The following is a 72,089-nucleotide window of genomic DNA, read 5'->3' as shown; positions in this document are numbered from 1 at the left end:
AGAGCTATGCTTCAAGATTCATTTATTAACAAATTCATGAATTCAAAAGCAGTTCTAGAAAACAGAGAAAAGTACTCCTTGACCTCTTGCTATTCACATACATACAATTGCAAACTAGATCAGAAACAATAGCTAAATCAATGCAGGCTATATTGGTGCATCTCCTTCCACATTTTCCAAATGAGATTTCGCACAATCAAAGGTATAAGAACATGTAGGTAAAAGTGTAGCCTCAGGAGATTGTGAGTGTGCATTCTCATTTCATCTTTTTTTTACCTTCACTTTTCCTCCAACTCTCCATATTATTTTGGCATAAGCTCTTTCCCCATTCATCTTGATATTTTCACAGCCTAACCATTATATAACTTACCATGGTCTCTAAGAAACATCCCTTGGCATACCATTTATTATGCTAAGTGGGAGATATTTACACTTATATTAAAACCCACATCCCCTGGGATGGGTCCCAATAGTATCTTAGGGGATTTGATGCAGTTAATAGACTCCAAAGAATTCTTTATTATTACTATTATTGAAATACACTTGACATACAATATTATCTTAGTTTCAGGTATCTTACACTACATAGTGATTTAAAATTTGCAAAATTATGATATAATCACTGCAATAAGTCTAGTAAACATCTGTCCCCATACAAAGTTGCTACAATATTATTGACCACATTCTTTATGTTGTATATTGCATAAGGCTTATTTTATAACAGGGATTTGTACTTAATCCCCTCCACCTGTTTCAACCCTTGCAACATTATCCCCCTCTGGTAACTAATCTAATAGTTTAATCTAAACTAAACTAATACGAATAATTGTTATTTGTATCTATGAGTCTGTTTTCATTTTGCTTGGTTTTGTTTTTAGATTCCACATACAAGTGAGATGATACTGTGTTTATCTTTCTTTATCTGACTTACTTCACTTCATATAACAAACCCTAGATACATCCATTGGAGAAGGCAATGGCACCCCACTCCAGTACTCTTACCTGGAAAATCCCATGGACGGAGGAGCCTGGTGCGCTGCAGTCCATGGGGTCTCAAGAAGTCGGACACAACTAAGCGACTTCACTTTCCCTTTTCACTTTCATGCATTGGAGAAGGAAATGGCGGCCCACTCCAGCGTTCTTGCCTGGAGAATCCCAGGGACGGCGGAGCCTGGTGGGCTGCCGTCTATGGGATCGCACAGAGTTGGACACGACTGACGCGACTTAGCAGCAGCAGCAGCAGATACATCCATGTTGTCACAAATGAAAAGACTCGATTTTTTATGGCTCAGTAGCATTCCATTGTATATGTATACCATATCTTCTTCACCATTCATCTATCCATAGACACTTAGATGGCTTCAAAATGTTGCCTATCATAAATAATGTTGGAATGAAAGTCCAATTCAGTTCAATTCAGTCCCTCAGTTGTGCCCGACTCTTTGCAACCCATGGACTGCAGCACACCAGGCTTTCCTATCCATCACCAATTCCTGGAGATTACTCAAACTCATGTGCGAGTCAGTGATGCCATCCAACCATCTCATCCTCTGTTGTCCCCTTCTCCTCCCATCTTCAGTCTTTCCCAGCATCAGGGTCTTTTCAAATGAGTCAGTTCTTCCCATCAGATGGCCAAAGTATTAGAGTTTCAGCTTCAGCATCAGTCCTTCCAATGAATATTCAGGACTGAGTTCCTTTAGGATGGACTGGTTGGATCTCCTTGCTGTCCTCTCAAGAGTCTTAACCAACACCACAGTTCAAAAGCATCAATTCTTTGGTGCTCAGCTTTCTTTATAGTCCAATTCTCACATTTATACATGACAACTGGAAAGACCATAGCTTTGACTATTCAGATCTTTGTCGGCAACGTCTCTGCTTTTTTAATATGCCATCTAGGTTGGTCATAGCTTTTCTTCCAAAGAGCAAGCATCTTTTAATTTCATGGCTGCAGTCACCATCTACAGTGATTTGGGAGCCCAACAGAAATTGGAAAAAGCCCTGTTTCCATTGTTTCCTCATCTCTTTGCCATGAAGTGATGGGACTGGATGCCATGATCTTAGTTTTCTGAATGTTGAGTTTTAACCCAACTTTTTCACTCTCCTCTTTTACTTTCATCAAGAGGCTCTTTAGTTCTTCTTCACTTTATGTCATAAAGGTGGTGTCATCTGCATATCTGAGATTATTGATATTATTTCTCCCAGCATTTTGATTCCAGCTTATGCTTCATCTGGCGCGACATTTCGCATGATGTACTTTGCCTGTAAGTTAAATAAACAGGGTGACAATATAGAGCCTTGATGTACTCCTTTCCTGATTTTGAACCAGTCTGTTGTTCCATGTTCAGGAATGAAATTTAGAGTGCATATAATATTTGAATTAAGGTTTTTGTTTTCTTCAGGTAAATATTCATAAATGAATTGGTGACTCATATGGCAATTCTATTTTTAATTTTTCAAAAAACCTCCAATGTGTTTTCCATAGTGGCTGCACCAATTTATATTCCCACCAACAGTGTACCAGGGTCCCCTTTTCTCTACATCCTAGTCAACACTTGTTATTTGCTGGGTTTTGATGATAACTATTCTGACAAGTTGTTATGGAAATTTAAAAAATAGTCTTGTTCAGGCTTCAGATTGAGAAAGCAATGGCAACCCACTCCAGTACTCTTGCCTGGAAAATCCCATGGATGGAGGGGCCTGGTGGGCTGCAGTCCATGGGGTCGCTAGGAGTCGGACACGACTGAGCGACTTCACTTTGTTTTTTCACTTTCATGCATTGGAGAAGGAAATGGCAACCCACTCCAGTGTTCTTGCTTAGAGCATCCCAGGGATGGGGGAGCCTGGTAGGCTGCCGTCTGTGGGGTTGCACACAGTCAGACACAACTGAAGTGACTTAGCAGGCTTCAGAGACAAAGCAGAACAGGTCTCTAACCTTGCTTCTAATCTGCCTGGACACTGCCTTGACTGGGAACGACTGTGAGTGGCTGCTTGCTGTGAGTGTAAGACTTGCAGCACCTTAGATAAATTAGGGGAGGAATCTTGAGATTGTTCCCAAGATTCTGAAGGGGGCCTGGCCAACCAAATCCCAGGCTTATCAACATTCCCAGTTTTACTAGACAAAACAAACAGCATTAACATGAAACCAGGCTTACAACCAGTCCATCCTAAAGGAAATCAGTCCTGAATATTCACCAGAAGGAATGATGCTGATGCTGAAGCTGAAACTCCAATACTTTGGCCACCTGATGCGAAGAACTGACTCATTTGAAAAGACCCTGATGCTGGGAAAAATTGAAGACAGGAGGAGAAGGGGACTACAGAGGATGAGCTGATGCACTGCTTGGGACCCTTTCCTAATTGGGACTCCAGATGTGCTGTGACATGGGACTTCCCAGAGCTGATTAAGTCTGGATGTTGGTCAAAACCCAATTTGGTGATGTATCCTCTGTTCTATTTCTCTTTTCTTTTAATGTTAGTATATTGAAAGTAAGCTAGATAATTCTCTAATAAATATTTATACTATTTATTTGCAGATAACTAGTGGCTTATTTTGTTGACAAATCCTTTGAACCTGAGATGAAAGTGAAAACTTTCAGCAAAACACAACTGTGAGGTGATACCTCATTCTGGTTTTGCTTTGCAATTCTATAATAATTAATGATGCTAAGTAATGATAAAAAGAATATTTCTTCTCATGTGCCTGTTGGCCATTTGTATATCTTCTTTAGAAAAATATCTATGAGGTCTTCTACCTATCTTTTAATCCAGTTGTTTATTTTTTATATTAAATTGTATGAGCTGTTTATATAATTTGAATATTAACTCCTTATCAGTCATATAATTTGAAAATATTTTCTCCCATTCTGTAAGTTGTGTTTTTGTTTTGTCAACAGTTTCCCTTGCTGTGCAAAAGCCTTTAAGTTTAATTAGGTCCCATTTGTTTATTTTTGCTTTTGTTTCCTTTGCCTTAGGAGACAGATTCAAAAAAATATTGCTACAATTTATGTCAAAGACTATTTGAGAGTGTTCTTAGGGTGTTTTATGTTGAGTGAAATAAGTCAGAAAAAGACAAATACTGTTGCTATCACATATGTGGAATCTAAAAATTAAAATAACGAATATTTTAAAAAAGAAAGAAACTCACAGATATGGAAAATAAATTAGTATTTATCAGTGGGAAGAGAGAAGGAGATAGACAAGATAAGGGTAGAGGATTAAGAGCTACAAGCTGCTATGGATAAAATAAACAAGCTTTATAAGGACATACTGTACAACAGAAGAAATTCAGCCAATATTTTAAATAACTATAAATGGAGTATAATCTATAAGATTTTTGAATCACTATGTGTACACCTGCAACTAATATCATATTGTAAATCAACTATATTCCAATTTTAAAAAGTTAAGCATAGAATTGGACTTCCCAGGTGGTACGGTGGTAAACAATCCACCTGCCAATGCAGCCGCTGCAGGAGACGCAGGTTGTATCCCTGAGCTGGGAAGATCCCCTGGAGAAGGAAATGGCAACCCACTCCAGTGTTCTTGCCTGGAAAATCCCTTGGACAAAGGAGTCTGAGGGTTACAATGCATGGAGTTGCAGAGTTGGACATGACTTAGCAACTAAATGACAACATAGAATTATCATAAGACCCCAATATTCCACTCCTTGGTATACACTTAAAGAATTTGAAACAGGTATTCAAACAAATCTTATATAAGAATGTATGTAGCAGCACTATTGACAATAGCCAAACTATGAGTGTATAAACAAAATTGGTATATGCATACAATGGAACATTGTTTAGCCATAAAAAGGGAATGAAGTACTGACATACACTGCAACAAGGGTTCAACTTAAAAGTATTACACTTTTAAGCAAAAAAACTAGGTACAAAAGTCTCATATATATGATTCCATTTATATGAAATATGTAGAATTGATTCCTGGAGAAAATTCATAGAGCTAGAAAGCAGATTGGGCTTCCCAGGAGGCTCAATGGTAAAGAACCCATCTGTCAATGCAAGAGACTAGAGAGACACCAGTTTGATCCCTGGGTCAGGAAGATCCCCTCAAGGAGAGCATGGCAACCCCACTCCAGTATCCTTGCCTGGAGATTCCCATGGATGGATGAGCCTGATGGGCTACAGTCCATAGCGTCGCAAAGAGTCAGACATGACTGAAACGACTTAGCACGCACACGTGTGCAGATAACAGATTAGTGGCTTCCACAGTGTGGAGAAAGGGGAGAACATGGAGTGGTTGCTTGATGAGTACCAGGTTTTCTTTTAGAGTGATGAAAATTGTACAAAAACTAGATAGTGATAGTTGCCACTGTGAATGTATTAAGTGCCACTGAATTGCATACTTTAAATGGTTGAAGTGAAGTGAAGTGAAAGTTGTTCAGTCATGTCCCACTTTTTGTGATCCCATGGACTATACAGTCCGTGGAATTCTCCAGGCCAGAATACTGGAGTCGATAGCCTTTCCCTTCTCCTGGGGATCTTCCCAACCCAGGGATCGAACCCAGGGCCTCCCACATTATGGACAGATTCTTTACCAGCTGAGCCACAAGGGAAGCCCAAGAACACTGGACTGAGTAGCCTATCCCTTCTCCAGCGGATCTTCCTGATCCAGGAATTGAACTGGTGTGGTTAAAATGGTCAATTTCTATGTTGTGTGTATTTTACTACAATTTAAAAAAAGAATTTCTGATTATATAGATGCCCAACAGAGTTCAAAAAATTAGTCCCAGCATTTTATGACCTAAAGGAGTACAGGATAAGAAATAAGGGAGGAAAAATGATTAAATATGATGGATCACTAATACTATGTAAAATAGCAAGAATTGACAGTTGACCAAATAACAAGCAGCAAGGTCACTAAGATTTCCCTAGAGCTTCTCTTTAGCTGGAGCAATGACCAAAGGGAATTCCTATTCATTTTAATTCCAGTGCCTCAGACTTTCCGGCATCTAGAGATGACATGGCAAATCCTCCTCAACACACAGGCACGAAAACATTTGTTAACAACTTCTGGGATGTATCAAGGGTCTGACCTAAAAAATGTTAATAACTGAATTTTCAGTTGCTACGTGATCCCCTACGACAGAAGACAGAGTACCTGGTAAGTGCCCCTGATAGATCTGAATAATGCATGCCTAAGATTGGGATTCTGATTCACAGAAATCAAGTTAAGACCTTGAGTATTGGAGTAAGGAATAAAATGGCACATATCAGTGGTCTGGGGAGAGATACCGGGAGGACTAACATGGGAAGAAGTTGGAGAGAAAGTACCTGCTGGACACCTATAATATTGCAGCCTTCCCTATCCCACTCAATATGAGGTAAGTATGACTGTGCTTATTTCTAAATAAAATTAAAACACAGAACATAGTGCAACTTACCTAAGGTCACAAGGCCAGTAAGAACAGACTCAGGACTCTGTTTCACGCCACAAGATGAGTAATATTAAATATTATATGCATTTGCTTCTTTTTCCTACACATACTACCATGATAACGTAGTATGTGAACACAAAACACAAAGTGAAAAAAAAACACAAAAAACACAAAGTGAAAAAAAAAGCTGAGTAGGCAAATAAGACTAGAGCAATGAACTTGAATCCCCTTATACTTAGTGACTCCCTACATACCAAAATGTTAAAAAAAAAAAAAAAAAGAAAGCATACAATATGATTAGCTGTTGATTTTTTTCTCCTGCTTTATATTTCAAAGGGATTAAACTGAATTCAAACTTGATCATTTGGAGACCTGAATTAACGATTTGATGGCATGGCCCAATATGACGCATGAAGTGGAAAGCATAACTACAGCAATAGTAAAAAAATATCTTTGGAACTAAATGAACAGATGTGAGTAAAGAATTTGGCTTTGCCCAGAGAAAGGTCTAGTCTTTGCTCTTGGTTTCCATGAAGTAATCTATGTCATATCTGATAGGAGTGTCTTTATTTAAGGTGAGGGCTGGCCAAACCAGACCTGAGTGTGGGGGTTGACCCTGCCATAAAGACCAACAATATAATAGGATGGGAGATTTGGGTCATGTGGCATCAGTCAATGGGTGTCCAACCATGTGTGCAAAAAATCTATCAAGTATATGTAATGAAACCTCAATATAAAGTCCAAACAAGAGGTCAAGTGAACTTTCCAGGTTGGCACACTGGCTCAATGCACATTGCCACATATCAATGCCAGGAGGGTAGTTCATCCTGACTTTACGTGAAAGGACAATAGATGTTTCATGTTTGGAAACCTCACCCTCTTCCCTAAGCCTTTCTTCCTTTATCTGGTTATAATCTTTCTCTAGAATAAACTCTAACCATGAATATCATAGTTTTCAGTAAATTCTATGAGCCCTTCTAGTAAATTATTGAACCCAAGTATAGTTTGGGGAAACCCATATACTTGAAGTTTGGGCAGAAGGAAGGACTGTCTTAGGAACTGTGCCTTAACTTTGCAGTTTAGCTTTCTCAGATCTGATGTCTCAACATTTCTCTCAACAGTTAATGGAGTTGAGGAGTCTAATCCTTTTCTGAATTGCTCACGTGCAGGTGTTTGTATAAATACATCATTGGTCCACCTGGCCTTTTGCTCTGTTAAGAGAGAAATCATAAAAAAATCCAAGAATCTGAGTGCTCATCTATCCTTCAAGTATCCAAGCAGAGACTATTATTCTAAAATGCCCTAAACCAGTAAGAATCAAGAAAGATTTACCATGATAGTTCTTAAGAAAAATAGCAGAGGATTGTTGCAGGGTGGTTGGGGGGCATGTGGGAGATGTTCTTGAGCAGAAGGGAAAATGTGGGGGAAAAAGCATAATAAAAGCAGAAGTTTCAGAAGAGCTGCTAGTAAAAAAAAAAACAAAAAAAAAACAGTTAATGGAGTCGACAGGTTCTTAAAAATGAACTTCATTCTGAGAGGAAACTTCATGGATTATCATTCCCCTCTTGATGATTTATCTTGAATTCCTACTTGGAGATATCTGAAATTTAGATATCTGGACCCCAAGTATTGTGTGGATCTGCTTCTAGGTTCTCAATTCTGTTCCACTGTCTCTTTTTCTACATTTTTACTTTGCCAGTAACACTGTGATATATCATAGCTTTATGGAAAATTTCAATATCTGATAGTGTAAATATTTCAGATTTATTCTTCTTTGAGATATTTTTGACTGAACCAACTCCTTTTATTCTTCCTTATCTCTTACTTTTCTTTGTACCCTCTTTCACTACCTCTAACGACAAGTTTGCAAATATAGGTCCAGATTAATGTCACAAAACCTACTTCCAAACTAATTTCAAATCTTGATTCTGATGATTATTAGCTCTGTAAGCAATGGTATAAGTTAACCAACTTCTCAAAACCTTTTACTTTCATAAACCAGAGACCAGTAAAACTTGTGCCATAAAGTTGTGGGGAGAACTGAATGAGATAATAAAAGCACATAATATTAAGAATAATGTCTGAAAAATAGTAGGTAACCAATTCAAGATAGATGTTATTATTCTGGTGGTTATTGCTATTATTATCAATTTTATTATTGCTTAATAGTATTTATTTCTTGGAGAAGAGGAGAGTTAGTGCATTTATCTACTCTGAACCCATAAGTTTAAGAGAAAAATGGTGTTAACTTCTATTTGACACTTCAACTCTCATACTTATGGTACAGGTGAGAAGAGTCACTAGGATTATGTATGGAGAACTGGAAAAGAAAAAAATAATAATCAAAGACATTTAGAGAAACTTATTCCTAATACCAATCCTTTGTTTGGGATTTTTTTATTTTTAATCTTTATAGATATCAGTTAACTGTGGACTGTCCAATGGTAATCATCAACAATTTTTAAAAATCATGCCACCTGAAGAAGAATGTCTTCTCCCAATGTCACTGAGTCACATCCTTCTTCGTTCCTATTGCTGGGGATTCCAGGGTTGGAAGTTGCACAGATCTGGCTTGGCTTTCCCTTCTATGTCGTGTATCTGATTGCTCTCATTGGGAATATTATTATTCTGCTTGTCATCTGGACAGATCGTAGCCTTCACCAACCCATGTTCTACTTTCTGGCCATGCTGTCAGTGATTGACCTGAGTCTTTCTACTGCTACCATCCCCAAGACGCTGGGTATCTTCTGGTTCAGCCTTCAGGAGCTGTGCTTTGGGTGCTGTATTGCTCAAGTCTTTTTTATCCACTTTTTTACAGTCATGGAGAGCATTGTACTTCTTGCCATGGGTTTTGATCGCTATGTGGCTATTTGCAATCCCCTCAGGTACAGCATGACCCTCACCAATAGAGTTATTGGTATGATTGGTATGGTGGTAGTTCTAAGAAGTTTATGCATGATTGCCCCCATCATTTTTCTCCTCCTGAGACTGCCTTACTGTGGACACAGAATCATTCCTCATACCTATTGTGAGCACATGGGAGTGGCTCGTCTGGCTTGTGCCAGCATTAGTGCTAATGTCTACTATGGTCTTGGGAATATTTCTATATTGTTTCTGGATGTGCTTCTTATCATTATCTCCTATGCTAGGATATTGAATACTGTCTTTCATCTCCCTTCCCAAGATGCCCGCCTAAAGGCTCTAAATACCTGTAGTTCTCATATCTGTGTTATCTTAGCCTTCTTTGGTCCAGCTCTCTTCTCCTTCCTCACTCATCGTTTTGGCCATAGCATCCCCCAGTATATCCATATCCTTCTGGCTAATCTCTATGTAGTTGTCCCCCCTGCGCTCAACCCAGTCATTTATGGAATCAGGACCAAGAAAATCCAGGAGCGTGTACAAAGTATATTTGTTAAAAAAAAAAGATTGAATTAGAGGTAATTCATTCAGCTTAGAAACGTATAAAGTCTAGGAAGACTGACATTTGTGATTAAATAAAGCAATGTATTTCACCCAAATTAGCTGTGTGTGTGTGTATGTGTGTGTGTGTGTGTGTGTGTGTATATATATATATATATATATATATGCTTGAACTTAGTCACTTAGGCTCTTTAAGACCCCATACACTGCAGCCCACTAGGCTCTTCTATTCATGGGATTTCCCAGGCAAGAATACTGGAGTGAGTTGCCATTTCGTCCTCCAGGGGATCTTTCTGATCCAGGGATTGTACTCTCCTGTGTCTGCTGCACTGCAGGTGGATTCTTAGCCACTGAGTCATCAGGGAAGTCCCTTAAAGTTGTATAAGTACCATATAGATTATATGTAGACATAGAAAAGAAATATTGGTTGTAACTGTTGCAGGCATGTGTGTTTGTGTGTGTCTCAATGTATACTTGCAATGATATTCACTAATGACCCAGGCATAGAATATGCCATGCAAGAGTAAATCTCAAGGAGGAGAGATTTTATTCATTGAAGAAATAGCTTTCTGTTAAAACTGTAAGGTGCTCTAGATCTCTTTCAGATAGTAATAAGATTTCTTTCATAAGGATATTCAATGAGATCACATGACGAGTAGGAAGTAAAATGCAAAGTTTTTATAAACGAGCTGGCGAGCCTTGAGGGAACTCAGGAAGTAAAAGAATACCTGCTGTCTAGCAGATATCAGACTGCAGCCACTCCTCAGAGTGAGCCACGAAGAAATTCTGAATGTGAAAACACAGATTACTGGCCCCAGATGACTAAGGTGCATACCAAAAGAATGATTTCAGTTAGCCTAGACTCTTGCACTTTCCCATACATAGAAAAACAGAAAAGCACTAAATTTCTTAACTTTGGATATCTGTTATTTTTTATTTTTTTAATATTTTTTTAAGATCTCAAATCAGTTGTTGTTTTTTTTTTTTAATTAACAACAATCTTTTGGTGATCAGACTACCTTTGTTTCAAAACTTCTGTATCTCCTGGCCCCCCTCCCCTGCTTGCCTCCTTGGATCAGTTCTATTAGGGTTACTTGAGATACTGCCTACTGGCTTGAAGTCCTAAAAATTCCTGCCAAATAAAACATAACTCTGAACTTTTAAGTTGTGAATATATTCTAAGTCAACAGAACAAATGTATGGATACAAAGGGGGAAGAGGGAGTGGGATAAATTGGGAGACTGGGATTGACATATATGCACTATTGATATTATGCATAAAATAGATAACTAGTGAAATCCTACTGTATAACACAGAGACCTAAATGGACCTGAATGGAAAGGAAATCCATAAAAGGGAATACATATATAAATATGTAGCTGATTCACTTTGCTGTACAGCAGATAGTAACACAACATTGTAAAACAAATATTCTCCCATAATTTTTTTTAATTTTGAAAATAAAGTACTGTCTAAAAGTAAATAGTAAAATTTTTACCAAAGTATAATCAAGCAAATGATAAGAATTAGACTAATTCTTTTGAGCTTGAGTTAAATTTAAGCTTGGAGAATATTCTATTGATACTTAGGTCAGTCATCCTTTAAAAGTTTTATTTTAAATTATCATTCTTTCTTTTCTATTGACATTTTTGTAGTGTTTTCTTCCCTTTCCATGTTCTCAAGTTTCTGATTCTATCAAGTTTTTCATAAGTCTAACCTCCTATAAACACTTTCATTCATGAAATGGTAAATTTAACACTATGTATTTTGTGGTAATGAAACATTCTTCCTTCTTGGAGTTTAAAAATGCTGTGGAATGAATGAAAATCATTATAAGACATATGTTTTAGCAATTGATAAAGCAATTTAGTTAAAAACAGAGATAATAAAAGAATATGTTTCTTCCCAGGTGGCAGAGTGGTAAACAATCCACCTGCCAATGCAGGAGACATGGGTTTGATCCCTGAGTCAGGAAGATCCCCTGGAGAAGGAAATGGCAACCCACTCCAATACTCTTGCCTGGAAAATTCCTTGGACAGAGGAGCTTAGCGAGTTACAGTCCATGGGGTTGCAAAGAGCTGGACATGACTGAGTGACTTAATATAGCAAAATGTTATGAACAACTGAGCCATACTTTGAAAAGATTAAAAAGGTGTGATTAGTAGCCTGAAGTTTATTCATTTAGAAATTGAAGTTTATAAACTGGTGAGTAAAATGATTATGTGGGAGTTTAGAAAATCTTACTTCACATTAGCATTTAGGAAAGATAGGACATAGACAATTAGTGAAGCACAAAGTTGATTTCTGATAATTTTATGACTCAAGGAGAACTGTAATTTGGATAATTATAATGCAAGTAAAGGGAAGATATCAGGTATGAGATACAAGAGAGAGACATGGGGCACAACTTAGCCACACAGTAGCAAGAGAGAGCAGGGTTAATATTTATTTTGTTCATTGGTTTTCAACTAGAAGACTTCAAGTGTTGGAATATATAAGAAGAAAAAAAGAAACTTATTTATGAACTTCAAAAAACAAATAAAGAAATTGGATTGTAAAGGACCTTAAAAATTTTGGAATGTGAAAAAGTAAATATAAGAGGAATATATAAAATGGATGAAGTAGGTATAAACAATGTATTCATGGTTTACAAAAATGTCAATAGAAAAGAAAGAATGATAATTTAAAATGAAACTTTTAAAGGATGACTGACCTAAGTATCAATAGAATGTTCTCCAAGCTCAAATTTAACATTGAAAATTACCACAGCAATCAATTCACCTAATTCTATGACATTCCTATCCTAGTGATTCTTATTAATTTAATATACAAAATCAACATTGAAAAGTATATTATTAATGATTATATTTCAAACTCAGAAGAGTTAATATTGAGGTGACAGTAGAAGAGAACAATAAAAAATAACATGCCCACAGGTTTTCATAATCATACATTAAATTCCAGAATATTGATAAATATTCTTTATGTCTTAAAGTAATGAGGGACAAATACTCACTTAAGTTACACATTTTATGACTGAATTTTTGTCAAAAAATTCTGCCTACATTTCTGTGTCAAGATATACTTTGAGCATAAATACTCATTTCTGCTCTCCTTCAAAAACGTGCTGAAATTAATGATAATCTAGAAATAAAATAAGTATATAGCATTATTGGGAAATAGAATATGTGTCATTAAGCAGAATAACATTTGCTCTGTACAAGTCCCAGAAGGAGAAATAGATCAAACACTTATTTGAATATTTTTTTCTAATCTGAGTAATGAAACATATATCCAGGTCCAGGAACCTTATGGACTATAGTCCACCGACTCCTCTGACCATGAGATGCTCCAGACAGTAATACTGGAGTGGGTTGCCATGCCTTCCACTAGGGTATCTTCCCAACCCAGGGATAAAAGCCATGTCTCCTGCTTCTCCTGCATTGCAGGCAGATTCTTTACCTACTGAGCCACCTGGGAAGCCCCCAGGAAGCATAGAGAATTCCGGATAAGATAAGCCTAAAGAGATTCACACCAAGACACAATTACAATTAAACTGTCAAAAGTTAAAGATAAAGAAAATTTTAGAAGCAAGAGAAAAACAACTTGTTAACACCCAAGGGAAACCCAATAAAGCTTTCAGCAGATTTTTCAGCAGAAAGGTTGCAGATCAGAAGTGGCAGGACATATTCAAAACGCTAGAAAGAAAAAAAAAAACTTTTAACCAAGAATACTCCAACTTATGTCCACCCAGAGAACCAAATATTTGGCAGCCATCCATGAAGAAAAATAATGTCTTTGAGGGAGCTTGGAATCCAGGTAGAGCTTATGATTAAGGAGGACTGTTATGGGAATGCAAACCAGCACACCAGTGTCAGGCCTGATGTCGTGGTTCCGACTGCATACTGGAAACACCCCTGTCCCCTTTGAGTTCAACTCCAGTCCCACTTGTATGTAGTTCTATCACTAGCTACTGCTGCCAGGGGGCCTATGAAGAACCAAGCATATCTGTTCCCCATGTGATAGATATGGCAGCTTCAGACCTAATCATGACCCCCAGTGCCATTCCACTCTAGCACAGACTAGGGGCAATTCTTCCCAAATAGAGATCAGCCCAGTGACCCAATGAAAGCACTCTCAGAGAACCAGTGGAAACCACACCCCCTTGCAACCTGGTAACTAGCCTGCCAATTGCAAACTTGACTACAGACCAGATAATAGCCATAAGGCCTAGTTCCACTTTTATCCAACAGTGATCTCAGCAACAGTCCCATTGATCCAGGATCCCAGCAGGGGAAAAACATTACCTGCTAAAACCAATGTACATCTTGGAAGGCATGTTTGTTTCTTCAAATGTGCATACCAACTCTAGGCTAGATAGACCACAAGGAATCAGACAAACACCAATGAAGTAACTAATAAAGTGCCAATGACTGTTCCTAAAGAGATGGCCCATGAACTGCTGGACAAATCATTCAGAATAATTATCTTAAAGAAGCTCAGTGTACTACAAGAGAAAATATACAACTACATGCAATCAAGAAAACAACACATGAATAAAATAAGGGATTCCCTGATGGCTCAGACAGTAAAGCATCTGCCCACAGAGCGGGAGACCTGGGTTCAATCCCTGGGTTGGGAAGATCCCCTGGAGAAGGAAAAGGCAACCCACTCCAGTACTCTTGCCTAGAAAATTCCATGGATGGAGGAGCCTGGTGGGCTACAGCCCATGGGGAATAAAATAAGAAGGCTAACAAATAAATACTATAAAAATGAACTAAACAGCAATACTGGAACTGAAGAATATAATGACTGAACTGAAAATTTCAATGCAGACATTTTAAAGTTTGGTTTATGTATAAAATGGAATATTATTCAGCCTTAGAAAAGAAGGAAATCCCATCATTGCAACAACATGGGAGAAACAGGAAGTTATGCTAAGCGAAATAAACCAGTCACATAGACAAGCATTGCATGATCTTGGTTTTATGTGGCACCTTTATTAAAAGAAGTCAAACTCATAGTAACAGAGAGTAGAATGGCAATTACCACATGCTGGGGCTTAGGAGAAAAAAGATTATTTAAAAAGTGAAAGGTAGTTGCCAAGGAATGAGGGGAGTAGATCATCAGGAGTTATTGTTTAATGGATATAGTTTTTATTTTAACAAAGTGGAACAATATGAATGTGCTTAGTGTTAGGTAGTTAGAATAGGGAAAAAGGAGTCCAGAATGGCGGTGGCTAAAAGATAAGGAAGAGAAAAGCCAGCGAAAATAGAACACAGGAAGGTCCGAGGACCGGAGTGAGGACCTCAGGTAAAACAAACAACACTCCTGGCTGGCCCAATTTACATAGGACAGGCCCAGGAAAAAAAACGTATAAAAAGAGGAGCCAAAGCTAGCTCTCTGTCTCTCTCCAACGTGCTGGAGCACTCTTCTCTTCGCATCTTTGGATAGACGTACCCTCACACCTCAAAGATGGATTTTCCTGCTATCTTCTAAATAAAATAGAGCTGTAACACTGATTTGTCTAAGAGCTATAACACAGTCTGTCCAAGACCTGAGAGCTGTGACACACTGAGGCGGCTTTAATGTCCGTCACTCCAAATCTTTGTTGTGACGAGACAGAACCGAGGAGCATACACTCGCGTGACATTAGTACTACTGAAATACACTTAAAAATAGTTAAGATAGAAAATTTTGTGTAAAGTGTTTCTATCACAGTACAATATTGGGAAAAACAGGAAAGGGAGTAAACACAGAATCAAATAAAATAATTTGTTCATGTTATAATAGTATCATAAACTGATACAGGAGACATACAGATCATATCTGCTTCACACAGACTCTTCGTAAAGGAAATGGTAAATAAGGAAGGGTTGAAGGAAAACTGAAATAAATGGTTTCATAAAGAGGACTTTTGATCACCAAAACAGCATAGTGTTTTGAAGATTGATTATGTAGAATTAAAGTTTAAAATGTTGATTAGGTATTGACTGAAGGTTTTGGCAACAATGTTGAGTATGCTTTACCAAATAAAGTCTATAATACACACCAGAGAAATGAAAGTCATAGGGAGGAATTTTAAAAGGAGATTTGACAGAGTCAGACTTGATTTGGAGAGGTAAATGTTGACACAATGGTGAGGATGGATAACATGAGAAAGTGATGGGGGAGACTGGAAGTACAGGTCTCATTAATCAAAAAGAGAAGCAGTGAAAAAACAGGAACATATGAGATTGAACCAGAATCTTTTTTATCACAAACATTATCTTCTGCATAATAACAAAAAAATTGTCTGAACTTGGAAAATAAAAAAAGAAAAACTGATTGTCTAGTATATTCAATTTTCTGTCTGCACTCAGGAAAACCATGATCTATGGTGCATCCAGGTACTCTCAGGTCAACTCCATCACCATCCAGGAAGGGAAATTCTAAGTAAACTCCAGAATTTGAGCTCTAGATGGATTCAGTCTTCTTGGGAGATTATGGAATTTCTTTTGCCTTCTGCCCAGAGAACTGAAACATAAGAAAGCCCCTCTCTGAAGATTTTACCTGTTACCATTAGTTATAATTTAGGAAGGAGAGTCTTAATGGGTTGGAAGAAAGTTGATGCCATTTTCTACAGGTATGATGAGCACTACGCAAAACCAAAATTTACTGTTACAGAGTCCAATGCATCTACTTGACAGATCTTCTTTAACTTTTGAAATTCACTTGTAGCATTGTCAAACTGCATCAGGATTCACATATTTATATTCAACAAAGCAAAAGACGCAATGCTAAGGATAGATCCCTAGGAAGTCACACTTTGAAAACTTAATGGTCTAAATTTAATACTTTCATGCCTTTTGAAATGGACAGAGTCAATGTCATCCCCTGTGCTGATTCCTCCCCCTTTTGGATGTTTCCCTTCCTAATAGCACAAGACACATCCCTTCCTGTGAGCTAAGGAATTATGTCTGGTATGGTGATGTGTCTCTGCAGATGGAGTAGGGAAGAACAAAGAGTTAGCTGAATTTAATGACCCATGAGCCCATGTTTATGCCCAGAGGACTTTGAAGGCTAAGCTCGGGGATTCTGGGACATGCTTAGACTTAGAGACACCCTCATTCACTATAAAGTTTTTCTCCATGTGATAGGACAGACTGAAACCCAGAGGTTTCTTGGGGTTCCCATCACCATCTTTAGCACCAGGGCTTATACTGTGACACGCTGTTCCAAGGAAGGTTTGGAGGAGGAAATATTGGAAAGGTAAGGATACATGAAAGAGGGAAATGAGATGCTACAGAAAGGAGGAGAAGAGGCAAATGAGGAGAGAATGGGACAGCAGTCTCCCTTTTGCTGAGAAGTTATCCAAAGTAACCATTTTCTATTCTCACCACACAAACAAAACATGACATAGCATATGGGATTAAAGCAGATGACCACAGGTGAGAAAACAGTAATATGTCACTGAGTTATACGCAGAATATTTCTGCTCTTTCTCTCTCCCTTACACATACATTCACACATACTCTCTCTCTCACCCATACATAAATATAAACATACACATACACAAATCCTTATTTTATTCAATGGCTACATTCTGAGAACCTGGGAGCCATATCCTCATATGGCAATGTTAGGGATAGTAAAGTAAATACTCCTGGTTTGTTACCTCCAGTAGCAGCATTTATGTTGGTAGGGAATAGAAAAATTTATAAATAAAATCATGCTATGTTAGATGCTGCAGAGTTGTATAATATCCTAGAGATGCCAAAACTTAAAAATATATAACTTTATTATTTTTAAGCATCAAGAAAGATTCATTCACAATGCTTTAATTTTAGTGTCACTTAAATTTGCTAGGCATTTTATCTATATAAACCTGAAGCTAGGCATAATTTCAGGACATGAGTGCAATTTTTCATGTTAATTTGTTATAAGTTAAGGCATGAAAGGCATATGAACATGATTTAGCTGATAAGCAAAAAGTAAATTACTGTACTTCCTGTAAGAACATCAAGGGATCACAGAATAAACAGGAACCTGGAGGCAACAGATCAGAAACTAAACCTTTTCATAAGATTTGTCCTGTTATTGTTCAGTTGCTCAGTCATGTCTGACTCTGCAACCTCATTAACTACAGTATGCCAGGCTTCCCTGTCCTTCAGTATCTCCCAGAGTTTGCTCAAAATCATGTCCATTGTGTCAGTGATGCCATCCAACCATTTCATCCTCTGTCACCTCTTTCTCCTGCTCTCAACCTGTCCCAGCATCAGGGTTTTTTCCAATGAGCTGGCTCTTCGCATCAGGTGGCCAAAGTAAGATTAGCATCTTAGATTAGATTTTTGATGCTTGATAATTCCATAAGATTAGCATGCATCAAAAATAGCAATGGCTTTCTAGTATAAAGATAAAGAAGAAAATTCTAAGAGAGACCATCTGACTGGTGGTGGTTTAGTTCCTAAGTCATGTCTGACTCTTGTAACACCATGGACTGTTGCCCGCCAGGCTCCTCTGTCTGTGGGTTTCTCCAGGCAAGAATACTGGAGTGGGTTGCCATTTCCTTCTCCAGGGGATCTTCCTGACCCAGGGGTAGAACCCAGGTTTCCTGCACTGGAGGCAGATTCTTTACCAACTGAGCTATGAGGGAAGCCCTGCTTCCCATAATGTGGCTGCAACAGATCCATGAGGGAAATCCCTATATTTGTATAATATCAAACACAAACAATGGTATAAGTCAGCAGTTTTCATTTAGACCTAGGATTCTTTAACACCAGACCACACTTTGAAAAACACTAGGTATAATAATTTCTCAAAAGTAACCAAAAAACTTCTTGGAAAAGGAAAGGAAGAGAATACCATTAAAGATAGTATACACTCTTTTTTGAAATACTGCCAGTTCCTTCAAAATTCTCATATATAAGAAAAAGTAATAGTGCCTAAAGCTGAGTGCTGAAGAATTGATGCTTTTGAACTGTGGTGTTGGAGAAGAATATTCAGAGCCCATTGGACAGCAAGGAGATCCAACCAGTCTATCATAAAGGAAATCAGTCCTGAATATTCATTGACAGGACTGATGCTGAAGCTGAAAGTCCAATACTTTGGCCACCTGATGCTAAGAACTGACTCATTTAAAAAGACCCTGATGCTGGGAAAGATTGAAGGCAGGAGAAGAAGGGGACAACAGAGGATGAGATGGTTGGATGGCATCACCAACTCAATGGACTTGAGTTTGAATAAGCTCTGGGTGTTGATGATGGACACTGAAGCCTGGTACACTGCAGTCCATGGGGTCACAAAGAGTCGGACATGACTGAGGGACTGAACTGAACTGATGAATCTCAGAACAATAACTTCTATTGAAAGAGTTGTTGACTACTCTCAAGAAACAGGAGAATATCTAATATTTCTAAATTAACTACTTTTACCATAACCTCCAGTGTACTGATTAAAAGTCTTTTCATCTTTCTAGGATGCATTGATAAGAAAAACAATGTAATCCTACTTTCTGACAAGAATTTTCAATGACACCTCTAGGAGAATGCCTTCTATCAATGACACCCAGTTCCATCCTCCCTTCTTTCTTCTGCTAGGAATACCAGGGCTGGAGACTGTACATATCTGGATTGCTTTCCCATTCTGTGTTGTGTATCTGATTGCCCTTGTGGGGAACATCACTGTTCTATATGTGATCAAGACTGAACACAGTCTCCACCAGCCCATGTTCTACTTTCTGGCCATGTTGTCCATGATTGACCTGGGTCTGTCCACCTCCACCATCCCCAGAATGCTGGGCATCTTCTGGTTCAACCTCAAAGAGATCAGCTTTGGAGGCTGCCTTGCTCAGATGTTCTTTATCCACATGTTTACAGGAATGGAGACTGTTCTACTGGTGGCCATGGCTTATGACCGCTTTGTTGCCATCTGCAACCCCCTCCAGTACACCACCATCCTCACCAGTAAAACCATCGGCATTTTAGCCTCTGTTATTGTGGGCAGAAATTTACTTCTTGTGACTCCATTTGTGTTTCTCATTCTGAGGCTGCCCTTCTGTGGGCACCACATTGTTCCCCATACATACTGTGAGCACATGGGTCTTGCCCGATTGGCCTGTGCATCCATTAAGATCAATGTTATCTATGGGCTCATGGTGATTTCTAATATTATTGTAGATGTGATTCTGATTGCCTCTTCCTATGTACTGATCTTTCAAGCTGTTTTCCACCTCCCCTGTCAGGATGCCCGAATGAAGGCTCTCAATACCTGCGGTTCTCACGTCTGTGTCATGCTGTGCTTTTACACACCAGCATTTTTTTCTTTTATGACACACCGCTTTGGTCATAATATTCCCCACTACATTCACATTCTTTTGGCTAATCTATATGTGGTTGTCCCACCTGCCCTTAACCCAGTCATCTATGGAGTCAGGACAAAGCAAATCCGAGAGCGGGTTGTAAAAATATTTGTATAGAAATAATAGCTCTGTGAAATGACTGGGAAATATATTCACAAATTTTAATAATCTAAGATCTAAGTCTTTCATTATATTGTATAGTACTCTCCAGATTTTTCATTTTTATTGGAAATGGTTTAGGGTAAACGGAATTCCCTGGTGGCTCAGACAGTAAAGTGTCTGCCTGCAATGCCGGAGACCTTGGTTTGATCCCCGGGTCGGGAAGATCCCCTGGAGAAGGAAATGGCAACCCACTCCAGTACTCTTGCCTAGTAAACTCCATGGATGGAGGAGCCTGGTGGGCTACAGTCCATGGGGTCACAAAGAGTCGGACACGACTGAGCAACTCCACTTCGGTAAACAGATTAAGCAAACTACCATTTTTGTCCACTCTGCTCACCTCCCCCATGTAACTGAGCAAAGACTAACAAAACAGGAAGATAATGATAGCTTATGGTAAACAGTATCAGGGTGTGTCATTCATTTACACAAGTACACCAGAGAGTTAGTAAAGTAAAGTAGAAAATGTATATACTGGGAAAGCAGAGAAGCTAGAGCTCTGAGTGTTCTTACCTTGTCTTGAAGATCCTGGATGAGCTCCCAAGATGATAGCTTATGGTGAACGGTGTCGGATTCTAGATCTCCAAAGAAGAAGATTTAGCTTTGGGACCAGGGACCAGTCTTGATCACTCAAGAGCTTTTGTGTACCAGAGTTTTATTAAAGTATGAAAGAGACAGAGAAAGCTTCTGACATAGACATAAAAAGGGGGCCGGAGACTGCCCCCATTGTTAGTGTTAGCAAAGGAGCTATATACTTTTTTAATTGGTTATTACAATAAATCAAAAGACTGTCTCAAAGTTGTAAAGATCTTACTAGACCCACTTCCATAATATACATTCTAAGATTTCAGGATTAGTCAGAAACTTTTCAAAAAGGAGAAACTGTTCTCAAGCGGGATACATTGTTGTTATATAATCCTTACTACAGAGTTTAAATTGAGTTGTTTGTCGTGTAATCATCAGTTCTAGGCTTGAAGAAAAAAACATTTTATGTGACTAAGACTAAGGAACTTAGAGGATAAAAAAGATTTGTCCTTTCCTCCTCCTTGAGAATTCCAGAACCCTATCTCCTTCTTGAGAGCCCCAGACCCCTCTCTCCTCCTCCAGTACCCTGGACTTCTTATCAACCTGCCTAGGAATTGACTCTATCAATACTCTAGAGGCAGCAGTGGTCTTGGATAGAATGCCTGATGGAAAAGGGTGAGATTTCCCTCATTTCTCCATGTCTTCTCTTTAGGTAAGTTTATTTATTTATTTATTTATTTATTTTTTACTCTAAAGCGGCCAATATAGCACTTTTTTTTTTAATTTAACTTTACAATATTGTATTGGTTTTGCCATATATCAAAATGAATCTGCCACAGGTATACATGTGTTCCCCCTCCTGGACCCTCCTCCCTCCTCCCTCCCCATACCATCCCTCTGGGTCATCAGTTTAAAACCCGATAGAACACTGATCTCATTATATAGATCAAGAAAATAAAGTTCAAACCATGGGTGGGTAGTGACGTCTGAATTAGAATATCCTATTCCATAGAACTATGTTCTTTATAACAATCCTTGAATTTCATCTCCCTACTCTAGAATCCTGGACTCATTGTTATGATCCCTCAGTCTTTTCATTTTGCTCCTTTTTATCTTTACTATTCTTTTTAGTTCCTCTCTCTCTTTCTTTCTTCTTTCTTTCTCTAACAGATCAAGCTTTTGGGAATTAAAGAATAAGAGAATCTGCAGTGTGAGCATTAAGAATACATAATATTGTTTTCCTTCCTGAAGCAAAGTCATTTTATTTTTTATTTATTTATTTTCTTTTCAAACTCTTGAGTTCAGGGCTGACTTTCAATAGATCGCAGCGAGGGAGCTGCTCTGCTACCTAGGAAACCCCAACGAAGAAGCCGGTCCTCTACAAATGGTTTAGCACTAGGTTCCCCACGAAAGCGCAGGTGTGTGACTGGCAAGGGGATATCCACCTTTCTGGCCTCACCCCAGTGTCCCAGGAAGTAGGGCTCCCCACACTGGACCCCCGTCCCCATGCTCGGCAGAGCGGGCCACACCACACCCCCAGGGAGGCAGGCTGTGGCCTGCCAAAAAAGTCATTTTAGATGTGAATAATCATCTGTACTATGTCTAATTCCAATTGAGTTCTACTTAAAATTTTTCTTGTTTTCTATACCATGTACCTTCAGATATACAGGACTTCAGAACACTTAAAAAGGACTCAGGCTCATTCTATGGTTTAAGAAGAAGAACAGTCTTGGTGTCAAGTCCAAAATTATCTCACTGTAATTTATTTAACAATGTAGATTTCACATATATAGTCTTATTTGTGAACTCTAGATACAGTTGGAAAGTGTGGTTTGCTTAAACTAGGTAAAAACAGCACTGATTTGAAATTTGTGACTGACCACGACACTCTTGTGTAGAAATCAGAAGTCTCTATCATATCCTGTTTTAGAACCACTCTGTAGGTTTAATGAAGATAGGCAAAATATTCAAAGCTCTTCAGAATTAGATATCTGGAAACTAGGAAATATATAACCAATAAGACAAGGAAAGCAACAACATATGTTGCAATTTCTGTAAATCTGTCAGCTCTTGATCTGAAATTTAACACTGGCTAAGTACAATTCTTGTATCCTACAACACTTTATGGAATTTCCTTAGGCCTGTCTGTGTGAGTTATAAATTGTTTTGTTTTGTTCAGGCCTCTGACTCATGTCCCTAAAATTTTACGTGAACTTAGAATTTTAAAGATGGAGAGAGCTAATCTACCTCCTGTATTTTACAAATAAGAAAACCAAAGTTCAAAGAAAGGCAGGAAATTTGTGCATAAAGCATATCTGCATTTAGCATCATTTAGAGATAACAAGGTGGCTCTAGTGGTAAAGTACCCTCCTACCAATGCAGGAGACATAAAAGACACAAGTTTGATCCCTGGGTCAGGAATATGCCCTGGGAGAGGACGCAGCAACCCACTACAGTATCCTTGCCTGGAGAATCCCATGGACAGAGGAGCCTGGGGCTACAGTTCAGGGTTGCACATAGTTCGACATGACTGAAGCAACTTAGCATGCATGCACAGAGGTAACGAGAAATGATCACTCAGATAAATCATTTTTACCACAAACTCTTAATTCTTGCAGGACATCTGGATAGAAAATACTTGGTATATATAAGTGACAATCCAATAATAGTTTCAGGTAGAGATAGCTAGGAAAGTGGAAAACAGAGCAAGTAACCTAGGATTGGTGTTGGTAATGAGAAAAAGGAGACTACAGAAACTCTGCTGCAGGTGCAAGCAGAGTAGTAGCAAAGAGTGACTAAAGTTAATACAGTCCTCATTACTATGGTCTATAAATCCTGAGTGGTGAGGACTCACTAGCTCCCTGGTCATTCATATTTATACCACACATAAACAGACTAAATAAAGACAATGCTTTCTCATTTCTCTGTCAATGATACTAAGTGGTCTGTGACACATAAAAAGCAACTTTATGATTAAATCTACCTATGATATTGGGGAAAATTCAATGTAAAAGTAATAGTGTACACAATGTGGATTGAAGTGAACAGTGATGCTGGCCCTGAAATGGTTCACAATCAAACTGCAGTGTTATGCTTGGACCTGGCTGAGCAGAGTTCCCGCCCTAAGCTCCGTTCTCAGGGCAACTCTGTGCTTTGGAGTAGCTTCCCCAATTTGTTCTAAGTTCGCTTCTGCTACTTGGGGCCAGCTGGAGATAGCAACACTGTCTGTGCAGGGTGCCTTGAACTTGAACCAAGCATACATAGGCCTAATCATTAATTCCCCTCTTCAGAGGACTCTGATTCTCTTTTTCAACACCCACCATCTTATGGAGTCAGACATTTGTCCGAAGGGGCTCTATGACCCATGTCTATCAGGTTGTCTTGGGACCTCATCGCTGGATCCTTGGACCTGGTTTCAGGAGAGTAGCTTGGTCAGCAGTTTTGTCTTTCTGGACAGCATAGACTTTCATGGAATCACATGAGATGAAGCCACCAGAAGGGTTCTAACATGCTGATTGGAGGTGTTTCTTACTCATCACTCATGACAGACATAGGATAAGTTCAGGGCTCTAGGCTACCAATGGTCCATTCTGAAATGCTGAGCTTGAACTATGTGTTAGGTCTGTTCGTTGTCTTTCAACTGTCTACATTTACACTCTCATGCTGCTTCCTAGCTACAGCACTTGAAGGTAGTAGCGGGAGCAGCAGACCTCCTTTACCTTACTGCCTTCTTCACCATGGCCCTGGTACCCAGAGTGACTGACCATCCCACTCTCTCTGCAAGCTCCATACCACCTGTCAACTAAGTGATTACATCTGTATACTACAAAGGATTTGTGACCATTATAGCCAATTGATATGATGACATGCCACCCTGAGTCAACATTAAGTAATGCCAGATGAGGTCAGGGTATTCCTTATAGGAGTGAGAATGCTCTTCTCATTTTACTACAGACACCTCACCTATGCTACAAGCTGGTGACACAGTATGAAAGGAAACAATGCAATAAGAACTGAAAGAGACCATCTTCTAGACATGCAGTCATTAGGGATTAAATATTTTAGGTAGCAAAAGATGTGTTTTTCTACATTAATGTTATAAAGTTCAAAAAAAACTGGAATATAAACAGTAAAAAAAAAAAAAAACACATTTTCCTGAAGGATCTGGTTAAACCTGGCATTTGTAGTCACCATCAATGAAACATAGAAAGAACTTTTGAAGAGTCACTGGAAGCTATTATCCATGGGTAATATAATGGAGAATGCAGCAGCCTACTAATGATGCAATCAGCATTAAACAAATAGAATTTGGAAATGCTAGAAACAAGATGGTCTATATTGTTCTGAACAGCCATGTCACAGTAAATAATAACCACATCAGAACCTTCTTTTGTAGAAGGAGACTTGAAATGGCTAGAAATGGCCTGTCTTCTCAATTAAAAAACAAGTAGCTCATGGAGCTGAACAGGAAGAAAAAAGTACCTGGAAACTACAAAGAATCTTTACATTCAGTGATTAGACAAAAAGCAAATATATAATTAATTCTTCTCTACTCATTATCTTAAATGCTCATTGATAAATTACTATATACCACATGGTGTTTATCATACATTTTTTAGGCAAATTGTTTGTATGTTCAGGACCCAAAGAACACATTTACCCCAGGCACCAGATATAGAGATAGGTCAAGTCCTCCATACATTTTTACATTCAGCATCTGTGAACCCAACTTCTAACATCCCATTTCATTCCTATGATCTGTGTCAAGATAATTCCATCCTGGACCTGAATAAGATCCCAGTGTTCTGGGAATAATATGTATGCAGTTTGACTACTGATTTATGGACAATGCTGTGTGTAAGTGTATGTGTGCACACATGCTTATGTTTGTGTTACACATGACATGAATTTGCTAGGGTCTGAACATTAAATGCTTTACATACAGACTTAATAGCAAAGATATGCAATATGATAGGAGAAGGAAATGGCAACCCACTCCAGTATTCTTGCCTGGAGATCATATAGACAGAGGAGCCTGGTGGGTATATAGTCCATGGAGTCACAGTCAGACATGACTGAGTGACTAACACTGAACACTGAACGATATGATAAGAAGAAAAAATATATAAACATAAAAATAGTTAAGTAAATGGTGACAAGAGAAAAATGACTCCAGTTTTAATTATATTCTATCAGATTAAATGACCCAAGACAATGCCTTTCCACTTAAGCCACCCTTACACTCCCAGATACCCCTCCTTTATGGGAACCCTTTATACATCACAGGGTACTTCACAGAATACAGAAACCCATCTAGTTCATAGAATATTAGTGTTGTTTCTTAATATATTATTCACCAGCACCTTGAGAGTGGACATAACTCAGTCTAATTGAGTTATTTTCTCTAGTTTGTACTGTTATTAAAAGCATTTTGCATTATAGAGCTATTTGAATACTTTAAATATAAAGTATTGTTTCCATAATGTAGACATATGGAGTATATTTAGGGATAGATGTGTTACTTGGAAAGGTCTGCTTTGACAAACTGACAAAGTCTAAATTAAAATCCCAGTGAGCAGTAAATCAATGGAACATCCCAAAAGAGAATAAAGACACTCAAAATGGAAACAGTTCCCCCAAAGTATATGATTTGGACTTATTTAGCTGCTGAATATATGTTACCAATCCCCCTACCCTACCCCACTCTCCAACTGAATGATTAATGAGTAATCGTTCAATAAAAGATGCAGTGTGGTTTATGGAGATAAAACAGCCTAACATTACTCTTGGCCTCCTCCGTGAGGGGGGTGACATCCTGGCAGCCTGGCCAAGGGTGGCCACGTTCATCCCACCCAGACAGAGACAAGCCCGCCCACATTTGGCTGGTGAAGTTTAATACCAGTGCAGATTCCACATTCCCACTCCAATACTCACTGAGAAGTGCTTAACGATGCTGATGCACTTACAGACACAAGAAAAATCTTTGCTATTATTGTATAAATCCATAAATATAGATAAATCATGTTTTTAAAAAAATAAAGAAATAAGCAAACATTCAGGACATTTAATCCAGCTACAATATCTCTCAAATCTGTTCCAATATGGGTCCATTCATTTGGTTTATCAGCCCCATAAATTCAGTTCAGTTCAATTCAGATGCTCAGGTGTGTCCAATTCTTTGTGACCCCATGAACTGCAGCACACCAGGCTTCCCTGTCCATCACCAACTCCCAGAGCTTGCTCAAACTCATGTCCATCGAGTCGGTGATGCCATCCAACCATCTTTATCCTCTGTCATCCCTTCTCTTCCTGCAATCTTCCCCCTTCTCCACCCTTCAATCTTTCCCAGCATCAGGGTCTTTTCAAATGAGTCAGTTCTCTGCATCAGGTGGCCAAAGTATTGGGAGTTTCAGCTTCAGCATCAGTCCTTCCAATGAATATTTAGGACTGAGTTCCTTTAGGATTGACTGGTTGGATCTCCTTGCAGTCTGAGTCTCAAGAGTCTTCTCCAGCACCATTTCAAAAGCATCAATCCTTGGGCACTCACCTTTCTTTATAATCCAACTCTCACATCCATACATGACTACTGGAAAAACCATAGCTTTGACTAGACAGACCTTTGTTGACAAAGTAATGTCTCTGGTTTTTAATATGCTGTCTAAGTTGGTCATAGCTTTTCTTTCAAAGAGCAACCATCTTTTAATTTCATGGCTGCAGTCACCATCTGTAGTGATTTTGGAGCCCCAAAATATAAAGTCAGCCACTGTTTCCATTATCTCCTCATCTCTTTGCCATGAAATGATGGAACCAGATGCCATGATCTTAGTTTTCTGAATGCTGAGTTTAAGCCAACTTTTTCACTCTCCTCTTTCACTTTCATCAAGAGGCTCTTTAGTTCTTCTTCACTTTCTGCCATTAAGGTGGTGTCATCTGCATATATGAGGTTATTGATAGTTTTCCCAGCAATCTTGATACCAGCTTGTGCTTCATTTGCGACCAGACTGTTTGTGACCCTGTGAACTATACAGTCCATGGAATTCTCCAGGCCAGAATACTGGAGTGGGTAACCTTTCCCTTCTCCAGGGGATTTTCCCAACCCAGGGATCGAACCCAGGTCTCCCTCATTGCCAGCAGATTCTTTACCAGCTAAGCCAAAAGGAAGTGAAGTGAAGTTGCTCAGTCATGTCCGACTCTTTGCAACCCCATGGACTTTAGCCTTCCATGGGATTTTCCAGACAATAGTACTGGAGTAGGATGCCATTTCCTTCTCCAGGGGATCTTCCTGACCCAGGGATCAAACTCAGGTCTCCCACATTGTAGACAGATGCTTCACCATCTGAGCCACCAGGGAAGTCCTCACCCATAATTCAGGGGTATCTTTAAAAACTTGGAAAATTCCTTGCAGACACTTCCATTTTCCAGGTGCCAACTTGGAAATTTTGAAGAAAATTACCAACAGTTTTCCAAGGTGGTTTCATGATTTTGTACTCCTACCAACAAGTATGAGAGCTTCAGCTGCTTCGCATTTTCACCAATGTTGAGGGGGTTTTGATCTTTTGAATTTTAGCTATTCTAGTGTGTGAGAAACAGTATCTCACTGCAGCTTTCATTTTCATTTCCCTGATAGCTAGTGACATTGGCACTTACTGGCCATTTTTAAATCTTCCTTTATAAAGTTTGTGTTGTTGCTGTTGTTTAGTCACTAAGTTGTGTCCAACTCTTTGAAACCCTATGAACTGTAACCCACCAAACTCCTCTGTCTATGGGATTTCCCAGGCAAGAATACTGGAGTGGGTTACCATTTCCTTCTTCAGGGGACCTTCTGGACCCAGGTCCTAATCTGTGTCTCTTGCACTGGCAGGCAGGTTCTTTACCACTGAGCCACCCAGGAAACCCATATAGTCACTGTAGTTGTTTAGTTGCGTCTGACTCTTTGTGACCCCATGGACTGCAGCACGGCAGGCTTCCCTGTCCTTCACCATCTCCCAGAGTTTGCTCAAACTCATGTCCATTGGGTCAGTGATGCCATCCAACCATCTCATCCTCTGTTTCCCCCTTCTCACCCTCAGTCATTCCCAGCATCAGTGTCTTTTCCAATGAGTCAGTTTTCATCAGGTGGCCAAAGTATTGGAGCTTGAGCTTCAGCATCAGTCCTTCCAATGAATATCCAGGGTTTATTTCCTTTACAGATTGATTGGTTTGATCTCCTTGCATTCCAAGGGACTCTCAAGAAGAATAAAATTGATAACTAATGAGAACCTACTGTATAGCACAGGGAACTCTATTCTGTGCTCTGTGGTGACCTAAATGGGAAGGAAATCCAAAAAAGAGAGGATACATGTGTACATGTGGTTGAATGACTTTGCTATACAGAAGAAAATAACACAACATTGTAAAGCAACTGTACTCCAATAATTTTTTTTAAAAATCAATGTAGAAATCATTGATTTTTTTTCATTCTGACCGCTCAAGAGAAAGATGTTATAAAGCTTCTGCCAATAAACATTTCAGAAGCCCCCACTGACTACATAACCCTCCTGCTTCTCCTGTTTGCACTGCTGCTTATCACAGGGAGGAGGCCAAGAGTAATGTTAGGCTGTTTTGTCTCCATAAACCACACTGCATCTTTTATTGAATGATTACTCATTAATCATTCAGTTGGAGAGTGGGGTAGGGTAAGGGGATTGGTAACATATATTCAGCAGCTAAATAAGTCCAAATCATATACTTTGGGGGAACTGTTTCCATTTTGAGTGTCTTTATTCTCTTTTGGGATGTTCCATTGATTTACTGCTCACTGGGATTTTAATTTAGACTTTGTCAGTTTGTCAAAGCAGACCTTTCCAAGTAACACATCTATCCCTAAATATACTCCATATGTCTACATTATGGAAACAATACTTTATATTTAAAGTATTCAAATAGCTCTATAATGCAAAATGCTTTAATAACAGTACAAACTAGAGGAAATAAATCAATTAGACTGAGTTATGTCCACTCTCAAGGTACTGATGAATAATATAAAAAGAAACAACACTAATATTCTATGACTAGATGGGTTTCTGTATTCTGTGAAGTACCCTGTGATGTATAAAGGGTTCCCATAAAGGAGGGGTATCTGGGAGTGTAAGGGTGGCTTAAGAGAAGAGGCATTGTCTTGGGTCATTTAATCTGATAGAATATAATTAAAACTGGAGTCATTTTTCTCTTGTCACCATTTCCTTAACTATTTTTATGTTTATGTATTTTTTATTCTTATCATATTGTTCAGTGTTCAGTGTTAGTCACTCAGTCATGTCTGACTGTGACCCCATGGACTGTAGCCAACCAGGCTCCTCTGTCTATGTAATCTCCAGGCAAGAATACTGGAGTGGGTTGCCATTTCCTTCTCCTATCATATTGCATATCTTTGCTATTAAGTCTGTATGTAAAGCATTTAATGTTCAGACCACAGAATAGTGAAATGGGTTGTCATTTCTTTCTCCAGGGGATCTTCTCAGCTCAGGGATTGGTAGGCAGATTCTTTACCACTGAGCCACCTGGGAAGCCTGAGTTCGTACCAGTCTTTTCCAATAACTTGGAGAAGGCAATGGCAACCCACTCCAGTACTCTTGCCTGGAAAATCCCATGGACTGAGGAGCCTGGTAGGCTGCAGTCCATGGGGTCGCTAGCGACTTTACTTTCACTTTTCACTTTCATGCAATGGAGAAGGAAATGGCAGCTCACTCCAGTATTCTTGCCTGCAGAATCCCAGGGACAGAGGAGCCTAGTGGGCTGCCGTCTATGGGGTCGCACAGAGTCAGACATGACTGAAGTGACTTAGCAGCAGCAGTTTCCAATAAGTACAAAACTAGCTCCTTTAATATATATTTGAATGCAGTTCAAAAGCCTTTGGAAAATCAGGGTTAAAGACAAAACTGCCTATGTTAAAAGTAGGACCAGGAAAACATACATATATATATGTTATATATTGTACATTATTGTATAAACTAAGAGTAAATTTAAAAGAGAGATCTTCAGTGAAAGATAAAGTTGCTTACTGACTATGAAAATTTCAGAAAAAATATTTGGCAAACTCAAGCTGGTGCCCTTAAACTATGGCAAGCTACAGGCACAGTGTGGTTCCTGGAATCTAGATTCAAAGACACAGTGAAGGAACCTACCTGGCAGGAGCTGGGATTTATTTTGAGGGACTCACCCAGCACATGATGACTTTCAGTTCATCTACAAGGAGTGGGCACTTGGAAACCAGAGTGAATACCCTGACTTTCCTTCTGCTACCCTCCTGCTGGTGTTTTTTATATTCTGAATACAGCCAGGTGTCCAAATGCAAAGGAGGCAATCAGTGCAGTACATTTGTGTGAGTCCTCCAGGATGCAGAGTATGAAGTGGTCCTAGAGAGGCAGAGAAGATATGCAGCACACTGGCCCACACAGATGAAGAGCTAAAAAAAAATTCAGAACAAAAGCCCGAAGGCCAGCATTTTTATATATTCTCCTTTCAAGTACTATACTATTTTTTCAGGATTGTATCTGTGATATTTGATACTGTCTTTGTTCTCAGGCTTCCCAGGTGGTGCTATAGGTAAAGAACCTGCCTGCCAATGCAGAAGATACAAAAAAAGTAGGTTCAATCCCTGGGTTGGGAAGATCCCCCTGGAGGAGGTCATGACCCACTCCAGTATTCTTGCCTGGAGAATCCCCATGGACAGAGGAGCCTGGTGGAATACAGTCCATGGGGTTGCACAATGTCAGACATGACTAAAACGACTTAGCAGGCATGAGCACATGCTATTTGTTCTCAGAGTCCCCTTAGAAGAGATTTGGATTTCTTTTTATCCTTTTAGACCACTTAAGAGTTATGCAAAATACTTCCAGTTTTCAAAACTCATGTTATGAATTCACTCTGAAATTAAATGTACCATGTTTACGTGGAGGATCAAAATTTTTAAAAAAGAAGGAATGGATAATCATGTAACTGCCATGCATGTCCTATGTTTGTATTCCTATATGTTCTCAAGTAATTTTATATTACTCTTTCCCTAAGGTCTAAAGTGAGATGTAAGAAAAACTGAAATGCCAGGAGTATTCTGTTACATGTTTTATAAAATCCATGGGTATTGAAGAAAACTTTGAGCTTTCTAAAGCTTTAACTAGCACTGAAATTCAAAAAAATTGATATGAAAATATATGTTATTGTTAAGTCGCTTCAGTCGTGTCCGACTCTGTGCGACCCCACCGACAGCAGCCCACGAGGCTCCTCCGTGCACAGGATTCTCCAGGCAAGAATACTGGAGTGGGTTGCCATATAGCCAGATATAACACCTTTTGTGGAGAATACTATAAGTGATGAAGAAGAGTCAAAAACTTTTTTTTATCCTTTATGGTCTTTTATCATAAAATAAATAAAAGCTTTCTGAAGAGAAGATGGTGATTCACTTGGGAGTCATATAAGTAACGCTATACATAAAATATCTTGAAAAATTACAGTTATTTACCTGATAGCTCACAACAGATCTTTTGTTACTTGCTCAAGAAGTAGTTGATTATGTCATTGCATATATATAAAGTTAAAATTACCAACAAAGTTTTATTGATTTAGCTTATATTTATTGAACACCTAAATACTGTGTTGTCTAATAAGAGCTTAGTAAATAATAGGTTGAATCAAGAATGTTTGCTTGTCATATGAGCATTACTGACACCTAGTGGTCAAGCTTGGAGAAGGCAACGACAACCCACTCCAGTACTGTGCCTGGAAAATCCCATGGGCAGAGGAGCCTGGTAGGCTGCAATCCATGGGGTTGCGAAGAGTCGGACACGACTGAGCGACTTCACTTTCGCTTTTCACTTTCATGCACTGGAGAAGGAAGTGGCAACCCACTCCAGTGTTCTTGCCTGGAGAATCGCAGGGACGGGGGAGCCTCGTGGGCTGCCTTCTATGGGGTCGCACAGAGTCGGACACGACTGAAGCGACTTAGCAGCAGCAGCAGTGGTCAAGCTAAATGCACTTCTTAATTAAATGAGTCCTTTATAAAAGCAAGAGTGAACTAAAAAGTAACTGCAGTTGTTTTATTCAAATTCCATCAAAAACATGTATCTTAAGTAATAAAGACAATATCCATTTTAGTAATAGCTTGGATCTATTGTCAAACACTTCTTTCTCATTGCATATATTAATTCAGAAAAAAAATGTGATGTGAATTGTCATTTTCACCCCTTTTTAAAAATTTTATTTATTTATAAGGTGGAATGTGAGGCTTATAGAGGTAAAGAATTATGCTCAGTGTCTCTCAGTTATTGTATTGCAGAAAAAAGATTTAAACTTAAGTTTTCTGACTCTAAAGTGTTGATTCCAGAGATAATGCCATAAATTAATTAAATAGCCAGTGTTTAATATCAATTAATTTCTAATAAACAGTGATAGAGTCCTTTCTAGGCATTATCTGATTATATCATTACAACAATCCCGTTAAGTTGATTTTCTTTCCTCATTTTCCTGTGAGAAAACCAAAGCTCAAAAGGTAAATTGAATGGACAGAACTCATAGAACAAAGGGATGGGCAAAGGGACCATGTTCCTAATATACATGATACACAATTACTATTATATCTAGTGTTAGAGGTTCTATACGCTCACAAAAATCATTTAGTGTAATTCTTAAAACAAATATAGCTCAAAGTTTGTAAACTTATATAAGAATTCTGGCTCTGGCCTTTATCAAATGTACATATATTTCTGCACTGAGTTTGAGAAATGCTGGGTTTTTTCCTACAGTGCTGTTTCACTGTCTTCCCTGCCTACCAAAAGTAACTTCACCTGATCCACAGTGAGATTTAAGATGTTGGCGAAAAAAAAAGGTGAAACTGAAAGTCGCTCAGTTGTGTCTGACTCTGTGACCCATGGTCTGCAGCCCGCCAGTTTGGTGGGAGGCCATTATTCCTTTGATTTACTAGACTCCTGAGGGTACTCACTGGAGGATGCAGACTATAGATCTGTAACCAGAGGGAATTTCTGACCAGAAAATTTTAAGGTTGTCCTCAGGGATATGGAAATTTTCCATGCCATATTACAGGTCTAAGGATACAACCCACAGTGGGAAGGCCCTTCCGGGGGCTAGAGTTCTCATATAACTCCTTGGCCTTGGCTATTGAAAACTCAGACATGTGCAGGCTACAGTCTGTGGCATCCAGTTCTTCACAAACTATTTCTCAGATGCCAGTCATGATAGGTGAGTCAGTTTCTGGTTATGCTGGAAGAGGGATCACAATGACAGTAACTAAAGTGATTCATGGAATGATGGAATTCCAGTGGCTCCATCAGAGTCTCGTAGAGAAATCCATCTCCAAGCAGAGCAGCAAGAAATTGTATTGAGAAAAACCTGAATTTATAGATGCACATCAGTCACTAACACAAAATCACATAGCATAACACAGGACTAAATATGCAAATTAATATCAACAAACTCAGCAAATAGGTAGATAGATATTGAACAGATAGATTCAAACATATGAACAAAGAATGTGATATGCAAACAGGAGGGAAAAATACTAATGGTAACTCATTGGCTGGAACAAACGAACTCCTTCCTTCTCTACAGCCTTCTATTTTGTCATCTCAGAAGAGAACCTCTTATACTAGGCACGGTCATCCTAGTGGGAGGTTACAGCATTTCTGAAAATGCTGCACAGAGGGGTTGAGAGATGGGAAGCCTGGAAACCTGGGCAAAGAGATTATTCAATTCTGCTGCAAAGATGGAAGCCAGTCCCTGGGAGAAGCTCACCACAGTTTACTTGGGGAACTGTGTGTCTGAAAGGAAAGAGAGGTTCAGAAAGGAAAAGAAAGAACATCAGAGAGTTATGGTGAATATAAACTTTAAAAATATACATGGAAGTGTTTATTAAACAGAAAATAATATTAAGCACACAAAAGGTGAAGATGACTGCATCTGTAGTGGTCATAGTAATGGTAATGCATGTGTGCATGCTCAGTGGCTCAGTCATATCTGACTCTTTGTGACCCTGTGGTCTGTAGCCCACCAGGCTCCTCTGTCCATGGGATTCTCCAGGCAAGAATACTAGAGTGGGTTGCCAAGCCCTCCTCCAGGGGATCTTCCCAACTCAGGAATTGAACCTGCATCTCTCGAATCTCCTGCACTGGCAGGTGGGTTCTTTACCACTAGAGCCACCAGGGAAGCCCAGTAAAGACAATGGTTGCAACATATTGACCTAAACAGACAGCATTTTTGCCAATGACAATATGCTTCTATTGATATTTAGCCCCAAGAAAATCTTCCATGATCATTCAGTGGGATGATAATAAGATCAAAACAGTATTAAACATTGGAAACACTGGACAATCTCATTGAACAGGACATGAATCTTTGAACCCCCTACTCCCTTTGAACAGGATATGAGTCACTGCATCTCAGTCACATTTTATTGATAGTATTATATTGATCAGTCATATGTTTTTCAAAGGGAAAATTACTGAGAGTCATTGGTGAAGAGGGATGAATTATTGAAAAATTAAGATAAAAGATTATAGAAGTCTTAATTAACTCAGTAGTTGTGAGGGGGAAGAAAAATAGATTTGATAGCTATTTCTGAAGACTAACACTGTTAAAGTACTTGGTGGCTCAGATGATAAAGAATCTGACTGCAATGCAGGAGACCCAGGTTTGATCCCTGGGTCGGAAAAATCCCCTGGAGAAGGGCATGGCAATCCACTCCAGTATTCTTGTCTGAAGAATTCCATGGACAGAGGAACCTGGCAGGTATAGACCATAAGGTCACAAAGAGTCATACACAATTGAAGCAACTTAGCACGCACGCAAACGTGAATTTTAGTCCAGGCCATGTCCAGGAGCAAATTAAAGTTTTGCCCCTGACACAAGAAATACAGAGAATATTGACAGGTAGAGAAAGAAGAAAAAGTAAGATGTGAAGTTCAAATGCAGACAACTAAGTAAGGAAAGAGTAAGTTTCCTGAGACTGAAAGAGAAATACAGCCAAGAATGAGCAGAAACACAATGCCATCTGTGGTATGCCCTGTGACACAGCTTCCAGATCTGCTTTTTAGGAAATATGCATCTACCTCCCAGCTACTAGGAATATCAGATACTGGGAGCTCACATCTGCACCCCTTTCTGGAACTGTCATCCAACTCAAGAAACTATCTCAACCAAAGTTTTGTCCCATCACTTAGGATAACACTTGCCAATGGCAAGACACCATGGAATGCAAATAACTGATTTCCTTGCATTGTCGTGGGACAATGTAGAAGGGCCATTCCAGCTCCAGAGCTTCCCATAATATCACTGGAGGCCCCAGATGCAATCTCATGGTGAGTCACCTTGTCCTTCGACCCAGTCCTACTTTCCTAGATTTTTTTTAGAAATATAATTTCTGAGAGATCTCCAAAATCCCTCTGCATGCCACTCTGTAACCCAGTTTGTGTTTATCTAGGATATCATATTTATATAATAATTTGAAAGATTATTTCCACTAAAACCTTTAACTTTTATTTGCTAATTATTGCTGATCTCTGCCTATCACTATGTAAAGTATAAAGATACTTTATACCATGAACATAAATCTGACACAGATTTTGACCTCAAAGACATTATACCCTAGCGGTAAAAAGCTAGTAGTGTTTCTTTAGGCTAGAATGAGCATTAGAATTGCCTGGAGGGTTTAATTAAAATTATTAATAGGTCTCAATCCCAGAAATTCTTATTTAGAGAGTCTGGCGTAGTGTCCAGTAATTAGCATTTATAACAAATTACTAGATGATGCTGATACACATGGCCCAGGGACTACACTTTAAAAACCACTAATAATCAATAATAACTAGCATAACAGCAAAATAAATAGACTTCTGGAAAATAACAAAAATAATAAATAATCATGAAACAAGCCATCTGGGGAAGGCTCTGTGGATAGTGTTTCATTAAATTTAGACTAAGAATTATTTTGGTGATTGGACTTAGAAGAATTTATAGTTCTGAGAAGGTTTATTATTTTGCTGGAATTATACATTAGTCTCCTGATATGTCAAAATTTCTTAATTTCATTCCTTAGCTCAAATCTAAACACCAGCTGTCCACCCCTCCACCCTAACTAAATTCCCTCCCACATACCATTTTCTCTTTTTATTTAGCAATTCCTTGTTCTTTTATAAAAATTTTTTTATTAAAGTATAGTTGATTTATAATGTTGTAAGTGTTTTTCATATTCTTTTCCATTATCATTTATTATAGGATACTAAATATAGCTATCTGTGATATGCAGTAGGATCTTGTTGCTTATGTATCCACATACCATGTTCTTGTCAGGCCTCTCTTGAAAGAATGTATCATTCCCCTAAACCATCTATATCAATACAAGTCCTATAATTTTATACACACACATACAGACCATCTTGTTTAGGCTTTACGTGATGATTAATAGATATAATTAACAATCAATATTTGTTATTTTATAGCCATATACAGTTTCTTCCTTAAAGAGTGAAAGGAAAAAAATACAAGTGCAGAATGGCTTTTTTTTGGAAATTTTCCACGTGGTTTTCTATGTAGGTGAGGTAAGTACTTTGAAGTGAGAATGTCTTTTTAATTCTGCCTCATATTCCGTCTCTAGGTCTCTTCAGCTGTATTATGAAATTAAAGATTCCAGAAAACAGGTGACATGATCTGAAAGAGGTTATGGTCTCTCCCTGGAAGCAAGAAAACTGCAAAAAATGTATCTATAACCACTCCAAACAGATATGCTGCACCCCAACAAGACACAGTTCCATCCTTCTTCCTTTCTTCTGATGGGGATTCCAGGGCTGGAAGACATGCACATCTGGATTGGCTTCCCCTTCCTTGCAGTTTATCTAATAGCTCTCCTGGGAAACATTACCATCCTGTTTGTGATCCAGACTGAACGCAGCCTCCACCAACCTATGTTTTACTTCCTGGCGATGTTGGCCTTCACTGACCTTGGCCTGTCCACAGCCACCATCCCCAAGATGCTGGGTATCTTCTGGTTCAATCTCAGGGAGATTGTGTTTGGTGCTTGCATCATACAGATGTACACAATTCACATATGCACTGGCCTGGAGTCTGTGGTTCTGACAGTCATGGCCATAGACCGATACATCGCCATCTGCAACCCCCTGAGATATAACATGATCCTCACCAGTAAGGTAATAGCTATCCTTGGCATAGTCATCATATTTAGGACTTTGGTATTTGTGACTCCATTTATTTTCCTTATCCTGAGACTGCCTTTCTGTGAAGTCCGGATCATCCCCCACACCTATTGTGAACACATGGGTTTGGCAAAGTTGTCTTGTGGCAGTATTAAGGTCAATGTTATCTATGGCTTGATTGCTTTCTCTGTGGGATACATTGATCTTTCTGTGATTGGATTTTCATATGTCCAAATCCTCAGAGCAGTCTTCCACCTCCCGTCCTGGGATGCACGGCTCAAGGCACTCAGCACCTGTGGATCCCATGTCTGCATCATGTTGGCCTTCTACCTGCCAGCACTCTTCTCCTTCATGACCCACCGCTTTGGCCATAATGTCCCTCACTGCATCCACATACTTCTGGCCAATCTATATGTGGTTGTACCTCCTGCCCTTAACCCTATCATCTATGGGGTCAGGACAAAGCAGATAAGAGAGACACTACTTAGGATGCTCAACCCAAAAAGCTATTGATGGTTAGCCCCAAGAAAATCTTCCATGATCATCAGTGGGATAATAATAAGATTAAAGCAGTAGTAAATACTGGAAATATTTTCATTAAACTCCTCTGGCATTTCCACACAAGCCAGTCACACTGCTTTTTTGCCCATCAGTCATAATCTGTATATCCCATCAGAAGGCATAGCTCAAAGATTCCAAAATAATCACTCTACTTTTTGCCACAGGAAAAGTACGTCAAAAATTCTCATGTTGAAATCCCACTGATGCTACAAAATTCCTAAGGGGAGAAAAAGGTTTGAAAAAGTCATGTCCCCGGTGCCTTCAATAATTTTTTTTTCCTATGGTCTTGTTATTCACAGATCAGAAGCTGAAGTTCATGTCTATAAAAATGATGAATTTCATGAAAGTCAAGCAGGACACAGTGATAAGGGACATGCACGGGTCATGAGATCCAGGTTGAAACTCAGGCTCTGTCCTTGACTGGAAGGTTTACCTGAGTTTGTCACTTAGAGCTCTTTGAGTGTCAGTATCAGTTCAGTTCAGTTGCTCAGTCGTGTCCGACTCTTTGCGATCCCATGAATCGCAGCATGCCAGGCCTCCCTGTCCATCACCAACTCCCGGAGTTCACTGAGACTCATGTCCATTGAGTCAGTGATGCCATCCAGCCATCTCATCCTCTGTCATCCCCTTCTCCTCCTGCCCCCAATCCCTCCCAGCATCAGAGTCTTTTCCAGTGAGTCAACTCTTCCCATGAGGTGGCCAAAGTACTGGAGTTTCAGCTTTAGCATCATTCCTTCTAAAGAAATCCCAGGGCTAATCTCCTTCAGAATGGACTGGTTGGATCTCCTTGCAGTCCAAGGGACTCTCAAGAGTCTTCTCCAACACCACAGTTCAAAAACATCAATTCTTCGGCGATCAGCCTTCTTCACAGTCCAACTCTCACATCCATACATGACCATTGTAAAAACCATAGCCTTGACTAGATGGACCTTTGTTAGCAAAGTAATGTCTCTGCTTTTCAATATGCTATCTAGGTTGGTCATAACTTTTCTTCCAAGGAGTAAGCGTCTTTTAATTTCATGGCTGCAGTCACCATCTGCAGTGATTTTGGAGCCCCCCAAAATAAAGTCTGACACTGTTTCCCCATCTATTTCCCATGAAGTGATGGGACTGGATGCCATGATCTTCGTCTTCTGAATGTTGAGTTTTAAGCCAACTTTTTCACTCTCCTCTTTCACCTTCATCAAAAGGCTTTTTAGTTCCTCTTCACTTTCTGCCATAAGGGTGGTGTCATCTGCATATCTGAGGTTCTTGATATTTCTCCCGGCAATCTTGATTCCAGCTTGTGCTTCTTCCAGCCCAGCGTTTCTCATGATGTACTCTGCGTATAAGTTAAATAAGCAGGGTGACAATATACAGCCTTGACGTACTCCTTTTCCTATTTGGAACCAGTCTGTTGTTCCATGTCCAGTTCTAACTGTTGCTTCCTGACCTGCATACAGATTTCTCAAGAGGCAGGTCAGGTGCTCTGGTATTCCCATCTCTTTCAGAGTGTCAGTATACTCGATAATAAAATAACTAAAAAAAAAAAAAAAAAACTTGTGAACAACTTTGCAGCTTCAAAGAACAAAGAAACATTGAAAACAAACACATGTGTTTCTGGTGTGGTTGCTACTTCTGGTGCATGTAGATTAATTTACTAATTTCAATCTTACTCTACAGTCACTGGTTCCAGCTGCAGATGACCCCAGTGCTTAGAGGTCTACAGGGACTCAACCCTGACCTTGGTCAAAGCCTTTAAGTCAGAAGGCTATAATGCCTAAAGAGTTAAGAGTTCTTACTCTGGGCTTGAGGACTCAGTGAAACCACATGCCCTACAGTCCTGGTCAGGGCATGAGGCAGAATGGTTAGCTTTAGGGCAGAATGCACGAGAGTGGCTACTAACATAAAGTCATTCCCATCTAAGTATGGAAGCTAGATAGTATAACTGATTTCTTTGGGTATTCTAGGAACTGCAGAAACATTCATTTGGCTTCTAATTGGAAATGGGACCTGGTTAAAATTCAAAAGAGAGTGAGTAAGGAATAAACAGAAAATGGGACTATGGTAATATAAACAAAGAGAGGTGGTGAACTTAAAAAAAAATTATATTTTGTATAAATTTATAAAGAAAAATGACCAAATGATAGGTTTCTACATAGAAATTACAATATTGACACAAACAAGATTTTTAAAAACTAAACAGATCAAAATGATGAAGGGAGATGACAAAAAAGGGTATTGCAGATTTTCATCCAAGTAAGATGGTGTGTGTTCAGTCTCATCCAACTCTTTGCTACCCTTTGGCTCCTTGTCCATGGGATTTTCTAGGCAAGAATATTGAAGTGGGTTGCCACTTCTTCCTCCAGGGGATCTTCCCTACCCAGTGACTGAACCCACATCTCCTGCATTGCAGGTGGATTCTTTACCACTGAGCCATTAGGGAAGCCCCAGTAAGATGTAAGAAGCCATGATAACTTGTCATATGTTTCTTATATTAATAATTAACTGTTTAGCAATATTAACAAATTTGCAAATCTTTCAAAATCATTTTAAAAATTAATTTTATTCTGATGACAAAATCAGAAAATAGAGAAGAAAATACAGAGTCTTTAAATCAATGCAAATAGCAACACAGATGTGAGAAATTTGACTCAAAGTCAGTGTTCACAGGGATAGATACTACCAATCTGTTGTAAGGATTTGTAAAAGATGTAGGATTCCATACACCAGTTGTCATTCCTCATGATAGTAACTAGCACAATTTTGGCACATGAAGGGGCTCAGAAAACATTTCTTTACTTACAATACTGAAGTGTATAAATGTAGAGTTGACAAGTAGTGTCTACAATGAATCTCTAGTTCTACAGAAGTCAGTCCCTACATATGAGTGTCTTTCTGCCCTGGTTCTAAGGAAAGAGGTTAAAGAGGACCACAGGCTCTCACAGAATTGTCAAAACCAGGGAAGGTGGTTCAAGAAACTGGACAAAATGGTCCCAAGACAATGTTTCGGGTGACTCTACATACAGGTAAAGGGAATGGGAATATGGGGCCAGGATTACTCAAAAGAACCAGGTCTTAAAGGGCAGATCCAACACTGCCAAGAAGTTTCAATAATATTAAAAAAAAAAGTCCTCTTAGCACAGTCTTAGTTGGCCAGATTTAGTATTAACTAAATGTATTTAAAATTAGTAGACTGTAGTTGTTTTTGTCAATTTAACTGAGAAAATCTATGAAGAGTCGCTTTGCTATTATGGTCTGACTATGGTTCAGCTGTTCTGGAAGAAGTTGTACTAAGAACCAGAGAAGGGTAAGGTGGGACCTATCAAAGCCACTCACCTCACTCCCTGGTTTGCAGGTTTGTCATATTTGCATGAGAAATTTACATGAGCAACACAGATCCTTTTGAGAAATAAAGATCTGAAACCATTGAATAGTATTGAGAAACAGAGAAAATTTTAATCAAGATCCAGTAGCGAGACAGGGCAACAGGTTACCTGGGAATTAATTATCTAGAGGAAAAAGAATCTAACCTAGTGACCAAGACTCAAAACAAAGAGCTAAATATTGTTGAGGAAATAAAACTATGCATTCCACATATCAAAAAGTGGAGTTTGCAAGCCTCTTGGTACATCTGATGCTATATTTTGCTTATGATATATTCCAAGCATGTGGGTGCTAATGATGACAACTGTGACCTCAGAGACCCAGAGTGGGACATCAAGACAGGGAATCTGGGAGTCTAAACAGCATTTGTTGTTGTTGTTCGGTCGCTCAGTCATGTCTGACTCTTTGCAACCCCATGGACTGCAGCAGGCCAGGCTTCCCTGTCCTTCACCATCTCCTGGATCTTGCTCAAACTCATGTCCATTGAATCAGTGATATCATCCAACCATCTCATCCTCTATCATCCCTGTTTCCTCCTACCAATCTTTCCCAGCATCAGGGTCTTTTCTGATGACTCAGCTCTTCACATCGGGTGGATAAAGTATTAGTGCTTCAGCATTAATCCTTTCAATGAATATGCAGGATGGATTTCCTTTAAAATACACTAGTTTGATCTCCTTGCCATCCAAAAAAAAGGGACTCTCAAGAGTCTTCTCCAACACCACAATTCAATTCTTTGGCACTCAGCCTTCTTTATGGTCCAACTCTCATATCCATACATGACTACTGGAAAAACCATAGTTTTGACTAGACAGACCTTTGCTGACAAAGTAATGTCTCTGCTTTTTAATATGCTGCCTAGGTTTTTCTTTTTTTTTTTTTTCCAAAAAGCAAGCGTCTTTTAATTTCATGACTGTAGTCACCATCTGCAGCAATTTTGGAGACCAAGAAAATAAAGTCTGTCACGGTTTCCATTGTCTCCCCATCTATTCGCCATAAAGTGATAGGACCAGATGCCGTGATTTTAGTTTTCTTGAATGTTGAGTTTTAAGCCAACCTTTTCACTCTCCTCTTTCACTTTCATCAAGAGGCTCTTTAGTGCCTCTTCACTTTCTGCTAGAAGGGTGGTGTCATCAACATATCTGAAGTTATTGATATTTTCCCTAGCAATCTTGATTCCGGCTTGTGCTTCATCAAGCCCAGCATTTCACATAATGTACATTGCATATAAGTTAAATAAAGAAGCAAGGTGACAATATTCAGCCTTGACATACTCCTTTCCCAGTTTGAAACCAGTTCATCATTCCATGTTCAGTTCTAACTGTTGCTTTTTGACCTGAATACAGATTTCTCAGGAGGTAGGTCAGGTGGTCTGGTATTCCCATCTCTTTTAGAATTTGCCACAGTTCATTGTGATCTACACAGTCAAAGGCTTTAGTGTAGGCAATGAAGCAGAAGTAGTAGCTTTTCTGGAATTCTCTTGCTTTTTCTATGATCTAACAGATGCTGACAATTTGATCACTGGTTCCTCTGCCTTTTCTAAATCCAACTGAACATCTGGAAGTTCTTGGTTCATGTGCTGCTGAAGCCTCGCTTGGAGAATTTTGAGCCTTACTTTACTAGTGTGTGAGATGAGTGCAATTGTGCAGTAGTTTGAATACTCATTGGCATTGCCTTTCTTTGGGATTGGAATGAAAACTGACCTTTTCCAGTTCTGTGGCCACTGCTGAGTTTTCCATATTTGCTGGCATATGGAGTGCAGCACTTTAACAGCATCATCTTTTAAGATTTGAAATAGCTCAACTGGAATTCCATCACCTCCTCTAGCTTTGTTCATAGTGATACTTCCTAAGGCCCACTTGACTTCACATTCCAGGATGTCTGGCTCTAGGTCAGTGATCACACCATCATGGTTATCTGGGTCATTAAGATAAGCTCTTTACAAAAGAGTTTGTAAAGTCCCTCTGTGTATTCTTGCCACCTTTTCTTAATATCTTCTGCTTTTGTTAAGTCCATATCACTTCTGTCCTTTATTGTGCCCATCTTTGCATGAATATTCCCTTGGTATCTCTAATTTTCCTGAAGAGATCTCTCTAGTCTTTCCTATTCTATTGCTTTCCTCTATTTCTTTTCACTGATCTCTTAAGAAGGCTTTCTTATTTCTCCTTGCTATTCTTTGAAACTCTGAATTCTGATGAGTATATTTTCCTTTTCTCCTTTGCCTTTCACTTCTCTTCTTTTCTCAGCTATTTGTAAGGCCTCCTCAGGCAGCCTTTTTGCACTTCTTCTTCTTGGAGATGGTTTTGATCACTGCCTCCTGTACAGTATTATAAACCTCCATCCATCATTCTTCAGCCACTCTGTCTATCAGATCAAATCCCTTGAAGCTATTTGTCACTTCCACTGCATAATTGCAAGGGATTTGATTTAGGTAATACCTGACTGACCTAGTGGTTTTCCCTACTTTCTTCAAGTCTGAATTTTACAATGAGGAGTTTATGATCTGAGCCACCGTCAGCTCCCAGTTTTGTTTTTGCTGACTATATATTGTTTCTCCATCTTTGGCTGTAAAAAAGATAATCATCTGATTTTGGTATTGACCATCTGGTGATGTCCATGTGTACAGTCATCTCTCATGTTGTTGGATGAAGGTGTTTGCTATGACCAGTGCATTCTCTTGGCAAAATTCTGTTAGCCTTTGCCCTGCTTCATTTTGTACTCCAAGGCCAAACTTGCCTATTACTCCAGGTATCTCTTCACTTCCTACTTTTGCATTCCAATCCCCTATGATGAAAAGAACATCAGTTTTTGGTGTTAGTTCTAGAAGATCTGGTAGGTCTTCCTAGACCCATTGAACTTTACCTTCTTTGGACTAGTGGTTGGGGCATAGACTTGGATTACTGTGATATTGAGTGGTTTGTCTTGGAAACGAACAAATATCATTCTGTCATTTTGAGATTGCACCCAAGTATTGCATTTTGGACTATTTTTTTTACTATGATGGCTACTCCATTTCTTCTAAGGGATTCTTACCCACAGTTGTGTATGTAATGGTCATCTGAATTAAATTCACCCATTCCAGTCCATTTTAGTCCACTGATTCCTAAAATGTTGATGTTCACTCTTGCCATCTCCTGTTTGATGACTTCCAACTTACCTTGATTCATAGACCTAACAATCCAACATTGTTAAAAAGCAACATTGTCCTTTATAGCATCAGACTACTTTTACCACCAGACACACTCACACTTTGGCTCAGCTTCTTCATTCCTTCTGGAGCTATTTCTCCACTCTTCTCCAGTAGTATATTGGGCACCTACCAACCAGAGGAGTTCGTCTTTCAGTGTCATATCTTTTTGTCTTTTCATACTATTCATAGGGTTTTCAAGGCAAGAATGCTGAAGTGTTTTGCCATTCCCTTCTCTAGTGGACCACATTTTGTCAGAACTCTCCAAAAGGACCCATCAAAGGCTTCATTGCTGGCAACTCAACAGTGTCTCCTTGTGGCTATCAACCAGAATAGCAACACTGGAGTGATTCCGCTTAAGTCTGCTTGGTGTTTGAAAGGAGACTGACAACTTTGAAATCAAAATTTCTGGGATCTCCAACAATAGGGGAAGGACTGTGGATAGCTTAAAGAAGAAAATACTGTACTTCATAATCATAAGCCAATGGGAATTTTAATGATTAACTTAAAAAATAAAAGATATATATGACAATTTATACTCTGATTTCCTTTTCTCCATTGACATTGAAAAGTCAATATCAAATCAATGACATGAGTCAAGTATTCATAAATAGAATATATCTCAGCATTTTATAAGATATTACATTAGCAAGCAGCAACGCTGAAGAAGCTGAAGTTGAACGGTTCTATGAAGACCTACAAGACCTTTTACAACTAACACCCAAAAAAGATGTTCTTTTCATTATAGTGGACTGGAATGCAAAAGTAGGAAGTCAAGAAACACCTGGAGTAACAGGCAAATTTGGCCTTGGAATATGGAATGAAGCAAGGCAAAGACTAATAGAGTTTTGCCAAGAAAATGCACTGGTCAGAGAAAACACCCTCTTCCAACAACACAAGAGAAGACTCTACACATGGACATCACCAGATGGTCAACACTGAAATCAGACTGATTACATTCTTTGCAGCCAAAGATGGACAAGCTCTATAGAGTCAACAAAAAAAAAGACCAGGAGCTGACTGTGGCTCAGATCACGAACTCCTTATTGCCAAATTCAGACTTAAATTGAAGAAAGTAGGGAAAACCACTAGACCATTCAGGTATGACCTAAATCAAATCCCTTATGATTATACAGTGGAAGTGAGAAATGGATTTAAGGGACTAGATCTGATAGATAGAGCGCCTGATGAACTATGGATGGAGGTTCGTGACACTGTACAGGAGACAGGGATCAAGACCATCCCCATGGAAAAGACATGCAAAAAAGCAAAATGGCTGTCTGGGGAGGCCTTACAAATAGCTGTGAAAAGAAGAGAAGCGAAAAGCAAAGGAGAAAAGGAAAGATATAAGCATCTGAATGCAGAGTTCCAAAGAATAGCAAGAAGAGATAAGAAAGCCTTCCTCAGTGATCAATGCAAAGAAATAGAGGAAAACAATAGAATGGGAAAGACTAGAGATCTCTTCAAGAAAATTAGAGATCTCTTCAAGAAAATTAGAGATACCAAGGGAACATTTCATGCAAAGATGGGCTCGATAAAGGACAGAAATGATATGGACCTAATAGAAGCAGAAGATATTAAGAAGAGGTGGCAGAAATACACAGAAGAACTGTACAAAAAAGATCTTCATGACCCAGATAACCATGATGGTGTGATCACTCACCTAGAGCCAGACATCCTGGAATGTGAAGACAAGTGGGCCTTAGGAAGCATCACTATGAACAAAGCTAGTGAAGGTGATGGCATTCCAGTTGAGCTATTTCAAATCCTGAAAGATGACGCTGTGAAAATGCTGCACTCAATATGCCAGCAAGTTTGGAAAACTCAGCAGTGGTCACAGGACTGGAAAAGGTCAGTTTTCATTCCAATCCCAAAGAAAGGCAATGCCAAAGAATGCTCAAACTACCACACAATTGCACTCATCTCACACGCTAATAAAGTAATGCTCAAAATTCTACAAGCCAGGCTTCAGCAATACGTGAACTGTGAACTTCCAGATGGTTCAAGCTAGTTTTAGAAAAGGCAGAGGAACCAGAGATCAAATTGCAACATCCTCTGGATCATGGAAAAAAACAAGAGAGTTCCAGAAAAACATCTATTTCTGATTGATTGACTATGCCAAAACCTTTGACTATGTGGATCACAATAAACTATGGAAAATTCTGAAAGAGATGGGAATACCAGACAACCTGACCTGCCTCTTGAGAAATTTGTATGCAGGTCAGGAAGCAACAGTTAGAACTGGACATGGAACAACAGACTGGTTCCAAATAGGAAAAGGAGTACGTCAAGGCTGTATATTGTCACCCTGCTTATTTAACTTATATGCAGAGTACATCATGAGAAACACTGGACTGGAAGAAACACAAGCTGGAATCAAGATTGCTGGGAGAAATATCAAGAACCTCAGATATGCAGATGACACCACCCTTATGGCAGAAAGTGAAGAGGAACTCAAAAGCTTCTTGATGAAAGTGAAAGTGGAGAGTGAAAAAGTTGGCTTAAAGCTCAACATTCAGAAAACGAAGATCATGGCATCTGGTCCTATCACTTCATGGAAATAGATGGGGAAACAGTGGAAACAGTGTCAGACTTTATTTTTCTGGGCTCCAAAATCACTGCAGATGGTGACTGCAGCCATGAAATTAAAAGACGCTTACTCCTTGGAAGGAAAGTTATGACCAACCTAGATAGCATATTGAAAAGCAGAGACATTACTTTGCCAACAAAGGTCCGTCTAGTCAAGGCTATGGTTTTTCCAGTGGTCATGTATGGATGTGAGAGTTGGACTGTGAAGAAGGCTGAGCGCCGAAGAATTGATGCTTTTGAACTGTGGTGTTGGAGAAGACTCTTGAGAGTCCCTTGGACTGCAAGGAGATCCAACCAGTCCATTCTGAAGGAGATCAGCCCTGGGATTTCTTTGGAAGGAATGATGCTAAAGCTGAAACTCCAGTACTTTGGCCACCTCATGTGAAGAGTTGACTCATTGGATAAGACCCTGATGCTGGGAGGGATTGGGGGCAGGAGGAGAAGGGAATGACAGAGGATGAGATGGCTGGATGGCATAACTGATTCAACGGACATGAATGTGAGTGAACTCCGGGAGTAGGTGATGGACAGGGAGGCCTGGTGTGCTGGGATTCATCAGGTCGCAAGGAGTCGGACTCAACTGAGAGACTGAACTGAGCTGAACTGAACAGACAGTTACCAAGAAACAAGCTACTTTAAGAAAGATTATGTTCAAAACAGCCCATGACTTATCATCATTTTTAACCTTGCCAATTAGGCAATTAACCAAAATGATAAATTCCTAATGATCATTTAATTAATAGTGGCCAGAGTCAAGAGTGAGTTAGGCATATCTGCTACATAAATCTGCTTTTCCTATTACATTTTTGAAGAGTGAGTTGCATTGTTAGACTTCAACTGGATAGTTTTGCCGTTTTCTAGACTTTTTCATGGTCCATATTATAAATAGCAAAGGCAGACCACTGTATAACCCAACATATAATGAATTGCTCAGTGTAAGTAAAGCTGATTTCTCTATCAAATATATCACAGTAACTTAACACACTTAACAATTAAAGTTTATTCTCATCCACATACCATTCCAATACGTGAGGGCTTTGTTTCATGTCAGCATTTAGAGACCCATGCTTCTTTGATTAGTTGACTCCATGTTCTAATCCATTACAGACTGCCACTGGTGCTTCTGAATATGTCAGGCAAATAAAGGGGGAGAGTGAGCAGGATTTTGTAAGATATTTTAGGGATTCAATTTAAGAGAGATTTACACCATTTTTTCTGCATTCCCTTGGCCAGAATCTCTACATAAATATAGCTGGAGAGGCCTGGTGATTAAATATTTATTTCTTAAGAGAATAAGGTCAAACTAGTCAATCCTAAAGGAAATCAACCCTGAATATTCATTGGAAGGACTGATGCTGAAGTTTCAATATTTGGGGCACCTGTTTCGAAGAGCAGACTCATTGGAAAAGAGTGTGAGGCTGGGAAAGCTTGAGGGTGAGAGGAGAAGGGGGAAGCAGAGCATGAGATGGTTGGATGGCATTACTGATTCAATGGACAGGGATTTGAGCGGACTCTGGGAGATGGTGGAGGACAAGAAAGCCTAGTGTGTGGCAATCCATTGGGTCGCAAAGAGTTAGATCTTAGTTAGTCGCAAAGAGTTAGTTAGTGACCGAATAACAAGAAAAATGATATGAGAGACCCTCACATGTAAAGCATATATAACCTCTTCCCAAATGAGACTACCAGAACCCTTACCTAGGCACTGTATCCTCAGAAAGTCCAAGGTCTCCAGGGGTGTGTGGTCATCTCCATCAAGTCCTGATGTAGTTCCTCTTGGATAAGTCATCTCCCTCCTCCTACCATACATCTAATAGTGGAGCATAAACCAAAAAGATTCCCAGTTGAACTGAAGCATGTAATACATTTAGCAGGAACTTGTCAGTGGTAATTCTGAAATACTTTGGGGGCAGGCACTGCAATGCTTTTATCTCCTAACAGTTGGGTAAGTTCTCTTGACCTCCCACTTTATATGATTCTGGGAGAAACTCTCTTGGCCGTTGCTTTCCATGTCCTTTTTCTGCATCTGTGGGGTTGTGTCTTCTTTAATGTTTCCCCACTGCCTTATATGAAGCAGGCACTGGAATGTGTGACTTATTTTGCAGATATTGCATTTGGAGACTGTTTTGTGTCTGTCAAATATTAAAATCAATGATTGTTTTAATTTTTAATCAAAAACTTTTTAAAAGCCTAGATCATGTTCCTTTAGCAATGAATCCCCTTAAATTTTTAACAAGATTTATCTTAGGTAAACTTTCTTTCCTTTTTTATGTATTTTTGCTTTCCCCAAGCAACTGCTTTTCTACATAATGTTGTCTATCTAAGGCTATCAGATGAGAGGACAGCGATTCACATAATCTAGTCTTTTCTCAGGGTCATTTTCTATGAGTCTTTGCTACTCAAAGACATTCTAAATCTTTCTCTTAACCTTTGACTTCCCAAGTACTAGGAACATTCTTCAAGACTTTATATTTACAAACTTTATCTATTGTGATTAATTTCTTCTTGGAAATCAGGTAACTTTCTGTTAAGCTCATTTTACTCATAACAACTTATCAAATTAAATCAACAACTGCAAACACACACTATTATTTTGAGTTCTTTAAACCTTTCCCCTAGAATTACCAACTTGTGTGTGTGTGTGTGTGTGTGTGTGTGTGTGTGTGTGTGTGTGTGTTCAGTCAGGCATGTCACTCAGGCATGTTCTTTGGACCCCATAGACTGTAGCCCAACAGGCCTCTCTGTCTATGGGATTTTCCAGGCAAGAATACTGGAGTGGGTTGCCAGTTCCTTCTCCAGGATATCTTCCCAACCCAGGGATCAAATCCACGTCTTTTGCACCTCCTGTACTGACCAGCAGATTCTTTACCACTGCAACATAACTTGACAGCTGTCAAAACAAACAATTCCAATTTACCAGTTAATTAGCACAATGCAATTTTATACTTTTTAATGACATCAAATTCAGTGTATGTGAAAGGTGAAAGCTCTCTTCCTTCCAATCATTCAGGGTCCTGGCCTTGTTCACTGTGTGGTTCCATTATTTTCTATGGGTTTGTGTCTTCCAGCGAATTATCTGCAATGAGCCAGAGGAGAAGGAAGAGACGGAATGCAGAGGACATCGAGGAGGTTGTAAAAGCCATTACTGGAAGAGATGCATGCCATTCCTTTGACCAGACTTAGTCATAAAGCCCCACACAACTGCAAGTATGAGCTTCCCTGCTTGCTCAGTGGGTAAAGAATCTGCCTATAATGCAGGGGACAGGACCCAAGGGTTCGATCCCTGGGTCAGGGAGATCCCCTGGAGGAGGGCATGGCAATACATGCCAGTATTCTTGCCTGGACTATCCCATGAACAGAGGAGCTTAGTGGGCTATAGTCCAAAGGGTTGCAAAGAGTCAGATGCACTGAGCACACATGCAACTGCAAGCATGCCTGGAAAATGTAAATTGACTTGTATTTAGGAGGAAAAAGAACTCTGCTTGGGAAAGTTAGCCTTGTCTCTGTCATTTATATACACCGATTGCCAAGCTAAAATCCAACCATGGCATGAAAATGGTGAGAAGTGGTAGGAACCTCCAAATATGTCTATGGCTCTTCTGGTCTCACTGAGACACTGTCTGTCCTACAGCCTGATCTACTTCTTGTTTACTTTTTCCAGATGCTTCATTAAATAACTCCCCATGTTTGTTTGACAGAAGAGAGAGAAGCAGAGGGACACATTTAGATCCCTTCCATGTTTCCCATCATCCCCCTCACCTGTGGTAGGAAGGAAGAGAAGGCACTGGGTGGAGTATGGGCAAACTGCATGTCAGAGACAGAAGTTCAACAGACCGGGTACAGGGATTTGAATTCCTCCCCAGACCCAGCCCCCAGCCCAGGACCATCTAAATATTCTCCGGAGAGCTGCTTTGCCATTTTGCCAGGGTGACATCAGGAGTTCAACATTTAATTCAAGCAAATGAGGATTCTCTTTGGGTTTCCACAGTTTGTTGTCTGTCAGAAGACACTGCTGTTGGATATAATTGGGAAGGGGCACTAGAGGAGTTAATATCTAAGGAAGACAGAACTTGATGGATTTCCTCAACAAAATAACTGAATTTGCATTTGCTTGGATGTTTATAACAGAATTAAGAACTGTGTCCTATTTGAGAATTAAGCTGAGAGTTTCCCAAGACCTAAGCTAACTCCTGTAAAAGTAAATATTGATTTATCTGTAGATTGAGCCAAAAGGGGAGGAGGTGGTGGTATTTATGGGTCTCAGTATCTTGTTTCCTCACAGCTGAGGTGAGAGCAGGCTGTCTGACTTTAGGTACTCTGCTGACTTAAGAGATGTCTGAGGAGTTCTGTACATTTATCCAGGCAACTAATATCAGTGAGAAGATATTTCTGAGGTTTTTTTTTCCTGTTGTGGGATAATACTGCCTTGCTTAGTGTCATCACTTCATATTCCTTTTGCACCAATTTTCTTTTCTTAGAGAAAAGGACTGCTTAGTTCACCAAATAATACACATGTTTTAATGATCACCATGGCTGATTCTTCCTACACTCTACTGAGTGACAGATTGGTCAGTATGCCACATACTCTTGAGAAAGAACTTCCTGACATTCACTTTAAGTGTAAAAAAACCCTGGATTTTAAGTATGGAAGCCAGGTTTAATATTCTGGATAGGCTAGGCTATTGCCAGCTACACAAAATAAGCAATTAATTTAAACTCCCCACATTTCTGTTTCATTGTCTAAAACACTGAAAAGAGTAATTATTTTACTGACTTTTTTCATTCAATTATATATGCATATAAAAACATTAATTCACTATCTTTGTGCTTTTTTCTTTCTTATAAACTGTCTTCCTTCCCCTCCCTGTCTTTTTCTTCTCTTCTTTTGTTATTTTCCATAGCTCTTTTCCTCTCTATTTCACCCATTTTCTCCTTTATTCTCTCCTCCTTTGTTTCATAAGAATCTCAGGTAAATTATTCTGCTCTTGACTGTGACCCCAAGACTATCTTGGTTTTTTCATACTCTCTTCCTCCAAAGTGGGTCACCATTAAAACATACTTTCAAGATCAGTCAATTACTTTGGATAATCTAGTATGTGTTTTGAACTCAGGTAGATAAATTACAGGTAACCAGCTTAATTATCTGTCCAGCTAAATCCAGAATGAGAGAGAATAATTACATGCATAAAGCTAACAAAATTTTAGAGGGCAGACATTTGCTACTTAGTGTCACTTTCTCGTGTTGCACACTGAAGGTTATTTCACACCATTATAAGAGGAAATGAGTCCTTCCTTCCTGTAAAGAACATTTCTGACTTCCTGGCCCCCACAGTTGCCCACAGTCCAAGCTGTTTGGAGGCCCCTGCTCCTTTGATTACTAGGGATGTCACTTTGTCATCTTCCTCTGAGGGTAATTTATTCAGTTCCTTCCCTACTGGTGCAACCATAGAAATTTTTCCCAAGAAGATTCTCATCACTCAGTTTTCTTACCGTTCTTTTCTCGGGGTGTTTTTCCTTTATTCAGACTCCCCAAGAGCCTTTGATCTCTCTCACTCTGTTCACAGTGCTGAATTAAGTCTTTGACAATATACTCTCCTGGGAAATAGACCATAGGGCCTCAGGGTCCAGGTGTCTAACAAGTGCACCAACCATTGAAAGTAATGGGGATGGAAGGGGCACAGAGGAGCCAAAGCCCATAAAATCAGCCTCTAGAGCCTTTGAAGAGGCCAGTTCGGGTCCTTTTTCCAACAACCAGAAATAGAGGCAGTGCAAACTTCGGAAGCTGGTAAGTCCCAAGTTGAGGCCAGGAAAATTGTAAGGAAGGAGACAATGAAGAAAGGTGAGTCCAGGAGCCTGGAATGAAAAGGAGATGAAAACTCTCAATAGGGCCTGATATAGATGTCGATTCTGCCAACACACTTAGATCCCGTGGCCATACAAAGTTGTTGTTGACCCCAAACAACTGTAGACTCAAAGCCCCCATCCATATCACGGCTAGAAGACCAAGGTGGTGTGCCTGGCTGGATCAGCACCTGCCTTTCTTCTCTTTTCTAAACCAATCTGTGAGCCAAGGTGATCACTCTGTTTCTAGGCAATCATAGCTAGGTTCAGACCTTCTGTTATCATTTGGGTTATTTAAGACTAGTCTGTTCTTTCCAGACTCTCAACATTTCATGGTCAGGGATCATGTCTTGTTCTTTAGTACTTGGAATAAGGAACCACTATGACCACTCCTTTGTAAATATCAGTCTGTGAGCATAACTAATGGAATTAGTGGAGTAATTAATGAAATTGGAGTATTAAGATCAAAGCAATGCCCCACATGGCCAACAAGCCCTCATTTCTCATATTAAGAGGCTTGAGTTTCATTGAGGAGAATATATGTATATACAGAAAAAATGTTCCCAGCTATTGAGGAATTTAAAAGGATTCTAAGATGGGACTAAAAGTATATTGCAATACTATATCAGTGTTATATGAGGTCTGAAAAGGACATTTCTTCCCTGTGTCTGTTAAAAGACTTTTGATGATGTTCTTGATTCGTTTCTCTGTGTCTTCATCCTTCCTTACACTAAATCTAGGTGTCCTTCTCACCCCTCAAATAGTAATATACCCTTCCTTCTCCAGCCCCCTGCCTGTGTTCAGATGCTGATCACTTTTCCTTTGGACTCTTCAGGATCCTCTAAAAGGCTAGTATGTGATTCTCCTTTGTCCCATCTGTAGCACAGCAGATGTAGCAACAGCAAACTCTCTGTTGATTCCTTAGGGTGTACCTGAAAATGCCTACTGCCAAGTGGGCTGTTAATGGCTGCATATGCTCCTACACACATTTAAACCTTGTCTCCTGATACTCTGCTCACCTACTTCCTCCCCCTAAAGACCTTAGGATCTACCGGTCCCTAATACCTCATCGTTAATCATTACTGAATATCCACCTAGGCAGACCTTTCTTCTCTTGTAGGCCATTGCCTACAAAAGTAACCCTCCCCTCTCCCCAGATGAATATAACCACTTTATGTGTCCTCTTCAGATGCTTTAAGCTTCTTATGTCCCTGGGCTAATAGGATCTCTGGAAATAATCCTTTCTGTCCCCACAACAACAGCAAAGCTAAGTATCATTTACCTGTTTCACATATGAGAAAATTAGGTACCAAAGAGTTTAAATAGCCTTCAGGGTCATATAATGAGTATGAGCCAGAGTTGGAACTCAAATTTTCAACTACAGAACATTGCTTCATTCACCTGTACTTTTGTCTCTTTCACACTGCTTGAAAGATCATTTTTACTATAACCACAATTATAACGTGTGTTATATATGTTTATAAGTCAAGTTTTCTCTATTAGTTAATCTCCCTGAAAATAATCATTTTTACTTAATCCACGTTATACATCTGTATGCCAAACAAGATCAGGTCTGAAAAGGCACTGATCATTTTCTTGACTTTTCAAATAGTTTGAGTCACTCTGAGGATCTAGAACTTGATTAATGAGAAGGAGAAGGGTTTTTAGAAGAGATTGGTGTGTTTTCTATCCTCCTTATTTCTCTGATTCATACTGAGAATAATTTCTCTAATCGCAAATGGAAATACAGAACTGAGCTAATACATAGCTGTCCCTACCTCAGATTTGACCCTTGAGCCCCTGAATCTTTGGTTTCCTAAAGTCCTACACTGAGTAGAAAGTTGTGTGTGTTTATTGCATAATCTGTATTTGGAAAGTCTAGGATATTCCAAGTGAAAGTCTTTGGATCAAGAAAAACCCTTCATTTCCTTCCCTGGCAGCCAGCATCTGATACCTTCTCATACACACTTTACTCTCCTGGAGGAGGCTGGTCAGGTGGGATACATGAGCAGAATCAGTAGCCCCAAATCTACTGATTATATGTCTCCTGGGCTGCTTCTCTCATCCCTCCACAACTCCCTGGCTCTTTCCCGGTCTTCAGTTGCTGTAGTCATTGCTGTCATTCTTCTTAGTGTGGGTCAGTCTGCTCTTTGTGTAGCAGTGAGGGAGTTAAGCCAGAACCCAACACCAAGAAAAAAAAAAAAATCCCAACTAGAATCACAGCAGGTAAATTTTCAGAACACAGATTCCATATGCTGAAATAACTGGATCCTGGTCACAAGGATTCATGGATAATTTTGCTTACCAGGTAAGCAAGCCCTATTTGAGTTTATATGCTGAAAACTTACTCACTCACTATTGAAAACTTCTATTTCACCTTTGGTAACCTCCTGGTGTACCTTGCGATACTGTCTCTATCACGAGAATAGGAAATTCACAGTCTTTTCTAAACGACTCAAATCTAATAAAGCACTCTTGAAATTTCACAAAGAGAAGCAATAGCAGTTAATCCAGTAAGAGAATGATAAACATTATGCCTTGAAGTGAAATCCCCTTTGGAGCTGGACTAAATTGTTGTCCTTGGATGGTGCAAACGGCTGCTCCACCTCTAATCCAATATTTCCTGAATACTGAAAATAAAAAATCCTGAAGTCAGTCCCTGTCCAATTGTATGGAGTAGAGGGCTCGGCTCCTTTAGAATCAGCTGAACAGAGCTCTCTTCCTTGTAAACTCTGAGGGAAGGAAAAGCTGAATTAAGAAATTGTGCTGAATGAGGCTAAATCTTGTACAGGGACTGAAAGCACAGGCTCTAGAATCACATTCCCTGGTTTTCAGTTTGGCTTTGCCACGTGTGTGTGTGTGTGTGTGTGTGTGTGCTTGTGTATGTGTGTGTGTGTGTGTGTGTTAGTCACTCAGTCATGTCCGACTCTGTGACACCATGAACTATAGCCCACCAGGCTCCTCTGCTCATGGAGTTCTCCAGGCAAGAATGCTGGAGTGGGTTGCCATTCTTTTTTCTTCAGGGATTGACCCCAAGTCTCCTGAATTACAGGCAGATTCTTTACCATCTGAGCCACCAGGGAATGTGGCTCATGTTCTAGCTTTCCAATTTTGATCAAAGTGCTCAGCCTCCCTTTCCTTGTTCCCTTCATTATCTATGAAAATAACAATATTAGTTACTTTTACGTGTTTTTAAAAGAGGAAGTGATATAATGAATATAAAGTATTTGGCATGATACCACATGCATGGCAAGTTTTTAGTTAAATGTCAGCAGTGATTAACAGTGATGATGACTTGAAATCATCAATGAGGCAGTTTCAGAGCTCTAGTGAAAACCCAAGTTTTACTACAATTATAACATACACTTCCCATGGTGCTACAATCTGTTCTACATTTTAAGGACTCTGGATTTCCAGTGTGATCAGGATATGCTGCATGGCATCACACAGCAACTACTCCGCTCCCCCAGTCTCCGAATTCATCCTCATCTGCTTCCCTAACTACCAGAGCTGGCAGCACTGGCTGTCCCTGCCCCTCAGTCTCCTTTTGCTCCTGGCTCTGGGGGCCAACGCCATCCTCCTCATCACCATCTGGCTGGAGGCCTCTCTGCATGAGCCCATGTACTACCTGCTCAGCCTCCTCTCCCTGCTGGACATGGTGCTCTGTCTCACTGTCATCCCCAAGGTTCTAGCCATCTTCTGGTTTGACCTCAGGTCTATTGGGTTTTTTCCCTGCTTTCTTCAGATGTTCATCATGAACAGTTTCTTGACCATGGAGTCCTGCACATTCATGGTCATGGCCTATGACCGCTATGTGGCCATCTGCAAGCCTCTGCACTACCCGTCTATCATCACTAACCAATTTGTGGCCAGAGCCACCATCTTTGTAGTGGCCCGGAATGCCCTTGCTTCACTCCCAGTTCCAATCCTTTCTGCCAGACTCAGATATTGTGCAGAGAACATCATCAAGAACTGCATCTGCACTAATCTGTCTGTGTCCAAACTCTCCTGTGATGACATCACCTTCAATCGGCTCTACCAGTTTGTGGCAGGCTGGACCCTACTGGGCTCTGACCTCATTCTTATCATTATCTCCTACTCTTTTATCCTGAAAGCTGTTCTAAGGATCAAGGTTGAGGGAGCTGCTGCCAAGGCCCTGAGCACCTGTGGTTCCCACTTCATCCTCATCCTCTTCTTCAGCACAGATCTGCTGGTCCTGGTCATCACTAACCTGGCCAGGAAGAGGATTCCCCCAGACGTCCCCATCCTGCTCAACATTCTGCACCACCTCATCCCCCCAGCTCTGAACCCCATTGTTTATGGTGTGAGAACCAAGGAGATAAAGCAGGGAATCCAAAAAATGATCAGGAGGTTATAAGAGGTAAAATGTGAAAGGCCTAAATTGGGAACAGAAATTGCTAACAGGCAATAATTTCATCAAACAGCAGTGTCTTCCACTTGAGCCAAAGCTAGTCCCTGCCATGCCTCTTTTCTGATGTGCAGCCTCACCTCAAGTTGGAAGTGAAAATGTTAGTCGCTTAGTAGTGTCCAACTCTTTTGTGAACCCATGGACTACAGCCCGCCAGGCTTCTCTGTCCATAGAATTCTCCAGGCAAGAATATTAGAGTAGGGTGGCCATGCCTTTCTCCAAGGAATCTTCCTGACCCAGGGGTTGAACCCAGGTCTCCCACACTGCAGACAGATTCTTTATTATCTGAGCCAGCAGGGAAGCCCCTTACTCAGGTTACTTACACAAATTCTTTAAATGCCTGGCACTGAATTGCTGGATCTCTGTGACAAAGTTTTCGCAAGTCTGGGTGACAAAGCTGAGAATGACAGAATACTAGTATATGGGATGCAAAGAAAATTTTTCATTCTAAGACTTCTAATCATCTATTTCTGTTTTGGGTATTAAAATGCCCAGTTAAAAAAAAAATAACGGTGATGTGTGTAATAATATTTTAATGTTTAACTTGCAAATTGGCTTTCTTCATTTGTGTGCCTTTTTAAATTCCCAGTACATTAACTTTACTCATAAAAACATGCATTTTTATCAAGTTTATTAAAGCATTATTTATATGCAATAAGGTACTTTCCATACAATGAGTTTTACAAAATGTGTATCATCTTAACAAGCATAAAAATCAAGAAAAAGTCTATTTTCATTACTGAAAAATGTTGCCTCATACCCATTTGCAGTTGATATCTTACTCTACCCCTTGCCTTAAGCAAGCATTGGTTGCTTTAAAGTATGCATTAGCTTCTCATATTGTAGAATTTCATATGAAAGGACTCATGCAGTATGTGTTTTGTGTTTAGAAGAAATAAACCAATTCTACACAGACTTCCAGAAAAAATGAAGGAGAGGAGATACTATTCAACATATACTGTGAGAACACATTTATTTTTATGCCAAAATCAAACACATTATATAAAAAATTAATAGATATCCTTCAAGACATAGATCCAAAACATTAAACAAAATTTTAGAAAATAAAATGGAACAATATTCAAAGTTTAGATACATCCAACTACCAAGTGGACATTTCATGTAAGTTCAGTTCAGTTCAGTCACGCAGTCGTGTCAGACTCTTTGCGACCCCATGAATCACAGCACACCAGGCCTTCCTGTCCATCACCAACTCCCAGAGTTCACTCAGACTCACATCCATTGAGTCAGTGATGGCATCCAGCCATCTCATCCTCTGTCGTCCCCTTCTCCTCCTGCCCCCAATCCCTCCTAGCATCAGGGTCTTATCCAGTGAGTCAACTCTTCGCATGAGGTGGCCAAAGTATTGGAGTTTCAGCTTTAGCATCAGTCCTTCCAATGAACACCCAGGACTGATCTTTAGGATGGACTGGTTGGATCTCCTTGCAGTCCAAGGGACTCTCAAGAGTCTTCTCCAACACCACAGTTCAAAAGCATCAATTCTTCGGCGCTCAGCTTTCTTCACAGTCCAACTCTCACATCCATACATGACCACTGGAAAAACCATAGCCTTGACTAGACGGACCTTTGTTGGCAATGTAATATCTCTGCTTTTTAATATGCTATCTAGGTTGGTCATAACTTTCCTTCCAAGGAGCAAGCATCTTTTAATTTCATGACTGCAGTCACCATCTGCAGTGATTTTGGAGCCCCAAAAATAAAGTCTGACACTGTTTCCACTGTTTCCCCATCTATCTGCCATGAAGTTATGGGACCAGATGCCATGATCTTAGTTTTCTGAATGTTGAGCTTTCATGCAAAGATGGGCTCAGTAAAGGACAGAAATGGTAGGGACCTAACCGAAGCAGAAGATATTAAGAAGAGGTGGCAAGAATACACAGAAAAACTGTACAAAAAAGATCTTCATGACCCAGATAATCACGATGGTGTGATCACTCACCTAGAGCCAGACATCCTGGAATGTGAAGTCAAGCGAGCCTTAGGAAGCATCACTATGAACAAGGCTAGTGGAGGTGATGAAATTCCAGTTGAGCTATTTCAAATCCTGAAAGATGATGCTATAAAAGTGCTGTACTCAATATGCCAGCAAATTTCTAAAACTCAACAGTGGCCACAGGACTGGAAAAGGTCAGTTTTCATTTCAATCCTAAAGAAAGGGAATACCAAAGAATGCTCAAACTACCACACAATTGCACTCATTTCACACGCTGGTAAAGTGATGCTTAAAATTCTCCAAGACAGGCTTCAGCAATACGTGAACCATGAACTTCCAGATGTTCAAGCTGGTTTTAGAAAAGGCAGAGGAACCAGAGATCAAGTTGCCAACATTCACTGGATCATTGAAAAAGCGAGAGAGTTCCAGAAAAAACATCTATTTCTGCTTTATTGACTATGCCAAAGCCTTTGACTGTGTGGATCACAATAAACTGTGAAAAATTCTTCAAGAGATGGAAATGCCAAACCACCTGACCTGCCTCTTGAGAAATCTGTATGCAGGTCAGGAAGCAACAGTTAGAACTGGACATGGAACAACAGACTGGTTCCAAATAGGAAAAAGAGTATGTCAAGGCTGTATATTGTCACCCTGTTTATTTAACTTATATGCAGAGAACATCATAAGAAACGCTGGGCCATAGGTAGCACAGGCTAGAATCAAAATTGCCAGGAGAAATATCAATAACCTCAGATATGCAGATGACACCACCCTTATGGCAGAAAGTGAAGAAGAACTAAAGAGCCTCTTGATGAAAGTGAAAGAGGAGAGTGAAAAAGTTGGCTTAAAGCAACATTCAGAAAACTAAGATCGTGGCATCCAGTCCCATCATTTCATGGCAAGTAGATGGGGAAACAGTGGAAACAGTGGCTGACTTTTATTTTTCTGTGCTCCAAAATCACTGCAGATGGTGACTGCAGCCATGAAATTAAAAGACACTTACTCCTTGGAAGGAAAGTTATGACTAACCTAGACAGCATATTAAAAAGCAGAGACATTACTTTGTCAACAAAGGTCAATCTAGTCAAGGCTATGGTTTTTCCAGTGGTCATGTATGGATGTGAGAGTTGGACTGTGAAGAAAGCTGAGTGCTGAAGAATTGATGCTTTTAAATTGTGATGTTGAAGAAGACTCTTGAGAGTCCCTTGGACTGCAAGGAGATCCAACCAGTCCATCCTAAAGGAGATCAGTCCTGGGTGTTCATTGGAAGGACTGATGCTAAAGCTGAAACTCCAATACTTTGGCCACCTCATGCGAAGAACTGACTCTTTTGAAAAAACCTTGATGCTGGAAAAGATTGAAGGCAGGAGTAGAAGGGGAAGACAGAGGATGAAACAGTTGGATGGCATCACCTACTCAATGGACATGGGTTTGGGGGCACTCTGGGAGTTGGTGATGGACAGGGAGGCCTGGCGTCCTGCAATTCATGGGGTCGCAAAGAGGCAGACACAACTGAGCAAATGGAATTAGATAAGATCCAGTTTGGATAATTCCAGGAATACAGAGTTGATTTAACATTCAAACATCAATTAATGTATTTCACTATATTAACAAACAAAAGCCCCTATAATCAGCTCAGTACATACAGAAAAACATCTAACAAAATGCAACCTACCTTTTACCCCAGATCCTTAATATACTAATGATATCAGATAAGTTTTTGAATCACAGAATACAATGCAAAACCTATGAACATTTTGGAGTCATCTTCATCCCTACCCCTTGGAACAGGAGAGGATCAGCCTTAGAGGAAACCAGGTGAAAGAGATAAACTTTATGGCAATCTTCACTTTGCCCATGCGTTCACATGAGATTGTGGTGCCATTTCTGAAGTTGTTTAAAGGGAAGAAAGCTGTGGAGTGTTTGTCATGGCTGTGCTATATGTAAGCACAGAGCATGTAGTTCCAACAGAGGTCTGTATAATCTTACTTAATAGCAGACACTGAAAAGAGCAGTGCTGGGGCAGATATAGTTGGTGATTAACTAAGAGGCCTGTTTGCCTCAGTTGTAGAAAACAAGAAATATTAATGCTCAGGAGGCAAGGAAGCATTTCTCTGACAATCACAAAGCTCATCTGGAGGACTCACAGCCTGGAACTTGCTCTTTTATCCCTGACTCCCTCTACCCCTAGGTGCACTTTACTAAACAGAGTATTCATATCTTAAGGAAATATGAGAACAAGATTTAAAAAGAAAAGAAAATAACAAGCACTATGAAATAAAGGCAATGAACTAAACAACACACATTGTCAGCATCAGAATTAATGACTAATTAGAGAAAATAACTATTGCAAACAAGTTGGCTATATTTAGCACGTAAGTACAAAATAAGCATTTATTTGGTAAGTAAAAGCATTGACGCCCTCAGAGACTTAATGAAAGACATTGGAAATATAAATTCAGGAACAAAATAGTTGATATGAGGCATCCAGTGGATGAGTTGAAGAGCTGACAGCTGAATTAATGAACTGTCTGTAACCAAAAAAAACTTCCCAGTTGTAGTATATAATGGTCAGAAGATGCAGAAAGAAGGAAGAGGGAATGATCAAAAGAGGCACAATGCGGCCAAAATGTAAATTTGGTCTAATAAAAAATTACATAAGGAAATAAATGAATGGAAGGGAAGCACCTGAATAGAAATGAAGAATTGCTCATATATTTTTAAAATGTAAGACTGAAAGGTGTTGTAGAGAGACAAATTTGATCCTAAAAAAGAAAGCTCCTAGATATACTACGGTGATTGTAAGGCAAGCATGGAGAAAAAGAGAGCAAGCCAGACACTCAAGCAGAGAAAGATTTATTATAGAAAGAAAGAAAGAAAGTGACTGGCTTTAGAGTAAAACTAGTGCTCTCTTTTTACAGCCAACCCTTCTTATACCCTATCAATGGGAAATTATGCCCCGGAGGGAGGGGGCCTCAGTTTACCTTTGGTCCGCTGCTGGGGTCTTGTGGTCACGTAGTTGAAGGGGTCTCATGGGTTGGGTGGTCAAGTAGTCTTGAAAAACTGACACCAGCAGGGAAAAATAGGATATCACCTTAGGGAAAAACAGGATGCCCCCACGGCAACGTGGCCACTGTGACTTCATCCCTTGTTTGTCAAGTCACCACAATAGGCCATATTTTAACTATATGCTATGAGACCCTGTGAACCCTAATGGTGATATGGGAGGAAAAGAATAAACTTTTTTTTTTTTTTAAGAATAAACTCTTAAGGCTACATGTGATTAGGTAGATTCCTAAACAAGCTCAGAGATTCTGATATTTGTTGGCATTTGGGAGAGTTGACATTAAAAATAAAAGGACAGAGAAACATAAGTAAATCAAAGCAGCAATTTTAGTAATAAAGAAAGAAAATCACAAAGCAGAAAAATTAACATTACCTGTGAAAGTTTTAAAGATGACCACAAATTGTTTTATACTTCTCCATGAAGTTGTTTACTGTCCTTCCTTGTGAATCGGGTTGGCTTTAGTGATTCACTCATAATCAACAGAAAGTAGCAGAAGTGATGCTGATTAGAAAAGATGTGTAGAGAATAAAAACCTAAAAATCCCTCAAATTTTTTGGGTAGAATTCTAATAGAAACTCACTTTGCTATATAATAGTATGACTTACAAAGCATTAGTAATAAAAATATTGTGTCATTGCTTTTAAGTAAAATCAGATACACCAGTGACAGAACATAAACAGAGACCTGTGTGTATTAGAACCTGGTATGTAATAAGCTGAGGAGAAGGGGACGACAGAGGATGAGATGGTTGGATGGCATCACCGACTCACTGGACATGAGATTGGGTAGACTCTGGCAGTTGGTGATAGACAGTGAGGCCTGGCATGCTGCAGTTCATGGGGCCACAGAGTCGGACACGACTGAGCAACTGAACTGAACTTAAATCAGTGGAAACAGGATCAATTGTCCCTATGTGGAGAATAATAAAGGTAGAGTCATATTTAACACTATAAACAGGAGTGGTATTCAAAAACACTTAGTAACTAGTAAAGCACTTCCACCAACAAAGCAGAAGATACTCAGGCCTTGCTCTAAAGGTAGGCACTGGTAGACCCTGCTCTTCAGGCATTAACCTACTACTTGAGGGGTCATGGGGAGGTCTAGATACCAAAAAAGGGACCATGGTTGAGATGAGGGTGCTCAGTGGCTCACAGTAGAAAACAGTTATAAAAATAACAAGCAGTATTATTTGTATTTTCACACCTCATATGACTATAGCAGTACATACTAACTACTACTTCTAACTCTTGACAATATAAACCACAAGTAGATGTCAATATATCACTAAGAAACATAAGACACTATGTTTAAATTAAAAATTAAGACAAACCAAAAAATTAAACAAAACCTTGTGATTTTGTGGAATGTTCTGGAAATACAATCATCAAAGAAAATTTATTAATAGAAAAATAGCTTGACTTGGGAGAAGGCAATGGCAACCATTCCAGTACTCTTGCCTGGAAAATCCCATGGATGAAGGAGCCTGGTAGGGTGCAGTCCATGGGGTCGCTAAGAGTAGGACACGACTGAGTGACTTCACTTTCACTTTTCACTTTCATGCATTGGAGAAGGAAATGGCAACCCACTCCAGTGTTCTTGCCTGGAGAATCCCAGGGATGGGGGAGCCTGGTGGGCTGCTGTCTATGGGGTCGCACAGAGTCCAACATAACTGAAGTGACTTTGTAGTAGTAGTAGCTTGACTTGATCAAATTAAAGATTTTCATTAAGTAATGGACAGCATGCACTAAAATTGACAGCCATAGGACAGACCACAGAGGATATTAACAACATCTAGTCAACAGGGGCTTTAATATATAATTACACAGGAAAAAATTTTTAATATGCAAGGAAAACAGCAATTAATAGAAAAAGAAGGCACAGGATGTGAATATGTAATTCATACTATAAAACCCACAAATGGATAAAAATACATAAAAAAAGCTCAATTATCAGAAGAAAATAAATTTAAAATAATGAGATACTATTTTGCATCCATTGAGTTTTCAAAAAAAGTATCAAATGGTGTAAAGAATGTGAAAAACAAAAAAATGTCAGGAATTTCTTCTGGCATTTTGTAAATATTTTGGAGAGAAATTTGGTAATTCCTAGTCAAATTAGCTCCTCTGTCCATGGAATTCTCCAGGCAAGAATACTGGAGTGCATAGCCATTCCTTTCTCCAGGATATCTTCATGACTCAAGGATCAAATCTGAGTCTCCTGCATTGCAGGAAGATTTTTTACTGTCTGAACCATCAGGAAAACCTGATATTTATATTTAAATATGTTTATACTTTTATAACTGAAAAAATCATATATATACAGTTACTAAGTCCATAAAGAGAGTTGTACAATGATATTAACAGTACCAGTAATTAATTTATGCTAACAGTTAATTATTTCTGTCCTTTATCGAGCCCATCTTTGCATGAAATATTCCCTAGGGATTTCTAATTTTCTTGAAGAGATCTCTAGTCTTTCCCATTCTGTTGTTTTCCTCTATTTCTTTGCATTGATCACTGAGGAAGGCTTTCTTATCTCTTCTTGCTATTCTTTGGAACTCTGCATTCAGATGCTTATATCTTTCCTTTTCTCCTTTGCTTTTCGCTTCTCTTCTTTTCACAGCTATTTGTAAGGCCTCCCCAGACAGCCATTTTGCTTTTTTGCATGTCTTTTCCATGGGGATGGTCTTGATCCCTGTCTCCTGTACGATGTCACAAACCTCGTCCATAGTTCATCAGGCACTCGATCTATCAGATCTAGGCCGTTAACTCCATTTCTTACTTCTACTGTATAATCATAAGTGATTTGATTTAGGTCATACCTGAATGGTCTAGTGGTTTTCCCTACTTTCTTCAATTTAAGTCTGAATTTGGCAATAAGGAGTTCATGATCTGAGCCACAGTCAGCTCCTGGTCTTGTTTTTGCTAACTGTATAGAGCTTCTCCATCTTTGGCTGCAAAGAATATAATCAATCTGATTTCAGTGTTGACCATCTGGTGATGTCCATGTGTAGAGTCTTCTCTTGTGTTGTTGGAAGAGGGTGTTTGCTATGACCAGAAAGAAGCAGGAGATATTAAGAAGAGGTGGCAAGAATACACAGAAGAACTGTACAAAAAAGATCTTCAAGACCCAGATAATCACCATGGTGTGATCACTCACCTAGAGCCAGACATCCTGGAATGTGAAGTCAAGTGGGCCTTAGAAAGCATCACTATGAACAAAGCTAGTGGAGGGGATGGAATTCCAGTGGAGCTATTTCAAATCCTGAAAGATGATGCTGTGAAAGTGCTACCCTCAATATGCCAGAAAATTTGGAAAACTCAGCAGTGGCCACAGGACTAGAAAAAGTCAGTTTTCATTCCAATCCCAAAGAAAGGCAATGCCAAAAATGCTCAAACTACCACACAATTGCACTCATCTCACACACTAGTAATATTCAAAATTCTCCAGGTTTCAGCAATACATGAACCGTGAACTTCCAGATGTTCCAGCTGGTTTTAGAAAAGGCAGAGGAACCAGAGATCAAATTGCCAACATCTGCTGGATCATGGAAAAGGCAAGAGAGTTCCAGAAAAACTATTTCTGCTTTATTGACTATGCCAAAGCCTTTGACTGTGTGGATCACAATAAACTGTGGAAAATTCTTCAAGAGATGGGAATACCAGACAACCTGACCTGCCTCTTGAGAAACCTATATGCAAGTCAGGAAGCAGCAGTTAGAACTGGACATGGAACAACAGACTGGTTCCAAATAGGAAAAGGAGTACATCAAGGTTGTATATTGTTACCCTGCTTATTTAACTTCTATGCAGAGTACATCATGAGAAACGCTGGGCTGGAGTAAGCACAAGCTGGAATCAAGATTGACGGGAGAAATATCAAGAACCTCAGATATGCAGATGACACCACCCTTATGGCAGAAAGTGAAGAGGAACTCAAAAGCCTCTTGATGAAAGTGAAAGTGGAGAGTGAAAAAGTTGGCTTAAATCTCAACATTCAGAAAACGAAGATCATAGCATCTGGTCCCATCACTTCATGGGAAATAGATGGGGAAACAGTGGAAACAGTGGAAGACTTTATATTTTTGGGGCTCCAAAAGCACTGCAGATGGTGATTGCAGCCATGAAATTAAAAGATGCTTACTCCTTGGAAGGAAAGTTATGACCAACCTAGATAGCATATTCAAAAGCAGAGACATTACTTTGTCAACAAAGGTCCATCTAGTCAAGGCTATGGTTTTTCCAGTGGTCATGTATGGATGTGAGCGTTGGACTGTGAAGAAAGCTGAGTGCCGAAAAATTGACGTTTTTGAACTGTGGTGTTGGAGAAGACTCTTGAGAGTCCCTTGGACTGCAAGGAGATCCAACCAGTCCATTCTGAAGGAGATCAGCCCTGCGTGTTCTTTTTAAGGAATGATGCTAAAGCTGAAACTCCAGTACTTTGGCCACCTCATGCGAAGTGTTGACTCATTGGAAAAGACCCTGATTCTGGGAGGGATTGGGGGCAGGAGGAGAAGGGGATGACAGAGGATGAGATGGCTGGATGCCATCACCAACTCGATGGATGTGTGTTTGAGTGAACTTCGGGAGTTGGTGATGGACAGGGAGGCCTGGCGTGCTGCGATTCATGGGGTCACAAAGAGTCGGACACGACCGAGCAACCGAACTGAACTGAACTGAATTGAACAATTAATTATAGATCACATGGGTGTTGGCTACTTATGTGAAAAAGGGCAAATGCACATAACAGAAATTGAACATCAGTTTAAAATAATGAAATCACATATATCAACGTATAGGAGCATGTATATATATTTTTAATATTTAGGGTTGATGGAAAATTAAGTAGCAGCAGACTTACAACCCAATGACCTTTATATAATTGCAACATCTAAATTATCCTCCCATAAATGAGCATACAACTAAATAAACATACTTGTGACTAATTAGAAAGACATTTTAAGTGCACTTGAGTTTTTACTTTTCCAAAAGGGAGACAACAAGGAGGAGTGTTGAAGCATGCAGAAGAGAAATAAAAATAAAGCAAAGGGCCTTAGAGAAACTGAAAATGTCTGTCCCCATAACTTGAGATAAATGATTAATTTCTATAAAGTTAAAAATGAAAATAAAAAATAAACAACAAATTATGTTTCTTAAAAATCAGTTGTAATCAAATCCCATTTAATAATCCTTTATAAAGGAAAAATTAATGTAGAATTTTCTTTCTGAAAAACACATTGCATTTTCTCAATAATATTTTGTTCAGTTTTCTCTTACATTTTAATCATTACAATGTCATGATAAATTCATGATAAGATAACATTGATCTATTCAATAGCATGATTCAGGATGTACCTATCTAACAGCAGGTGCAGGAAATCCAAGAGAACTTCTGAGTGAAGTTACTGGTACTCTGGAAGTACCAAGAGCGCATGTACAAATTAGTATGAACATGTAGGGATGTATGCAAGACACGCAAACCCAGGAAATGAACTAATTGCCTACAGAGCACCCTGTGTATATATGACTCCATCATTAGAAGTACTTTCTTTTGAAAAGCAAAAAGATAATTTCTTCTCCTATCTGCCTGCCTTCCTATTTCAGAATGGCTTTTTGTTCCAAAGGGAGCAACAATGGAGAAGTTCCCAAGGGGCAGAGTCCCTTAGGCTTTAGAGGTATAACTACCCCAGTTACTTCAGGAACTATCCAAGGCTCCAGTATCCATGGAGCCAGACCCCATCTTCACATCTTTGGCAAGCAAGTCTGGGTGAAGGGTGCCTGAGAGACAGCTGTACCAAGATTAACCAGAAGACAGGAAAGACCTATATCTTCATTGGTGATCTGTGTTCCCCACTATTCCTGAGTCAGTACTGCTGAAGTAGTCAGAAAACCAGGTGGTAGATACTGCCTCCTGTCTCAGGTGAGTAAGCACAGGTGAGATCCTCTACTCTGGGACCTCCTTCTCTCTTTTGTCCTTCTCTTCTTTGGTGGCATCTCTTGGTGGTAATAGAGATGCAGAGAAGCTGGAGTTTGCCCATATGAGATTAATAAATAGTGGAAGATTTGGAAAATGCATCATCTAGAGCCCATTTGTAAAAATGGGGTATTTACAACTATAAATATGGTCATTTAGGCGCCCGAGGGCAAACCTTCTGCCCACAAATGCTTCAGTTATGGAGTAGGAATTTAACCTAGTCTATATAACTTCACAGACTGAGGACAGAGACCACAAGTAAGGGTCAGTGGGGATCTGAAAATAGTTCCTCAGTTTTCAAATCAGATTGATTTTCAGATTAAACAGTTTCAAAAAGCTATGGCTGCCAAAACGAGAAAATAACGCTCAAAGATCGGTGCAGTATCTGGCACTGGATACACTCAATAACGTCTATAATTTTGGAGAGATGCCTTACAGGTCTATCTGAGTTTTTTGCAGTTTTGTTGTTTAGTCAGTAAGTTGTGTCTGCCTTTTCATGACCTGATGAACTGTAGCCTGCCAGGCTCCTCTGTCCATAGGATTTCCCAAGCAAGGATACTGGAGTGGGTTGCCATTTCCTTCTCCAGGGGATTTTCCCAACCCAGGGATCCAACACATTTCTTCTGCACTGGCAGGTGGACTCTTTACCACTGAGCCACCAGGAAAGCCCTTTGTGGAGTTAGGTGATCCCTAACAACCTTTCCACTTCATGAAACAGGGCTTCCACAATGCTATGCTGTGGCTTAACATGCAGCTTAGGAAAAAGCTTGGGTGTCTATGTCTCCAGTTTAGTCTTGAACCTTCAACTTTCCTGGCTTTTTCCTACTCCTGGCTAGAACCAGTATCTATTAGCCCCAGGTCCTCAGCCCTAGCCCTGTAATTTGGCAAGTTTTGATTGCAAGGAAAGATGGAAAGGAGAGGGTGAGAAACTGATGCTTCTTTACTTCTAAGGTTGAACAGGTTTTTCAGTGCTTTTTGAATGACATGGATTGAAGAACATGTAGGAACAAACCTTCCAGAAAAAAAGAAGAGAAAAGAATGGTCAATTAGTAGGAAAAGAGACAAAATAATCTTTTTCCATTGTTCTCAGAAATGTCATCTTATTACTAGAAATAATTATCCCAAAGCACTTCAGATCAGATCAAATCAGTTGCTCAGTCGTGTCCGACTCTTTGTGACCCCATGAATCGCAGCACGCCAGGCCTCCCTGTCCATCACCAACACCTGGAGTTCACTCAGACTCATGTCCATTGAGTCAGTGATGCCATCCAGCCATCTCATCCTCTGTCGTCCCCTTCTCCTGCCCCCAATCCCTCCCAGCATCAGGGCCTTATCCAATGAGTCAACTCTTCATATGAGGTGGCCAAAGTACTGGAGTTTCAGCTTTAGCATCATTCCTTCCAAAGAAATCCCAGGGCTGATCTCCTTCAGAATGGACTGGTTGGATCTCCTTGCAGTCCAAGGGACTCTCAAGAGTCTTCTCCTACACCACAGTTCAAAAGCATCAATTATTCGGTGCTCAGCCTTCTTCACAGTCCAACTCTCACATCCATACATGACCACAGGAAAAACCATAGCCTTGACTAGACAGACCTTTGTTGACAAAGTAATGTCTCTGCTTTTGAATATGCTATATAGGTTGGTCATAACTTTCCTTCCAAGGAGTAAGTGTCTTTTAATTTCATGGCTGCAGTCACCATCTGCAGTGATTTTGGAGCCCCCCAAAATAAAGTCTGACACTGTTTCCACTGTTTCCCCATCTATTTCCCATGAAGTGATGGGACCAGATGCCATGATCTTCGTTTTCTGAATGTTGAGCTTTAAGCCAACTTTTTCACTCTCCACTTTCACTTTCATCAAGAGGCTTTTGAGTTCCTCTTCACTTTCTGCCATAAGGGTGGTGTCATCTGCATATCTGAGGTTATTGATAATTCTCCCGGCAATCTTGATTCCAGCTTGTGTTTCTTCCAGTCCAGCATTTCTCATGATGTACTCTGCATAGAAATTAAATAAGCAGGGTGACAATATACAGCCTTGACGTACTCCTTTTCCTATTTGGAACCAGTCTGTTGTTCCATGTCCAGTTCTAACTGTTGCTTCCTGACCTGCATACAAATTTCTCAAGAGGTAGGTCAGGTGGTCTGCTCTTCCCATCTCTTTCATCTCTGCATCTCTGGAATGCAAAAGTAAGAAGTCAAGAAACACCTGGAGTAACAGGCAAATTTGGCCTTGGGATATGCAATGAAGCAGGGCAAAGACTAATAGAGTTTTGCCAAGAAAATGCACTGGTCATAACAAAGCACTTCGGGAGATGAAAATCATGCTTCTTCCTCTAGGTTTCCCCATGGATATTCTTGTCCGAATTGCTAATTATTCCAGTATTCTCTGAAGGTCATTTCAAGATTTTCCCTGCTTCTATGCAGGGAATTATGAATTCTTTCAGGAATTACTTTAAAATCCTCAGATAAGAAAAGTTTCCTGGAGATGGTGAGATTTGGGGTTATAGTTTGTAAGACGGAAAAGGGAAGCAGATTGAAGATGGAAGGACTCTAGAGGTGGACTTCAACACCCTCACACTACTGTAATCAGAAGAATCAGCTTTTCATCTTTAATGACAGGTATTGCTCCCCCATAGCTATGAGATTTTTCTCACTCTCCTTTTAAGGTTGTTTCTTCCAAAGGTTAGGAATCCTACTAATATGAAAATCTGACAAAAAGAAAAAAAGCAATTCTTTTCAGGATCTGTACCTATCAAATGAAAATGAATTTTTAGGCAAAAAGCAGATTAACTAACTTTATTTTCAGTGTACAGTTTTTAAATTACCTAATTAAAGAAAAACAAGTATAAGTGAATTGTCAGCTTGGGGTAGCTGAGGAGTCAGAGTCATTTTCTTTTGCCCCTAGTTTGTGCCAGGATCTGCTGCTTATTCGGTTGTACTGCTATAGTTCAATCATATGCATGGTAGTCTATGTAGTCCATAAAAGCAAAAAAGAGGAAGAAACTTAGGAGTACAAATTTGGAGATTCACCTTTCTTTTTTTTTTTTTTTTTTTTTTTTTTTTGGAGATTCACCTTTCACAAAGTAGTTTT

The 72,089-nt window shown here is 39.6% G+C and overlaps 4 protein-coding genes and 1 long non-coding RNA gene across 5 annotated transcripts; 4 read left to right on the top strand and 1 right to left on the bottom strand.

The window, feature by feature from the left end:
* The first annotated feature begins 8,884 nt into the window (after positions 1-8,884).
* On the top strand, positions 8,885-9,832 carry LOC133260955 (olfactory receptor 52E8-like). The gene has a single exon (XM_061439581.1). The coding sequence runs from the start codon at positions 8,885-8,887 to the stop codon at positions 9,830-9,832; it is 948 nt and encodes a 315-aa protein (XP_061295565.1).
* A 9,511-nt stretch (positions 9,833-19,343) lies between these two features.
* Positions 19,344-20,273, top strand: LOC133261237 (olfactory receptor 52E4). Its single transcript, XM_061439747.1, has one exon. It carries the CDS (start codon positions 19,344-19,346, stop codon positions 20,271-20,273), a length of 930 nt encoding a protein of 309 aa, XP_061295731.1.
* A 17,327-nt stretch (positions 20,274-37,600) lies between these two features.
* Positions 37,601-38,548, top strand: LOC133261236 (olfactory receptor 52E5). The gene has a single exon (XM_061439745.1). It carries the CDS (start codon positions 37,607-37,609, stop codon positions 38,546-38,548), a length of 942 nt encoding a protein of 313 aa, XP_061295729.1. The 5' UTR covers positions 37,601-37,606.
* Positions 38,549-48,723: 10,175 nt separating this feature from the next.
* On the bottom strand, positions 48,724-63,026 carry LOC133261235 (uncharacterized). Its single transcript, XR_009741044.1, has 3 exons — positions 62,944-63,026; positions 49,434-49,545; positions 48,724-48,861 (listed from the first exon to the last, which is right to left on the bottom strand). It is a non-coding gene; the product is annotated as an uncharacterized LOC133261235 (long non-coding RNA).
* Positions 56,964-57,954, top strand: LOC133261234 (olfactory receptor 56A4-like). Its single transcript, XM_061439744.1, has one exon. The coding sequence runs from the start codon at positions 57,013-57,015 to the stop codon at positions 57,952-57,954; it is 942 nt and encodes a 313-aa protein (XP_061295728.1). The 5' UTR covers positions 56,964-57,012.
* Positions 63,027-72,089: the final 9,063 nt, after the last annotated feature.

This window comes from Bos javanicus, chromosome 15, assembly GCF_032452875.1.
Source record: "Bos javanicus breed banteng chromosome 15, ARS-OSU_banteng_1.0, whole genome shotgun sequence".
Lineage (NCBI taxonomy): Eukaryota > Metazoa > Chordata > Mammalia > Artiodactyla > Bovidae > Bos > Bos javanicus.
The sequence above is the reverse complement of the archived record's forward strand: the minus strand, read 5'-3'. Positions and strand labels throughout refer to the sequence as shown.

Coding starts and splice junctions, on each gene's coding strand:
- LOC133260955 (XM_061439581.1), top strand. CDS start 8,885: ATGTCTTCTCCCAATGTCACTGAGTCACATCCTTCTTCGTTCCTATTG.
- LOC133261234 (XM_061439744.1), top strand. CDS start 57,013: ATGGCATCACACAGCAACTACTCCGCTCCCCCAGTCTCCGAATTCATC.
- LOC133261236 (XM_061439745.1), top strand. CDS start 37,607: ATGCTGCACCCCAACAAGACACAGTTCCATCCTTCTTCCTTTCTTCTG.
- LOC133261237 (XM_061439747.1), top strand. CDS start 19,344: ATGCCTTCTATCAATGACACCCAGTTCCATCCTCCCTTCTTTCTTCTG.